Source organism: Silene latifolia, chromosome 10 (assembly GCF_048544455.1).
Source record: "Silene latifolia isolate original U9 population chromosome 10, ASM4854445v1, whole genome shotgun sequence".
NCBI classification, from domain to species: domain Eukaryota; kingdom Viridiplantae; phylum Streptophyta; class Magnoliopsida; order Caryophyllales; family Caryophyllaceae; genus Silene; species Silene latifolia.
In genome coordinates, this window is record NC_133535.1 from 54,531,004 (window position 1) to 54,603,092 (window position 72,089).

General features: G+C 37.5%; 2 protein-coding genes and 1 non-coding gene across 3 annotated transcripts; 2 read left to right on the forward strand and 1 right to left on the reverse strand.

Annotated features, from left to right (window-relative positions):
- The first annotated feature begins 7,332 nt into the window (after positions 1-7,332).
- On the forward strand, positions 7,333-8,823 carry LOC141607594 (uncharacterized). Its single transcript, XM_074426944.1, has one exon. It carries the CDS (start codon positions 7,333-7,335, stop codon positions 8,821-8,823), a length of 1,491 nt encoding a protein of 496 aa, XP_074283045.1.
- Positions 8,824-11,200: 2,377 nt separating this feature from the next.
- LOC141607595 (uncharacterized) lies at positions 11,201-39,480 on the forward strand. Its single transcript, XM_074426946.1, has 4 exons — positions 11,201-11,621; positions 38,408-38,796; positions 38,848-39,202; positions 39,305-39,480. The coding sequence occupies exons 1-4, from the start codon at positions 11,201-11,203 to the stop codon at positions 39,478-39,480; spliced, it is 1,341 nt and encodes a 446-aa protein (XP_074283047.1).
- On the reverse strand, positions 22,494-22,600 carry LOC141610281 (small nucleolar RNA R71). Its single transcript, XR_012528184.1, has one exon. It is a non-coding gene; the product is annotated as a small nucleolar RNA R71 (small nucleolar RNA).
- Positions 39,481-72,089: the final 32,609 nt, after the last annotated feature.

The following is a 72,089-nucleotide window of genomic DNA, read 5'->3' on the forward strand; positions in this document are numbered from 1 at the left end:
GGCCGAGTAACCATTCATACTCGGCCGAATTGTACTGTTATAGGAACTCCTTGTGATGTATGCCTATCAACTGTCAGATGTATGTGGTTGTTTACATGTTAAAGTGGATAGGTATTTCATAGTATCATTTTGCATAAACGGTCTATGTTGGTAGGTATGTACTTGGGGTAGTATATCGATTTATGAAGATTTATTTAGTGTGGGGAATACTAAAACATAGTACGAACGTGTCATAACTGCTTCAGTGCTATCTATCGTAACTTCCCTGTTCGGTATGAGTCTATACTTAATTGCCGTCACATTCTGTTCCTATAAGTCGTGTAAGGTCAAAGAGTAAGCTTGATAATATTAAGTAAAGTTATTTATAGTTATGAGTAATGTCGCGGTTGGGACGTATGTGTTGGTTCGCGGTACGGAAAGTGTTTAGCGGTGAACTTCGGGGACGAAGTTCTTTTTAAGGGGGGAAGAGTAATGTCGCGGAAATAAATGTTTAATTATGTCTATAATATTTGGAATCACGTGTATATTATGTATGTTAGTATTCGGAATTGCATTTATGTTTCCTTGAAGTCGTACTCGGAATTGCATTTATGTTTCCTTGAAGTCCTATTCATAGTGTACTCAAGTGATATGAATGTTATACTTTGTACCTATGTTATATTGTGTATGGGTGTATGGAATGTGGTGGTTGGGTTTTGTTTTGTAGTTGTGTATGGTTGCTAGTTGTTGTATTGCTTTTAACCAGAGAGTGCGGATGAATTCATTAATTTCCGTTAGTTATGTGTAATAGTTAGTGATTGCTAGTAGTTGTTGTATTGCTTGGAGAAATAGCTGTGGTAGATAATTGTTGCATGAGTAATGTGGTTTGGCGGTAGTGTCAGAACGGTTTGAGGCCGTACACCTTTAGGTAGGTGGAGGGTCTCACAGTGTGTGACCCCGAGGTGAGCGGAGTGTGGACTGAACTTCAGGAACGAAGTTCTTTTTAAGGAGGGCAGACTGTAATACCCAGGATATTTAAGAACTCTGTTGACCGACCTTGTTGACCAAACAGACCTTAGAGATGAATGGGTTAGGGATCAGGCTTGAGACATGAGCTTTATAGGATTGTTTACTCGACCTAGCTGAGGCTACTCGGCCGATTATCACCCATACTCGACCGAGTAGAGCCTACTCGGCCGAGTACTCATGTACTCAACCGAGTGTGGCTGCTGCCGACACGTTAATATAAAATCCAAGTTCGCGAGATTCATTTCATTTTATTTTTCCATTTCTTCGACAGTTTCTCTTTCTCTAACCCTAGCCTATCTCCCTCTCCTATTACCCCCATCTCTTCACACTCTAAGGTATATAGCCTAAACCCCCACCATGGGAAGGACGGTATTCGGATGACGTGTGTATCGGCCGTCTATGTCACCGTTGATGCATATTATTAGGTAAGTCTCTGCCTTGCGTTCTTTTGAGTGATTCTTTGAGTACAGTTGGGTAATAGGTGGTGGTTATCATTGTTAAGATGCTTATTGGAGTCGTGCTTGGCTGTGTATGGATGCCTTACATGCTTTGCGACAAGGTAGGGTTTCCTACTCAGTTTTACTGTTAATTGTTATGGCATGTTTGTTTTGTGATTATTGTTAACTGCTGGTCATTCGGAGTATGGGCATTGTGGTGACGGTGTTGGTGTGGAGAGGTTGTGACAGCTGTGATGCTGTGTGTTGTGATTGTGGTGGAGTCACTTGCGGGAGTGGCTTCACACCCTAGTTCGCCCTCCGTGGAACCCGCCACGGGAGGGGATGTGCACATTAAGGGACAAGGATTTGTTTAGTCGCTCGTTGATGAGCTGGACTTGGTGGGATCGGCTGCGGTCACCCATTGGCGGCGTGGATTACCTTTTGCGATGGGTAATCTGGCAGGGCTACAAACTTCGGTGTGTAGTCGGTTACTGTGTGAGATCGGGAGACCGGAGAGTGTGGATGATCAGCTGGTTACCATGTTGTTTGCCTTACATTGATTGAGTAATACTGACCCCGTGTTGTTGTTTGTAAACCTGCGGTGATCCATTCGGGGATGGTGAGCAGTTGGCTTAGCAGGTACTGTTGATTGTGGCTGCTAGGAATGGAGGGATCGAGTCTTCACACTACCAGTCTAGAAGAGCTGTGTCATGAGTTGTTGTAGTTTAATCTTTGGTCTTAAGAGGTTGTATAGAACTATATTGTATATGGTATATTGATCTTTTAAACTTGTTCTTTTATTGTCTAATTTGGTCTACTTCCTCGGGAAACCGAGATGGTGACACCGTCATACACTGGGATGGTCCTTGGTAAGGCGTCCTGGTATGCGGGGGTGTTACAATTTCTGAATTTGAAAGGTTACATATTTGAATTTGAAACAGTTACATATTTGAAATTCAAACCGTAAATTTTTTGAAATTGAAACTGTTACACATTTGAATTTCAAACGGTTACATATTTGAACTTAAGTTAATTTATACAATGCAATGATAATTTATAACCTAATTCAATTTATATTATATATCAGATACTTGGATAACGTCATCAAAGTTTAATTTCCTCGCAGCTTCAGCTTCTGCATCATCTCTTGTGCGACGCCCTCTTTGACGATGTACTCTAGGTGTCGTTCCCATAGAGATGTATGCCAGTTTCAAAGTTTGTCTTGTATAATTCTGGATAGCGTGTAACACTAAGGTCTCCGGCCTCTTCCCAAGACATATCAATTGAAGGCATCAGTACTTATCCCGATGGTCTTCTACAATGCAATCACATCCAATGGAATTTGTAATTTACAATCCACAAAACACCGTATGGCACCAAACTTTAAGTTGAGCTCCTTAGGGGTAAATATGTACTACATTGCCAAGTACGCTCTCCTCCAAATTGATTTTTGGCGATGACACAAATGGTCCAATTAAACATCGATGCAAACACAAACAAATCTTCCCCATGCATCCAATGTTGCTCCACAAAATCCGTTTTCCCGGAAAATTCGATGATTCTCAAGGTGTTTTTATATATGGTAAAACTATTATTTATCGGATATAAATGACCATAAAAAAATCTTATAGAGATCGTATCTCTTAATCTCCCTAGCACCACTCTCTCATGACTAAATAGTCACTTTCTCGATCCCGCGCTGTAACACCCCATTTATCAAAGAGCCTTTAGCGAGACATTCCTCAATAAATAAGAGAGTTACCATCTCGGTTTTCCAAGGTAGTGAATAACAAAGGTAAACAAAACACAGTACTTTATTAAAACTTAAATAATTAATGTCAAATACAACCTTACACGATTAACTGGATAAAATTTAATACATCTCGCAGCGGAATTGAATACAAGTAACCATTAAAACTGTGTGATCTAGACATCTAGGTAGTCTTGCTAAATCCTCATGCATTCCCATAAGCTCCCAAGTCAGCTAACACAAGTACCTGTCAATCAATCTGCTCCCCAAAATGGTTCATCACAGGTGTTCACAAATACACGATCTAAGACAATACTCACAACCTAATAAAATCCAGCAACAACCGCGCTAACCACCACCCTTCACCACCCACGATGGTCGACTCAACCCCAGGTACAACCCTTAATAAGCCTAGGTCAGCACGACTGAAATAAGGGTTTATAAATCATATAAAACGTGTTAAACAACCACCCACAACAACCCTTTTATAGTCGGTCAAACACCCATCCCTAGCGGTCAACGACGGTCAAAATGGAGATACAGTCAAACCCTGATGATCCACGATCATGGTGACGGTCTCAGTTCGTCTACGGTGGTCTAGTTTATGATTTATAACAATTACAAAATCAATACATTATAATATAAGATGGTCTTACATTTTATCGTAAATTGGTCCTTCCGTCTCTTAAATCTCCTTCCTCTACTTTTATAAATTATTTTTTAGATTTATTATGTATTTATAGTCTATGTTTAGGGAGCATATGAGGCCAATTAGGAAACTATTTCCTTATTCCGATTATTATTAGGAATTACCATATTATTATTACACTTATTATATTATTATTAAATCCTGCTTTAAAACCCGACCAATACTCATACTAGGCCTTAATATAATCAGCCCATTATCTACATCACACAGCCCAAAGCTTAACTGGCTTCAAGTCCAATTCCCGACTCGCTTACTTTATTATTTAATTAACGTCTTATTTGTAATTATTATTAGAAATGCCATTAATTAATTATTTAAATTATATAAATTATTCTCATAAATTATTAATTACGGGTATTACACGCGCAGCATGCGAGATTACTCGAAAACCCCAATGACTATCATCACCAACATCTACTCAACCATCAAAATAACTCCATAGAATGTCCCTTAGTGTAGCCAATTTCCAATGGTGCATCTACCGGTCCTTGATCAAAATCACCTATCATATGTTGAACATTTGTCGATCTACTTATGGCAGGTATCCCACACTTCCTCTTTGAGTGCTCAAAACCCGACTTATTCCGAGTAGTGGAATCTCTCGGTCGCCCTTGGGATTTTCTCTAACTGAGGGTGGATGAAAATCCGTGTTCCCCCAGATGAAGATCATCATGCATTTTCTCAACGAATACCCTCCTCTTTGTCGGGTCGCTAGCTCCCGCTTACTCTATAAGCTCTTCCAACGCATCACTATCGTTCTTGGGCATCACATCAATATTATCGTACTCCAAGATTCTCCAGAAAGCGTGAACGTCATCAAGATGAACCCTCTTACCTAGAGGTGGCAAATCGGGTTAATCGGGTCGGGTCATTTCGGTCTGTCACATATTTCGGATCGAGTCGGGTCATTTCGGATTTCGGGTCAATATCAAATGACCTATTATCGGCCCATTTCGGATCAGGTCACTTTTGGGTATGGGTCATTTTGGGTCGGTCGCTTTCGAGTTAATGTCTAAACCACTTTGGTTAGTACTATTTTAATTAAAAAATATTATTTTGCAAATTTAACTATTTATTAAGGACGGTTGTAACCAATGAAACTTTATTTGATATGTATAATATCAATATGACTTAGTACTTGTCGATTCGGGTCATATTGGGTCACTTCGAATCATTTTGGATCAGATCAATTATGGGTCAGGGTTTTTTGGGTCGGGTCATCTAGGTTCGGGTCAACATTGGGTCAATCCAAGTTTAGGTCGGGTCTGGGTCGGGTTGGATCGGGTCATTTCGGGTTTCGGGTCATACTCGGCTCAAACAAGTTCGGATCACTTTCGGGTCTTGGGTCAGCCTTTTCGGGTCGGGTCATTAGGCTTAGCTTTGACCCATTTTTCCAGGTCTACTCTTGCAGTTGAATCAATCCACAAGCACCAGTTAAGCCATGAATAACCCGTAAAGCACATCTATATCGGTCTTCCAACCCGATCCCCAGCTCAATCCCTCTCTTAATTTCGGCTTCCATAATCTCAATAGCCTTGATAGACACATTTCCTTACAACAAGAAAAATATACGATTTCTAATTTGCGGCCTAGTCCTCGATTGTTCTAGCTCACATATTATTTTGGAGTGTTAACTCAAGCATGGAATGAATACGGGACCACATAGTATTAAGGTTCAGGCTAACACTTTTCAACGAAGCCTTCATGAGCGGACTCTATACGAGAAGTGGTTGTGTTGCCGAGATAGAAGTATCGATTTGTATAGCATAAAACGAACTTGTTCGAGTGCTTACCCCATGCTTTCGCCGCAGAAGTCGCTAAATCAGTCCACCTGTTATTGAAAGCATCCCAACCGTTCCGAAACTCATCCACGGTAGTTGCATCGATCACTAGGCTCCAACCTCTTTCTCGATTGTTCATAATTAGATTTTTATACCACACCAAATGTCGACTTTCGAGTGATTTTTTATCCCTAGCACGGTTCACGTGCCAACAACACAACAGGTGAGCAGTGCAAGGATATACGGACTAAAGAGCGGCAATCAATATAACACCCGCGAAATTCTGATTCCGGAATTTTTAGATTAAATAGTTATTTTATTATTTTATAGCGCCTATTTTATATTAAAAAAAACCTCGTTTTAGTATAGTTGGCTGAAACCGCTGCCAACTTGTTCAAATAGAGCCTTCTACACCGAATCTGCGTGGAAACCGAGTCAAGTTGGCAGTTGGGCCAAGTTAAGCCTTTTGGGCCCCTTTTAGATTCTCTTTTATGTAGAGAAACCCTCCCACTTATTCTTCTACCTTCACAAAAATATGAAATTTCTCATCTCACATCTCCATTAAACACTATTTTCACTTGAGAGCTTAAAACTTGCCTAAATCTCTCTCCACCAAATCGTCCCATTTTCACACCAATCTTCTTCTCGTCTCTCTCTCTCTCTCTCTCTCTCTCTCTCTCTCTCTCGTCTCTCTCTCTCTCTCTCTCTCTCTCTCTCCATATTTCTAAGTAATAAAGTCTAGCCCTTTCTGATGTGAATACGAATCACCTCGACGAAATAATTCTCGAAACAAGCGACCAAGGCAACCCGGTTCACCAAGCATGGATCGGTTCGAATAATAGTCGAGAAAAATGCATGATCACCCGCCAATGGGAGCATTAGAGCCGTGTGGAGCAAGGACAATCTCGAAAATGGGCTAGTCCAAGGGCATTGAATAAAGTTCACCTAGTTTTTGTCATAGCCTAGTTTTCTACAAAGTCATAGCCTAGTTTTTGTCATAGCCTAGTTTTCTACAAAGTCTTGCCTAGTTTTTATCTTAGTCTTACCTAGTTCTCCTACATGGCCTAGAACTCACCACAAGGCATTAAAAGCTAGCCTTGGTGCCCAAGTAAATTCGGCCTATATAAAGGCTTGTAGCTCTCATTTGTTGATCATCCAATTTTGAAGAAAAAAACTTGAGAGTAATCTCTAAAACTTGTCTTATCTTCTTGTGTTGTTACACGAGTGGTTTGGCTTAAGAGGTCGAAACGCGATTTCGCACCTTGCTTGAACGAGGGACGTGATCCTAAGTTTAAGTCGAATTGTTTGACGAGTATCAAACAATTCACCCATTGGCGTAGCTATAGGTCTAGCTACGACAAATATCCCTTCCTTTTTTATTCAAAACTCACTACGAATATACGGATTGATCGGGTTGCACCTAGTGCATTCGGATCCTTCGTCTATTTGTTAGTACAAGTCAAGACTTCCGCTTGCGATTCACATCAATTGTGGTATCAGAGCTTCGGCTCTTGATTTCCACTAATCAAGACGATCCAAGGGTCTTGATTTCTTCGCAAAAAAAAAAAAAAAAAAAAAAAAAAAAAAAAAAAAAGTTACTGTTCACGTACTGTTCACGGTACTATTCATCAACAAAAAAAAAAAAAAATGGATCCCAACAATCCTAATATCCTTCAAAATCTTATAGAAGCACTACAAAACCTTTCGGAAATTGGCGTGAACGGAACACCACGTCGAGGAGAACAAAGTCGAGAAGAATTCAAGGTAAGTGAACTACCCGAGTTTGTGGGAGGCACGGATCCCGAGGATTACCTCGAATGGGAGAGGAAGATTGAACGGATGTTCGAGTTCAAAGACCTGGATGATGAAAAGTGTTGCAAGTACGCCATTCTACGACTAAGTCGTGGAGCCTCCTTGTGGTATGAAGGCTTCAAGGTAAAACGTGCCCGAGCAGGAAAGGAAAAGATATCCTCTTGGGAATCTCTCAAAAGAAAGCTACGCAAGAGATACGTCCCAGCCACGTATAGACTCACAACGTATCGCAAGATTGCCGAGTTGACTCAAGAGAGGAGTAGTGTTTCAGATTACATAAATGAGTTTGAAAACTTTACTTTAATGGGAGGAATAGAGGAAAGTGAAGACTTGAAGATGGCTCGATTCCTTCGTGGGCTAAATCGTAACATAGCCAATTCAGTTGAATTGCAATCTTACGCTGACTTCGATTCCTTGTGTAATCTATGTCTCAAGGTAGAAGCCCAAGGAAAGGCCAAGCTCACTCCAACTCATGGTGAGGGTGGACGAAGCTGGAGGAACGAAGGATACTCAAGGGGGAGTCCGAGTAGTCGTACAGTTGAGACTACACCTAAGAAGATTTCCACCCCTGAGTCCGCTCCCAAGATACCCGTTCCTAAAGAGACAAGTTTATCTAGAGTACGGTGTTTCAAATGCCAAGGATTTGGGCATTTTCAGAACGCGTGCCCAAACAAGAGAAACATTGCCCTAAGGGAAGCTATTGCCGTTCGAGACGAGTTGTATGAGGAAGAAGAACGATTGGGCGATGTGTTCAACTTCGAAGAAAGGGAAGAAGAGGAGAACGATAGAGATGTCGAAACTTATGACGCTCCTAACTATGATTGTGCTTTAGTTCTTCGTGCTTTGCAGACTCAATCCACACCAATTGAGGCGGAACAAAGGAACCAGATTTTTCACACCAAATGTCAGGTGAAAGACATGTGGTGTAGCCTAATCATTGATGGAGGGAGTTGTACCAACGTTGCTTCTACAAAGATGGTGGACAAGTTGGGATTGGATACCATACCTCATCCCAAACCATATGTGTTACATTGGCTTGATGACGGGAACAAGGTGAAGGTCACCAAACAAGTCAAAGTGGCGTTAACAATGGGCTCTTATGACGACAATATCTTGTGTGACGTAGTGCCAATGGATGCATGCCACGTACTCTTGGGGCGTCCATGGCAATTTGATCGCAATGTCATACACCGCGGCCGAAGCAACGAATATGAATTGGTCGACAAGGGTAAGAAGCTTGTCCTAAGACCGATGGCACCTAGTCTTTGTCCGTTCTTTGGGCACCCCACAGAGGAAGACCGCAAGCATGACCATGTTTGCAAGTGAGCAAGAAGTTGGTGAGGTCTTAAAGGAAGGTGGTTGTGTCTATCTTATGGTGGTCAACGAGGCACCAAAAGTTGAAATCAAGGATACCCAGCTAGCGGCACTCTTAAAGGAATTCGAGGACGTTTTCCCTGAAGACTTACCACCAGGATTGCCGCCTATCCGCGGGATCGAACATCAAATCGATCTCATTCCTGGAGCTGCGTTGCCTAACAAGGCAGCCTATCGATGCAACCCAACAGAGACCAAGGAGTTGCAGCGCCAAATCGAGGAGCTAATGGAACGAGGCTATGTTCGTGAAAGCATGAGTCCATGTGCCGTTCCTACTCTTCTTGTCCCAAAAAAGGATGGGAGTTGGCGGATGTGCATCGATAGTCGAGCCGTGAACAACATAACTATCAAGTACCGTTTCCCGATTCCAAGACTTGATGACATGCTGGATGAGTTGCATGGCTCCGAGATCTTTTCTAAGATCGACCTGAGGAGTGGCTATCATCAGATACGAATGCGGGAAGGTGACGAATGGAAAACCGCGTTCAAAACCAAACATGGGTTGTACGAATGGACTGTCATGCCGTTCGGGTTAACCAACGCCCCGAGTACTTTCATGCGGCTCATGAACGAGGTACTCAAACCATTCTTGGGAAAATTTGTGGTTGTTTATTTGGATGATATCTTGGTTTACAGTCAAAGCAAAGAAGATCACTTCAGACACCTTCGCGAAGTGTTCGAAACTCTCCGAGGACAAAAGCTATATGGAAAGAAGGAGAAATGTTCATTCTTGGTCGAGAGTGTCATATTCCTCGGCTATGTGGTTTCTAAAGATGGAGTTTCAGTGGACCAATCAAAGATCGAGGCCATTAAGTCATGGCCTACGCCTAAATCCGTCACGGAGGTTCGGTCTTTCCAAGGACTTGCTTCATTTTACCGAAGATTTATAAAGGATTTCAGCACCATCACAAGCCCCATCACCGAGTGTTTAAAGAAAGGGACGTTTGTATGGACCGAGGCTGCTCAAAGGGCTTTCGAGACTATTATCCAACGGCTCTGTGAAGCACCGATACTGGCACTTCCCGATTTTACTCAACCCTTCGAGGTAGAGTGTGATGCGAGCGGTGTTGGAATTGGAGCTGTGTTGGTCCAAGGAAAGCGACCCATTGCTTACTTTTCCGAGAAGCTAAGTGGAGCTCGGCTCAAATATTGCACATATGACAAGGAGTTCTACGCCATAGTGAGAGCACTCAACCATTGGAGCCACTATCTTCGCCCAAATCATTTCATCCTACATTCGGATCATGAATCCTTAAAATACATCAATGGGCCGCAGAAGCTGAGCTTAAGACATGCCAAATGGGTTGAATTCCTTCAATCCTTTCATTTCTCATCGAAATATAAGGATGGTAAAAGCAATGTGGTGGCCGACGCTCTTTCCCGACGCTACTCTTTACTGAACGTGCTTGATGTTCGCCTACTTGGATTCGAGACCTTGAAAGATTACTATGAAACTGATCCCGACTTTGGTGAAATGTTTAGGATAAGTCAAGCAGGGCCCCGAGGCGAGTTCATAATTCAAGATGGATTTCTTTTCAAAGGAAATCAGCTGTGTGTACCCAAGCATCAAGTCCGAGAGTTATTGATACGAGAAGCTCATGGGGGAGGACTTGGTGGGCATTTTGGTGTCACCAAGACTATAGAGGTCCTTAAAGAGCACGTCTATTGGCCTCGAATGTTGAAGGACGTGCAAGATGTGATTCGCAAGTGTGTCACTTGTCACGTTGCAAAAAGTACCTTCAAGCCAGGGGAGTACACTCCCTTACCGATTCCTAACAGACCATGGGAAGACGTGTCCATGGATTTTATTGTTGCTCTACCGCGAACCCAAAGGGGTAAGGACGCAATCATGGTCGTAGTGGATCGATTTTCCAAGATGGCCCATTTTATTGCATGTCACAAGACAGATGATGCTAACAACGTAGCCGACTTATACTTTCGAGAGATACTCCGCCTTCATGGAGTCCCAAGGACGATAGTCTCCGATCGTGACTCAAGGTTCTTAAGCTATTTTTGGAACACTCTGTGGAAGAAGGTGGGTACCAAACTGTTATTTAGTACCTCTCACCATCCTCAAACCGATGGTCAAACGGAAGTGACAAACCGCACTCTTGGGGTATTACTACGCGGCCTCGTGAACAAAACTCAGAAGGATTGGGATCTAAAACTCGCTCATGCCGAGTTTGCCTACAACAGGTCTCCATCATACGCGACGAAGCACTCTCCTTTTGAGATCGTGTATGGCGTAAATCCCTATCTACCACTCGATCTCATTCCCTTACCCGAGGGCGAGCTAGTACACAAAAGCGCGGAAGAAAAGGTAAAATCCATGATTAAACTACATGAGCAGGTTCGCTCCAATGAGTCCGTCAATGAGGTATACAAGCAAAAAGCCAACAAAACCCGCCCACCAAGGATTTTCAAGGAAGGAGATTTGGTTTGGGTGCATCTAAGGAAAGAACGATTCCCAAGCAAACGAAAGAACAAACTCATGCCGCGCGCAGAAGGTCCTTACAAGGTGATTTCAAAGTATGGAGACAATGCTTACAAGGTCGAACTCCCAGGGGACTACGGTGTCCACGCCACTTTCAATGTGGGTGATCTCTCTCCTTACATCGAGGATAATGGGATTGCAGAATTGAGGACAATTCCTTTCAAAGGAGGAGGGATTGATGTGAATACGAATCACCTCGACGAAATAATTCTCGAAACAAGCGACCAAGGCAACCCGGTTCACCAAGCATGGATCGGTTCGAATAATAGTCGAGAAAAATGCATGATCACCCGCCAATGGGAGCATTAGAGCCGTGTGGAGCAAGGACAATCTCGAAAATGGGCTAGTCCAAGGGCATTGAATAAAGTTCACCTAGTTTTTGTCATAGCCTAGTTTTCTACAAAGTCATAGCCTAGTTTTTGTCATAGCCTAGTTTTCTACAAAGTCTTGCCTAGTTTTTATCTTAGTCTTACCTAGTTCTCCTACATGGCCTAGAACTCACCACAAGGCATTAAAAGCTAGCCTTGGTGCCCAAGTAAATTCGGCCTATATAAAGGCTTGTAGCTCTCATTTGTTGATCATCCAATTTTGAAGAAAAAAACTTGAGAGTAATCTCTAAAACTTGTCTTATCTTCTTGTGTTGTTACACGAGTGGTTTGGCTTAAGAGGTCGAAACGCGATTTCGCACCTTGCTTGAACGAGGGACGTGATCCTAAGTTTAAGTCGAATTGTTTGACGAGTATCAAACAATTCACCCATTGGCGTAGCTATAGGTCTAGCTACGACAAATATCCCTTCCTTTTTTATTCAAAACTCACTACGAATATACGGATTGATCGGGTTGCACCTAGTGCATTCGGATCCTTCGTCTATTTGTTAGTACAAGTCAAGACTTCCGCTTGCGATTCACATCACTTTCTCAACTTATCTAAATTCCGTCTTTCTAGGGTTAAGGTAATTAACCTAATTTATTTGAAATTTTTATTTAGGAAGCAACCTTTAGGACTCGAACGCGTATTAGTACGAGATTGACGAGACTTTAGAATACTAGAAGTGCAAAAAGGTAACGGTGATAGGTTACTCGGTATTACATGGGTTTTATGTTAATTTGGTAGTTAGATTTGGTGATTATTCATTAAAAGAAGCAATATTTATATGCTAATAATAAAATTGGGTAAAGTTGTAGACTTTGAGACTATGTTGGGTTGGGAATCCACTTTTATATGTTAATTCATGATTGTCTTGTCTAACATGATGGTATGAACTATGTCCTTGTTGGTGTGGATGATGTCTTGAAGTATTGACACCAAATTATGTTATGGGGTGTTTCTTTGAGTGATAATATGAATAAGATGTCTCTCACATGATGCTTAATTCATATTTTACATGTCTCCTATAGGATAGAACATTGATTTCTCATGAGGTTTCATGTTAGTTTATTAATGTTGTGCCCAACTTTAAAGTTGGAGCGAATTTGAGTAAAGTTGCGGTTTTCCATTGTTGGCGATTCTTGTAATTGGTTGATGTTGGCTTAAGACCATTGCTTTTGATAGTCTTATAAATCATTGTTGGATATGTACATGTTGTATTTGAGACACTAGGGTAAGAATTCACATGTTTAAACAAGTCACATTAAAGTTAGAATGGAAATTGGTAAAACAATAATAAGTTTGAAAATCGCTCTCATGAAGGGTCAACTTTAAATACCCATATATTGAGTTATTGTCATGTTATTTATGTAATTCTAAGTTTAGGAGTTATATTTCCTTCTTATGGTTCTAACAGTATGTCACACGCCCTAAATGACCGAGAAATGAGGGATATATGACCATTTTACGAAAAGGGGTCGAAGGAGTCCCATAATCGTGCGTGTTGTAGACAACCGTGCGAGTTGAGTCCAGGGAGGCTATGACCGTGTGACTTTGACCGTGCATATTGACTTTGGCCGTGTGAGTTAGATCCAAGGAGCCTTTGGCCATGCGAGTTTGACCGTGTGCGTTCAAGTTGGCCGTGTAACTTCGCCAAGTTGCATTATTGACCTATAGACCCTCTTTTCTCGCCTTATCTTGTCGTTTTTGACCTACACCTTTGTTATGGGGACTATGGGGGGTATGTTAAACCGTTTGTAATGTTAGAACTCACTGACTAAGTATCATTTACATGTTAAATGATGGTTTTTTGATGTTCCACCCATGTTTACCTTGTTTGCTCTTATTGGTCATTTTAGTCATGTTTATAGGGTTTCATCTATTGTTGGGCATGTTGTCATCTTATGGTAGTGTCATTATGCATTATATACTATCTTGACCTTGTTTACGCCAATCTTGTGCCGTTTTTCTAGGTTTGGCGTGCTCATTCTCTTTCCGCTTCTTTCGTGTCGTTCTACCGAATTCGGGGTACTCGACTTCCGTTCTGTTGCATTGAGTCTTGGATATGAAATGTTTATCGCATGTCGAATTGAAAAATGTTCATCCCGAGAGTCTGGCTCGGTTTAGACTAAGATCGTATTATTATCGTCGTCCTACCGAGAGAAATTGAATATAGAGTGGTAAAGTCTTGCATAAGTTATGATTTTTGCATATGCCATTCACCATGGAGTCGTACTTGTGTTTGAATATAAGTGAATATAGTTAGGATGGTTCATATGTTTATATTCATGTTATATTCCATGCCTATGTGACTTAGTAAATCCGTAGTTCAATTTTTATCTCTGTCTCATGTCAAGTTCTGTATTTTGTTGGATTGACATATATTTGGTTAATATCGTTCTTAATTACGTTTGTTTTAATGTAATATGACCGAGAGAACCTTGAATTACTCCCCACTGACTGTGGCATTTATGTTTCATGAATGACTGCTACAAGTTGGTGCTAATTGGGGTGAAGATATGTATGAGCTAGCGAGTGTCAATAATAATTGACATTTACCTTACGTGTTGCTTAGACTCGGTTTTTGTGACTTGTATTTGTTGGATATGTTTTCCCCTTGATAGCTAGACACTTTATTTAGGTGTATTAATTTTACTTATGCTATCGTTTGACCTTGTTATGGTGAACGTACGTACTTCATCAAAGGTTTTTAAAAACTCACATTTTTCGCTCCATGTTTGCTCTTTTATTTACCGTTTCAACGTGGGGGGTTCACAATCAACCCCAACTCCCGATTAGTAGCAAAGGCTGGAACAGATGCACTAATACACTCGAGAAGCTCCTTTAATCACTTCAACATCTACGCGTAATCTTTTTCCGACTCGGAATAAAGCAGCACACAAGCAATTAAGAACGAAAAACCACATAGTGTGACACCAATAGCCTCAACGAGTGTATCCTTGTAAACGTTGGTCTTGTAGGTCGAATCAATGAGTACTACATGGGGATAAGCACGGAACAGCTTTACGACTTCCGAATGAGACATAAAAACATGAGTGAGATCCTTTGTCTCGAGATTTGTCTTGTGTCATTCCACATATTCCGCACCTACAGCTAGAGCCAACATTTGTTGAGCGACATTCCGTGCCCCTCTCATTTCTCGCCTAACCTTGGTTGCCTCGTTATAAATTTGGGTACTGGAAGGTTGGGGTTTATCGGGGGTTTTTGGATGAAGACCGGTTTTAATATCTCGCGGGGGAATTCCCGAACTTGTTGCCTCATTTACTCCTTCGCGTCTTCATCCAAACTCGCAAAATGTTTATCCCCATCTTTGTACTTTTCTAAATCGTGATTGAAATATCCACCCTTGTCGGCGGTCAATATGTTCCAAAGTACCAACTCTTTACGATCTATACCATAATGCCTATTTTGCACGGCTCGAACATGAAATTTACATTCACATTTAAGCGTCCCTTTCTTCCTAGGCTTGTTAGGCTTGTCGGGAGTGTCGGGCTTGTCAGGATCAAACTTTTTTTAGGGTCCCCTGTACCTTGAACAACGAAAGTATAAACCCCAAAACTCGGGTTGTGTATGATTTTTGTCCCCATTTGTTGCTTTCACCAAATCAAAGCTGTTCTTAAAAGCTATATTCCGAGCCCAGTCAAACACGTAATCCCGACTTATAAAGCTTATTTCTATCACAAATAAATGATTGTAATTATGTTGGAGCTAGTGTCCTCCACAGTTAGTGCGATAACATGTATAAATCTCTTATAGGTTCACAGGGTATACTTAGTATTTTATCAGTTCATTAACGTTCACTAATAACGATTGGCTTGCTAGAAATTTGACGTTATTATCATACTGATGGCGGTGATCAACTGGTCCCTAAAAGTCACACCTAAAGAATGTGTTTGAGAGATGTGATTATATGAAAATATAATCACATTGATGCCTTATATGACTAAAAGGTTAGTCCATGTATTTGACTAAAAGGTTAGTCAATGTGATGATGAGTCGATTATTTAATACAATTAAATAATATCAGCTGAGACGAATTAATTGTTAATTCGTAAATTGAATATAAACTGATATATTTAATTAATGTATATAATGTTAGCTTAAACGAATTAAGATGTTAATTCGTAATTAAACGTAAACGGTTATATTTAATTAGCAAATTATAAATATGCGATATTTATAGTTAATGTATATATATACGAAATTGTCATAATAAATGATCACAGACCGGTATTAATAAATCGACTACAAACTGTTGTGTGTGGACTTATTAAATACGTGACGACATAAATGACAATTGATAAATATACACATAATATACAATTTGACAATAACCAAAAATAAGAAGATTTTCTCCTTATTTTGGTTGTTGGTTACACGATTTTAGGAAAATAAAAGAAGAAAAATATCTTCCTCCTTTTACTCCCTTTGGACGGTTTTAAGAGGAGAGAGGAAGGATCATTTTACTTATTTGATTTTTCACCTAACACTCTCATCACAAAACCCTAAAAACTACTCTAAAATTATTAGAAATTAGAGTTTTCTTTCTAGCAAGAAAGAGGCATTTCTCGGAACATCTTGGGTGCAACGATTAGGAGAATATCGATCTCGATATTTGTTATTAGGCCACGAAATTATTTTATATGATTTTCATAAATGGAATAAAACAAAAATTTTGAAAAAAAAAAAAAAAGATTTCGGCTGCACCAAATTTTTTTTTGCCGAGATAATTTTTGTTTTTTTATGCCTTGTTTCCATTTTGATTTATTGATATTGTTGTTTTAACATGTAAATATATTAATATGACAAATTTGTAGATGTTTTGATTTAATAAGAATTAAATTGAAATATAAATGGAAATTATTTTGATAAATGATGTTCAGTTGTTTTTGCTATATAGTTTTGGCATACATGATGTTAAATTGTTGTTTAAGAATCATAATTCATTAATTTAATAATGTTCAAATCAATTGTGATTAATCAAATATTCAGAAAATCGATTTAATCATAATTTAGATATTCTTTTTAAGAGGTTAAATTGACTCATCTAGTTTGGATCTATGTTCAAATTAAATGTTGATGATTATGCCAATCTTGTACTAGTAGCAACTTTAAACAAATTTGTTCATATTAAAGGGGTTGTTTTCGAAAAGAAAAAAAACTGTTTTTTTCGTTTTTAGAGCAAATGCCGAGAGGTATGCCGAGGGCTATTAAAAAAAAAAAAAATTCGGTTTTTGTTGTTTGTGTTTTGGCCAATAATTATTATACATTATATCTATAATGTATGATTGTTTGTTGTGAAAAAGTTCACAAATTTTAGATACCCAATTATTGTAAAGTGGTTTAAAATGATGTTAGATTAATTCATATTACAAGTTAGTATGTATTAAGATTGGAATTATTGTGAGTAATTGAGGAATTGTCACATAATTTTAATCATTTTAAAATAGGTGGTTTGGATAAATTACTCTACATAATTAAGGAATTATGTCTTGAATGATTAATTTATAATTGATGCATTTTATTTAGTTGTATGAATTGTTGAATGGTTTATTTACGTATTTTTGCAATCGGTTGTAATTTTGTATTACCCAGTGTGGCCTTAGTTGATTATGTTTTCGTAATGATGGGAACATAATCTTGATGTAATTTTGAGATCTCGAATCTCTTTTGATTTTCTTTAGTATTATGTTTTTGAAATTAGAATGTAAATAGGTTTGTTTTGTAATTTATTTATTGTAATTTTGAGAAGAATAAAGATGGAGATTGGATTGCTCACTCCCGCTATATGGACCAAGATGGAACACCAAGACAAGCTTCTCGGGTCCTAGGAAGGATTCCAAAGTTGTATTTATGTTCATTTTGGTAGATAGGCCACACTAGGACTTTATTTTTGTTTTACGTTTTTCCATTCTTGTTGCTTTTCTTCGCATGATAGTTAGTGCATCATATTCCGCCTAAACCAAACCACCTACTTAAATGCATGAAAATTGACTCATATAGTTTGGATGTTAGTCACCATTGACATAAAGATGTCACACTATTTTAAGCCATCATCTTAGTTTATTCATTCTCGCATGCTAGATATTAGTTCACTTAAAATGAATTAAAATAAAGTTGATGGGATATTCCTCTAAAACTAAAATTGAGACTATTCTTTATAGGCCAAACAACTATGAATCCCTTCTTCGTAGGTAGGCATATAGGACCTTACTCTCCATATGACCCCTTCTACGTTGGGTAAGTAGTTTGTGTTGACTTATTTTACCTCAACATTATAATCCGAAGAGTTTCTCGAGATTATGATGGACTATAGATAGAATTTACAGAAATTTATCAACCAAGAATTCTAAAAGTAGAATTTGCCAAAAGGTTGGCTTATCAATTTGCAGATAATTGAGTCTTGGGATCATTTATATAATTCTTAGGGGAGGTCAATTGTATAAATGCTTGAGTCTTCGTATTATAACAGTTTTCCATTAGACTTAGATCATAACGATGAGTATGCTTATTATATTTTTCTTCTTCTTCTCACAGTGTAGAATTCGTTTTATATTGATAATACTGTTTACAACAAATGGCTGGAAATAATGATATCCTTATGCCAAGTGCCACACTTGCACGCGAGTCCTGGCTCAAAAATTTTATAGACCACATGAATCAGTCCACACGACTGAATAATGACGGGTCCAACTTTGCGGACTAGGAGGCATCATTACGGAATGCTGCCATTGCTGACGGTAAGCTCAAGTACTTGACTGAGCCAATACCGCCAAACCCAGGCCCAAATGCAAGAGCTAACGAGTCACTTGCTTATAGTGACTTCGTCATAGAAGCGGGTGCGATAAAGAACGTAATCATTTTTGCAATGGAAACCAATTTGCAAAGACGCTTCATTGCCCAAGGTGCAAACAAGATTTTCACCACGTTCACTAATGAGTTCTCAAAAGTACCGAGAATCGTTACTTATGAGCATACCTGTCGCTTCTTTGAGGCGAAACTCCAGAAGGGCCAACCGGTTAGCCCACACATTCTTAACATGATTGAGAATGTCGAAAAACTGGAGGCACTTGATAGCAAAATCAGTGAGAGCATAGTCATTGACCGTATGCTTCATTCACTTCATGATGGTTTTGCCCTTTTCAGGGCAAATTACTACATGAATGACATGAAGAAAAGTCCTCATGAGCTACACTCACTTCTCATACAGACCGAGAAGGATATGAAATTGAGTGGGAGCATGAAGCAAGATGTTCTCATGATTTCCAACAAGAATGAGGGTAAGGGCAAAGCTCACGGCGACCTAACTGTAGGAAAGCCAAAGTTTAAGAAGTCAGGAAATGGTAAGAGTGGGCCTGGTGAGACTAGTGGCTCACAAGGCAAGGCAAAGAGCAAGGGCAGTGATGTTGTGTGCCACCATTGTCACAAGACTGGGCATTGGAGGAGGAACTGTCCCGTGTACCGTGAGGACATAAAAGCAGGCCGCGTCACTCCTATTGGTATGTCATCTTATATTCATATGATTGAGATTAACCATGCAAGTTTCGGAACTTGGGTACTTGATACTGGTTGTGGTTCTCATCTGTGTAATCATTTGCAGGGCCTAAAAAACATCACACCCCTCGCAAAGGGTGATGTGGACCTACGAGTAGGGAATGGAGCAAGAGTTGCTGCAGGCTCAATGGGAACATACGTAATCCAGCTCCCTAGTGGTTTTGAGTTATATTTATATAACTGTTACTATGTACCCAGTTTATCTAAGAATATTATTTCTGTTTCCGTACTTGATAAAGACGGTTTTTCATTTTCAATAAAGGATAATAGCTGTATTTTCTCTTTTAATGAAATGGTTTATGGCAAAGCAGTTTCCATAAATGGAATTTATATCTTAGATCAAACCACAGATATATTACATGTGAATAATAAGAAATTAAAGGTTGGTGACAAAGATCAAACTTATCTATGGCATTGTCGGATGGGACACATAAATGAAAAACCTGTAAAGAAACTCATTGAGAGTGGGACTATCTCCACATTTGATTTCTCATCATTTGGCATGTGTGAATCATGTCTTATCGGCAAAATGACTCGAATTTACTTCAAAGGTGTTGGAAGGCGCGCTAATGACCTATTAGGACTCATACATACTGATGTGTGTGGACCTATGTCAATCACCGCAAGAGACAGCTATAGATATTTTATCACTTTCACGGATGATTTGAGTAGATAAGGATATTGATGTGACCATAATTAGAGCATATTTAGTCCCCGAATTAGCCTTGTTCCCATGCTTTTTAGTGCATATTTGGGTCATTTATTGTCTTTAGTCCTTTGTTTTGCATATTCTTTGAGGTTTTGTGTCCATGGTAGGAAAGGAGTGCAAACCTTGCATTTTCATAGCAAAATGAAGCTAAATTGATTGAATTCAATGACCAAGCATCAAAGAGAAGACAAGATCAGAAGGCCTTGGTACATACTATAGTAGATGGGAAATGATGAGAAAAGATCCTTGCATCCCCAAGGAAATCCTCAAGGATTTTATGAAGAAAAAGAAAGAAAAGAAGAAGGAAAGAAGCTGTAAGACAATCCGGGCGGATTCTCCTCAAGACGCCCGTCCAGCACCCACAATCCGAGCGTCTTCCTCCACAAGACGCCCATCCAAAACGCCCAGAATCCGCCCGTCTTCCCCTTCTAGACGCCCGTCCAGAATCAGCAAAATCCGCCCGTCCCGTGCCCTCGACGCCCGGATTCCCTAACAGCCTTTTCGTCTTCTACAAGCTTCAAGGAAGGATGCACATCTTTTTCTAAGACCGGCGAAAAGGAGACCGGAGTCTCCCTAGAGACCGGCGATTCCTCAAGGACTTAATCGTCATTTAAGCCCTTAGTAAACCCTAATTTATGTAACTAATCCCCAATATAAATACCCCATTAGTCTAATTAGAAGAGCATGTTCTTCTTAGCAATCTTTAGATAGAGTAGTTAATATCAATCAAATCTCTCTTTAATTTTGTAATCAACATTTAATCAAGTTTTAATACAAGTTTCATTTCCTTAATTTCTCTCTTGTTCATCCTTTGTTTTGGGTAATTGAAGATTATTTGGGTTATTATTAGGAGATTGACAACCTTCCAATCTATCATCAAGTACTTCTATTATTCTTTGCTTTATTATTGGAATCATTAGTAGATATAATTCTCTTAATCCCTTTTTAATAATTGTTAATTATATTCATTTATTCATCATGTTTCAGTTTGTTGGTATGATTGACAACCTTGCTAGCATGTTCAATATGATAATGAGTGAGTAGTTTCCTTAGCTAGGGTTAATGGGTAATTAGGGGAAACCAACATGGGGGATGATTCATGCCTAAATTAATATGTTTTCATAGTTTATTTGCTTGCTTATTGTGATCTCAACTTATGCACATGTTATGTTTGATGAAATGTGAGCCTATGAATCCTTGCATTTTTTACCCATCACCTATATTTTCAATGAGACTTGTAAGACATAAACCAACTCGAGTCTCATTAGACCATGCATATAGTTGAGTAGGAAAGATTAAGTCGACTTGTAGGTGTTGTACAATCTAATCGATTCGGCTCCGGGACCCAAACTTTCCTAGGATTGTAAGATATAAATCAACTCAATCCATCACAACAATAATTGCTTGCTTATAATTTGAGAATATGTTTGTATGATCAATTCCAATGAATCCCCTATGACCCCATGACACCCTAGTGCCTTTTATCAATTGTTTACATCCCTTTTTAATCATCTTGCTTGTTTACTTTCATTGCTATTTAGTTTAGTGATCTTCTACTTCAAACCCCAAATTGTGACACCCTTAGACACCACTAGTTGCAATAGAAAATCTCATCTCAATTCCCGTCCTTTGGGATCCGACCTTTACTTGCCTCTTTACTAATTGTAGAGTTGTTTGTGAAGTTATAAATTGTGTTTTGGTCTAGGTGCTCCTAACGACAAGTACTAAAAACTAAACCCCTCATAAGGGAACACGACCAAAAATGGCGCCGTTGCCGGGGACGGTGTTAACTTGATTTACATTTTCTTATATTTTTATTAGTTGTGTCTTTCTTAGCCTTGGGGAAGTAAACTCCTCAAGGTTTGTTCTAATTATTTTCGAGTTGTTTGATATTTTGCATGTCTAAAAGATCACAAGGTAACTTGTTACCCTTTGATCACGAAATTGAAAGGACTTTGACAAATAATAGAAGACTTGCTAGGAGAACTTTGAGAGGTATTGGTGAGGTTGTAGATATTCAACCAAACAATATTAGTTCATCAACCCTTTTGCAAGAGAAGGTGAGGAGAACCCAACACAAAATCCAACATAAAATCAACCCACAATGCCTAAGTTTTCATCACATTCCGTACCCACCGAGGAGAACCTACCCAATAGTACTCCCACACCACAACATCTAACCGGAAATTTTATTGCCAAATCCGCATTTATACAATTAGTCGAAAGAAGCCAATTTGGGGGGATGCCTAGTGAAGACCCTCATTCTCATATGGAAACTTTTTGCGACTATTGTGATGCAATTTCTCAAACCGGTGTAACTCAAGACCAAATCCGATGAGTCTTATTTCCTTTTTCTCTAATTGGCACCGCGAAACAATGGTTGAAAGGCCTTGATAAGGCTACTCTCGGAATTGATTCTTGGAAGAAGTTGGCTCTAGCTTTCTACAAAAAGTTCTATCTACCGGAAAAGACTAACATGCTAAGAGCTCAAATTACGGGCTTTAAGCAAAGAGATGAAGAATCCTTGTATGAAGCTTGTTAGCGATTTAAAGGAATTTGCCGATCATGTCCTCACCATGGACTTAGCGAGTGGTTCTTAGTACAACAATTTTGGAACGGTCTTTATGAAGACTTAAGAAACATTCTCAACATGGGATCAAATGGAATGTTCACCGAAGTTGATGACAATCAAACTTGGAACAAAATTGAGGAAATGGCGGTCCATAATTCACAATATAGTAGACCTCGCAAGGCTACTAGAGGAGGAAAGCATGAAGTGGACTCCATTACTCAATTGGGTGCTCAACTTAGTGCTCACATTGACACCATCAATTTGAAGTTTGAAAAAGCTATGGCTAGACTTGAAGAAGCCTTAAAATCACCAAAGCATCATGTTAATGCCATGACGGCATCTTCATCAATCCCAAGTGGGATATGTTAGAATTGTGGAACTTTGGGACATGACCAGAGTGAATGTAGGGGAACAAATGAACAAGTGAATGCTTTTCAAGCATACAAGAGTGGTACCCCTTATTCAAATTATTACAATGAAAACACCAAATTCCATCCAAATCTCTCATACAAAAGCCAAAATGTTCAAAACCCTCAACCAACATACACCCCACCTCCCATGAGAAACCAAAATCAAAGACCCTTTTACAACCAAAACCAAGGTTACCAAAATCAAAATCCATACAATCAACAAAATGACCAAGTTTTTTATGTTCAAAAAGCGGTCCTCCAAATGCAAAAGAATCAACAAGAGTTTTTCACTTAAATGCAAAAGGACAGTCAAACAAAGAAAATCACCATCAACAACATCCTAGCCCACACCAAAATGTTGGAAACCCAATTGACTCAACTAGCATCTTCAATCTCACAAAGACAAAAGGGGCAATTACCACCTCAAAGTAATCCCCCAAGACATGAAACGGTTAGTGCCATTCACTTGAGGAGTGGTACAAGGTATGAAGCACCGAAGAAGCAAGTTGAGGATGAAGTTGTGGAAGCTAGTGACAAAGAAGAAGTTGTGCAAAACTCCAAGGATGGAGAACCATCAAAAGAAGAAGTTTCAAAGAAAAATGAAGACAAGGTCAAGGAGAAGGAGCGCATTGTGATTAGACTTCCTTTTCCGAGTCGTCAAGCCAAGCCCAAATTTGATGACCAACTTGGAAATTTATGGAAATTGTGAAGAATTTGGAAGTCTCGATTCCTTTTACGGAATTAATTAATCACGTGCCGGCCTATGCAAAATACATGAAAGACATCCTCACAAAGAAGAAGTCAATCCAGAAGCTTGAGACTATCGCCTTCACTAAGGTGAGTAGTGCAATACTTCAAGGGAGTTCACCTCCAAAACTTAAAGATCCGGGAAGCTTCTCAATACCGTGTACCATTGGCGACACCACGATCAACAAGGCCTTATGTGATATAGGGGCTAGTGTGAGTGTTATGCCGAACTCGGTGAGTAAAAGGCTAGGGATAGGAGAGCTTAAATGCACCAATATCACACTCCAAATGGCCGATAGATCGACGAAGACACCATTAGGGATATGGGAAGATGTTCCCGTAAGAGTTGGGAAATTTTTCATCCCGGTGGACTTTGTCATTGTTGACATGGAAGAAGACTCCAACATTCAAATCATTCTAGGTAGACCTTTCTTGCACACCGCGGGTGCGGTGATAGATGTGAAGCATGGAGAGCTCACTCTAGAATGGGAGATGAGAGCATAACTTTCAATCTTGACAAGACCATGAGAGCTCCCCATTTGCATGAACCATGTTTTATGGTTGATCATTATAGCCGGAAGGATGATAGGAAGAAGTCGGAATTCCAATGGAAAAAGAAAGTTGATGATGCTCCATTCAAAGAGCAAGTGAATTGAAACAAAGAGAGCTTGAAAAGCTCACCAAAGCCAAGCAATGAGGAAGATGGCCTCATTGGCCAAGACAAGAAAGTGGGAAAGTTGTCTCTATCAACTCAAAAGATCTTTAGTGATCAAGTAGATGAAGTTTGTGGCCTTTGGGACGATGAGTTTGAAGGGATTTTCAATCCCTACATTGGTAATGATATCGATAAAGACCAACATGAAGGACAACAAGGGCAAATGTCTATTGAAGATCTTTATCATGATAATGAACAAGCTTTTGACTACTTTTTCAAGGTGTTGAGTAACATCAACAACACCTTGGACATGCCCCCATGACATCTCACTAAGGATGAGAGTTTGGTGGAGTCCTCCCTAAACCAACATTTGTAAATATTTATAACTCCCTAACTTGCATTTTAATTCTTACATTGCATTTTTGTCATTTTTGGATTTTTATGCTTTGATCAGGATAATTATCATTTTTGAGATAAGTGAGGGAGGACTAATGATTTAATTGATGTGTAGTGCTTTAGCTTAGTGTGGGGATAGCAATTGCCTAGGCTATTCATGCCTTAGTAGTGCCCCTACAATGAGGAACACGGGATTTGAAGAATGAAAAATGACAAGGGATATGCAAGTGCACGGATGGAACTGAATCCGGATAGACTAGGAGGAATCCGAGCGTCCTTGAGGGGAATCCGCTCGTCTTTAGTGAATCCGAGCGTCTTTGGCAGAATCCGCCCGTCCAATTGAGCTGCAAAATTGAAAATTTGGGACAATCGAAGAATCCGAGCGTCCTAGCAGAGAAGACGCTCGTTTCAATGAATCCGCTCGTCTTTGCAGAAACACGCCCGTCTTTTTGTCAGTGCAAAATAAGAAAACTTGCTGTAACAAAATCCGCCCGTCTCTGAAAGAATCCGCTCGTCCCGCAGTCGAAGAATCCGAGCATCCCAGCTGAAAGACGCCCGTCTTTAGGCGAGAATCCTGAACCCAGATTGAGCAGAATCCGAGCGTCCCGAAGGAAAAACGCCCGTCGTCCTCTGCAGTTTCGAAATGTTCGGGTGCTTTTAAATACCCCTCCCACATTCATTCCTTCATTCATTCATTCAAAACACTACCATAAACCCCAAAACTCAAAACCCTCATCCTCTCCATCACCAAAACAAGATTTCCTCAACCAAATTCAACAAAATAAAACCCAAACTTCCTTTCAACAACAATTAATCACTACTTTTCCAACAATAATCAAATCCAACCACCAAAATCTTCAACCTTTGAGTCGATTTTTGAAATACAAAGGCAAATCCTTTCATCTTAAAATCGATTAGGGTACAATTGAAAACTGAAGATTTTCAATCTTTTCTTGGTATAATCATCAATGGCAAGAACAAAAGGATCAACAAAGGCACTTAAGGCAAAGGCACTCTCAAAAAGGCAACAATGCCTTCAAGCAAAGAAAGCTTCAATGGCTATGGTGGTTGCTAGTGAAAACTTGGAAGTTCAACAACAACAAAATCCTCCCTTGGAAGCAACAACATCAACAACTCCGGAAATCGCTCAATTATCAAACTATCCGGAGGTAATTTTCATTTCTAACTCCCATAAGGATACATTTTCCAAGTATGCTAAGAAATCCATTCTACCCACCAAATTCATATGTGAAGATGCCTTGAACAAATTAAGTGTCCTTGAACAAACAAAAGCCTTCTTTGAAGCCATGGGGTTGGGAAAATTGTTTACTACAAGAGAATTTACATACCCCTCCCTTACCTTGGAATTCTTGAGTTCTTTGAAAGTGACTAAGGTAGAGACTAGAGAATACATCGAGTTCCGCCTTGCCAACGTGAATAGGCGCATCACCTTTGATGTTTTGAGTAAAGCATTAGGTCTTAGGGATACACCTCGTTATTATAAGAAGCCCGGAAAATATGACCCCGCTCCTCTTTGGGAGGCGATTTCCGGGAAGAAATTTGAGAACTTTCATGCTTGTCGCGCTCTATTAGTACACCATCCGGGCATTAGAGTGTGGCACAAGGTCATTGGGAATACTATCATTGCAAGAAAAGACACTAACCACTTTACCAAGCTCGATTGTATTCTACTTGAGTCGGCCTTAAATATTGGAAGGGAATTCACCAAGCCTTACAATGCTCTAAGGCTTTTGGTGGAAAGATGGCTCAATGTTGATTGTGGAAAGCAAGGCACCGCTTTTATCATAAATGGAGGTCTAGTTACTCTTTTGGCCAAGTACTTTGATCCGAATTTCAACAAAGATAGCGAGTATGTGACGAAAAAGGGGGTCATCTCATTGACATGGATGCGATGATTAACAAGTACAAATGGGTCACGCATAATCCTCTTGACACCAAATTTGGGTGGCTCACCAATGACATTAGATCTTTTACTTTGCCTTCCAAGATATGCCGTTTGAGTGTTCATAGAACAAACTACTTTCTTCCCCTCTCAAAGGAAGCCGAATACATCATCCGTCAACAAAGGGGTGAAATTGAAATGCCCTCCTCCTCCATTGTCACACCACCCTATCCATTCAAATATCAAGAGTTCAAACCCAAAGGTGTTGAAGCGGGCAATGACTACATGACTCTAATTATGCAAGAGATGCACAAACAAGCTTATAAGGATCAGGAAGATGCATACTTGGCCCAATATCCACCCCTCCTTCATTTAGCTAGGCAAGGACTACTTGATCCTTCATGTCCTTTGCCTAGTTGGGCGGATAGGGAAGTTTTCTTTCCAAGTGCATCTAGGGGCGAAACGGGTGACAATGAGGTTGTCGGTGATGAGGTTGTTGATGATGAGGGCATTGATGAAGAGGTAAATGAAGAAGAAGAGGCTAATGAATATGATGAAGAAAGTTATGAAGGGAGTGAGCAAGGAAGTGAAGAGGGGAGTGGTGATGAGTCCACTTCTATTGAGGAAGATGATGACAATGATGATATGGTGGAAGACTAGCAAGCTTTGGAGGCTCCTACCCTCTTGAGGTTTGTCTACTTCTTTCTTTGTTTTATTTATTTTATCTTGATCATAGTTGGAGAGTCCTAGCAACATAGAGGACTAACACCTCGGCCTCATTTTGATGTGTTCTTATTTCATTGTTCCCACTTTTGAAAATCCAAAATGACAATTAGTTTCATGCATTACATCTTGTGTGCATGAACTACCCCCAACTTTAGGACATTAGAAATAATGTATATCACGGTTTGGGGAAGTACATGCATACGCAACGGGAGGTAATCTAAATTACGCTCTCCGTCATAAACAAAAACCCATGCATCATGTAGTGTAGATTAGTATAGCTTGCATTTAGTGTAGAATTCATGCATCATGTTTGCATAATTTCCCATCATTTTGGCCATTGAGGACAATGCCCATATTAGTGTGGGGATGGGGAATTCTAACTTAACTTTTATTCAAAAATCCAAAAAAATAAAAAAATTTCGAAAAATCAAAAAAATTGAAAAATTTAAAAATCCAAAAACAAGTTCATTTCCTTTGTAGTGTAGTCTTGTATATATTGTATTTGTTCTATCCTTGTTCACATTGATCGACTACGCCACATTCGAGATAGGAGGATATTGAAGACCGCATGGTATGATCTTTCCAATCTCCTTTTTCCTCTCTATGTTAATGACTATGTGACTTTATTTTAATTGATGCGGTATAACAATGTGAACTTAGGACACGCATTTAGTATATATGTCATATTAGTTGGTAGAATCATTTGCATTAGGATGTTTATATGTTAGTTGCATCATGGCATGTAGTTTGCATGTTAGAAAATTTTGCGAAACCGTCTACTTGGGAAGCTTGACAAGTGTATATAGGCCCTAGTAGATGCTTTTTCTTCTTAAGACTTTGCTTGTTAGAATACTTGTAAAACACCCTAGGATGTGTCATACTAGTATCTTTTGACCCATGGATTAAGGCCTAGTCAAGAGTACCTTATGGTGTGATAACTCCTTGGCTACCGTTTATTCTAAGGTGACCCTTGAAACCATGCATCCATCATCCATGTTCTACCACATTTTTGTCATCAAAGGGAATGAGCAAAAAAATTGTTCAAATTTGAGTTCAAAGAAATGAAAAGTGAAAGAAAGTTTGCAAAATGCATCAAATGAAAAGAGAAGCAAAAATTGAACTCCTATGCTTCAAATATAAGGCACCCTCACTACATATGGGGTGACTTTGAAAATGTTCAAAAGAAATGCAAAGAAAAGTTGAAAGTTGTCAAGTGTTGAAAAGCCAAAAATCATAAGAAATGGCAAAAGAAAGTGTTCTCAAATGTTATATGCCACAAGAAATTGGGGGGAAAAACAACAACAAAACAAACTCCCAAAGTGAAACTAAAATATCTATCGATCCCTTTATCCATCGTATCCATTTTTGTGCATGGGAGAGAGGGGACGACCCTTCTTCTTGTCTAGGCAAGAGGGGGAATTCCGCGATCCTCCAGTGTTTCTAACACCATAGGGAGTCTATTCTTGACAAAAGCATTTAACGATTGAGGACAAAGGTACCCTAGCTTGACACAACTTGGAGGTGATTTATTGGTATCCTTCTAGGCTTAGTAGTTTGAAGAAATTGCATCTATGAAGGAGTATGTACCCTTGAATTGCTTCCCTTGTAGATAATTTCCGCCACTTAGATGAGGAAAGTGGCTATTCTTTTATAGATGCATCCATTACTTGATTTTGTGTGCTTTAATGTTTGGATGTGTCGCCATTTTGGCAAGACCCACTTTACCTTGCAAGAAGGCATCCTACCTCATGATTGTCTTGTTGTGAGTTGAAGGGGTGGAGTGAGACCCGCTAATTGTCTCATATCGGCTATGTTATTAGGTTAGTTTAAATAATGGTCCTAGTCTTTGTCACCTCTTTACTCGGGACGAGCAAAGGTTCGGTTTGGGGATATTTGATGTGACCATAATTAGAGCATATTTAGTCCCCGAATTAGCCTTGCTCCCATGCTTTTTAGTGCATATTTGGGTCATTTATTGTCTTTAGTCCTTTGTTTTGCATATTCTTTGAGGTTTTGTGTCCTTGGTAGGAAAGGAGTGCAAACCTTGGATTTTCATGGCAAAATGAAGCTAAATTGATTGAATTCAATGACCAAGCATCAAAGAGAAGACAAGATTAGAAGGCCTTTGTACATACTATAGTAGATGGGCAATGATGAGAAAAGATCCTTGCATCCCCGAGGAAATCCTCAAGGATTTTATGAAGAAAAAGGAAGAAAAGAAGAAGGAAAGAAGCTGTAAGACAATCCGGGCGGATTGTCCTCAAGACGCCCGTCCAGCACCCACAATCCGAGCGTCTTCCTCCACAAGACGCCCGTCCAAAATGCCCAGAATCCGCCCGTCTTCCCCTTCTGGACGCCCGTCCAGAATCAGCAAAATCCGCCCGTCCCGTGCCCTGGACGCCCGGATTCCCTAACAGCCTTTTCGTCTTCTACAAGCTTCAAGGAAGGATGCGCATCTTTTTCTAAGACCGGCGTCTCCCTAGAGACCGGCGATTCCTCAAGGACTTAATCGTCATTTACGCCCTTAGTAAACCCTAATTTATGTAACTAATCCCCACTATAAATACCCCATTAGTCTAATTAGAAGAGCATGTTCTTCTTAGCAATCTTTAGAGTAGTTTATCAATCAAATCTCTCTTTAATTTTATAATCAACATTTAATCAAGTTTTAATACAAGTTTCATTTCCTTAATATCTCTCTTGTTCATCCTTTGTTTTGGGTAATTGAAGATTATTTGGGTTATTATTGGGAGATTGACAACCTTCCAATCTATCATCAAGTACTTCTATTATTCTTTGCTTTATTATTGGAATCATTAGTAGGTATAATTCTCTTAATCCCTTTTTAATTATTGTTAATTATCTTCATTTATTCATCATGTTTCACTTTGTTGGTATGATTGACAACCTTGGTAGCATGTTCAACATGATAATGAGTGAGTAGTTTCCTTAGCTAGGGTTAATGAGTAATTAGGGGAAACCAACATGGGGGATGATTCATGCTTAAATTAATATGTTTTCATAGTTTATTTGCTTGCTTATTGTGATCTCAACTTATGCACATGTTATGTTTGATGAAATGTGAGCTAATGAATCCTTGCATTTTTTACCCATCACCTATCTTTTCAATGAGACTTGTAAGACATAAACCAACTCGAGTCTCATTAGACCATACATATAGTTGAGTAGGGAAGATTAAATCGACTTGTAGGTGTTGTACAATCTAATCGATTCGGCTCCGGGACCCAAACTTTCATAGGATTGTAAGATATAAACCAACTCAATCCATCACAACAATAATTGCTTGCTTATAATTTGAGAATATGTTTGTATGATCAATTCCCATGAATCCCCTAAGACCCCATGACACCCTAGTGCCTTTTATCAATTGTTTACATCCCTTTTTAATCATCTTGCTTGTTTAATTTCATTGCTATTTAGTTTAGTGATCTTCTACTACAAACCCCAAATTGTGACACCCTTAGACACCACTAGTTGCAATAGAAAATCTCATCTCAATTCCCGTCCTTTGGGATCCGACCTTTACTTGCCTCTTTACTAATTGTAGAGTTGTTTGTGAAGTTATAAATTGTGTTTTGGTCTAGGTGCTCCTAACGACAAGTACTGAAAACTAAACCCCTCATAAGGGAACACGACCAGATATGTCTATTTAATGAAGCTTAAAAGTGAGTCTTTTGAAAAATTCAAGGAATACCAGAATAAGGTTGAGAACCAACTGGGTAGAAAGGTTAAAGCACTCCGTTCAGATCGTTGTGGCGAATATCTTTCAAATGAGTTTGATCAACACCTTAAAGACTGTGGAATAGTTTTACAGTTAACTCCACCTGGAACACCTCAATTAAATGATGTGTCTGAACGGAGAAATCGAACACTACTTGATATGGTTCGATCCATGATGAGTCACACGGTAGTACCTGATTCATTATGGGGTTTTGCTCTTTTGTCAGCTGCTCTTAGACTTAACCGAAGTCCGTCTAAAGCTATCGACAAGACTCCTTATGAGATATGGAAGGGAACAGTCCCTAACTTGTCCTTTATTCGGGTTTGGGGCTACGAGGCTTATGTCAAGTTGAGACACGAGGATAAGCTCGGCCCGCGATCGGTCAAGACATAGTTTATTGGTTATCCAAAAGGAATGTTTGGTCATTACTTCTATTCGCCTACCGAACATCGAGTTTTTGTTGCGGCTAGTGCAAAGTTCTTAGAGAAAGAATTTCTCCAGAACAAGTCAAGTAATAGAACCTTCGAGTTGTCGGAGATTCAAGAACCAACAACCGAGGAACAGATGAAAGAAGATGTTCCTTCAACTCATGATACGGTTAATATTCCTCGGGAACCTAGGAGGTCGGGTAGAGTCTCTAATCCTCCAGACAGATACATTAGTATGGTCGAGGAAAATGACGTTTTGCTCCTGGAGAGTAATGAACCCGCTACCTATAAAGGTGCCATGACCTATTCCGACTCTAAGCTATGGCTTGAAGCCATGCGATCCGAGATGGACTCCATGTATGAGAATGACGTATGTGATCTTGTTGATTTACCTAACAAGGTACGACCTCTTAAATGCAAATGGCTTTATAAAATAAAGCATTCTGTAGAAGGGCAACCAGATACCTATAAGGCACGACTAGTGGAAAAAGGTTTCACTCAAGTGCACGGATTGCATTATGATGAAATTTTTGCACCCGTAGTTATGCTGCGTTCCATTCGGATAATCTTAGCGATTGCCGCTTTTCATGACTATGAAATTTGGCAGATGGATGTGAAAACCGCCTTCTTAAACGGTTATTTGGAGGAGGAATTGTACATGGTACAACCCGAAGGTTTCATAGATCCTGAAAATCCTAAGAAAGTGTGCAAGCTTAAACGTTCCATTTATTGACTTAAGCAAGCTTCTCGGAGTTGGAATCATCATTTCGACCAGGTGATAAAAGAGTATGGTTTCACTCGATCGGTCGAGGAACCATGCATATATGTCAAGTTGAGTGGGAGCAAGATTGTTTTCTTGATATTGTATGTCGATGATATACTCTTGATTGGGAATGACATTCCTCTCTTATCTTCGGTAAAAGGATGGTTGAAGAACCATTTCCAGATGAAAGATCTGGGTGAGGCACAACGCATATTGGGAATCCGTATCTATCGAGATATATCACGACGGATGTTATCACTGAGTCAGGAGTCTTATTTAGATAATATTCTTGAAAGGTTCAGCATGACCAACTCCAAGAAGGGGAACCTTCCAATGACTTCTGGGATGCATTTGAGCAAGTCTCAGTCACCCAAGACATCTGAAGGGGTTAAACGCATGAGTCGCGTTCCTTATGCATCAGCCATAGGATCAATCATGTATGCCATGATATGCACACGTCCAGACGTGGCATATGCATTGAGTATGACGAGTCGGTACCAAGGCAATCCAGGTGAAATACACTGGATGGCTGTTAAAAACATCCTTAAGTACCTACGGAGAACTAAGGATTGGGCATTGACTTATGGAGGGGATACTAAGCTATGTGCAATCGGTTATACAGATGCTAGCTTCCAAACGGATCGAGATGATTCGAAATCTCAGTCTGGATTCGTCTTTACTCTTAATGATGCTGCGGTCAGCTGGAAGAGTTCCAAACAAGAAGTTGTAGCAGATTCTACTACTGAATCTGAGTACTATGCCGCTTTAGAAGCAGCAAAGGAAGCTATATGGATGCGGTAATTCTTACAAGGACTAACCATAGTTCCTAGTTCGAATGATCCAATCACCATCTATTATGACAATAGAGGTGCCATCTTCCAGGCCAAGGATCCTAAGTCTAGCAACAAGTCTAAACATGTACATCGGAAGGCTCACCTGATCCGTGATTACGTGGAGCAAGAGGAGATACTGATTGACAAGATTGCTTTGGATGACAACATCGCGGATCCTCTCACTAAACCATTGAAATATGATAAGCATGAAGGGCACGTCATTTCCATGGGAATTAAGCGTGTTCCTGAGTTGTACTAGTTGCTTATGGATTCGATACATTTTCTTTTTCATATGCTATTTATAACTTCATCGCATTATTTCATATTTTGTATTTCATGTGGATTGTACGACAACATTGAATGCCACAAAGTGAACTGAATTACATTATATTTGTTTTGGTCCGTAATCTCCTACATGAGCTGATAACTCTGGCTATTATATTGTGAAGTTGATTGATGGTGGGTTCAACGAGCCATAAGTCAAACGGTTGGCTGATCGATCACAGATGCGAGTTATAACGATACCTTGTAGGACATTGTGACAACGTAATGGAGTCCTAAATGTTTCAAACATTCGGTGCCAGGTCGTGGATTGGACGTCCATTGTGTTCCTAGAGTCGATTCTTTTGACTATCGACTGTCTCTTGAGATTAAGGTAGTTTTTGGGTGACTTTGGTTTCTTTCTCATGATCGACCGTAACAGGAGGCTAAGCAGATTTTTACTGGGTCATTTCATCTTGTGCTTATATCTCAGGGATTCGAGTTGAAGAAAATATCCAACCTTTATCGGTTTAGTTATTTCTCGGGGCCACTCGAGGAGTTGTAATCAAAATGCATGGCCATGCTCGAATGATGATTCATTTATCAGTTAAGTTACTCTCTAGTCGGGAAAACCACTCTTGATATTGATCACTTGTAAAATACGACCTTTGTGAATACGGATTTTGCAAATTGTTTTACATTGAGTGGGAGAAATTAAGGATATGAGAATCGGTTATCGCACATACACTTGTGAGGACAAGTGGGAGATTGTTGGAGCTAGTGTCCTCCACAGTTAGTGTAATAACGTGTATAAATCTCTTATAGGTTCACAGGGTATACTTAGTATTTTATCAGTTGATTAACGTTCACTAATAACGGTTGGCTTGCTAGAAATTTGACGTTATTATCATACTGATGGCGGTGATCAACTGGTCCCTAAAAGTCACACCTAAAGGATGTGTTTGAGAGATGTGATTATATGAAAATATAATCACATTGATGCCTTATATGATTAAAAGGTAGTCTATATATTTGACTAAAAGGTTAGTCAATGTGATGATGAGTCGATTATTTAATACAATTAAATAATATCAGCTGAGACGAAATAATTGCTAATTCGTAAATTGAATATAAACTGTTATATTTAATTAATGTATATAATGTTAGCTTAAACGAATTAAGATGTTAATTCGTAATTAAACGTAAACGGTTATATTTAATTAACAAATTATAAATATGCGATATTTATAGTTAATGTATATATTATACGAAATTGTCATAATAAATGATCACAGACCGGTATTAATAAATCGACTACAAACTGTTGTGTGTGGACTTATTAAATACGTGACGATATAAATGACAATTGATAAATATACACATAATATACAATTTGACAATAACCTAAAATAAGAAGATTTTCTCCTTATTTTGGTTGTTGGTTACACGATTTTAGGAAAATAAAAGAAGAAAAATATCTTCCTCCTTTTACTCCCTTTGGACAGTTTTAAGAGGAGAGAGGAAGGATCATTTCACTTACTTGATTTTTCACCTAACACTCTCATCACAAAACCCTAAAAACTACTCTAAAATTATTAGAAATTAGGGTTTTCTTTCTAGCAAGAAAGAGGCATTTGCAAAGATTAGGAGAATATCGATCTCGATATTTTTTCTTAGGCCAAATTGCTAGGACCGGAGGTTAATTCTAATCTCTATTCTTTTGTTTATGCAATTTCATTTATGACTCGTAATTTCATATTTCATAATTTCGTTATAATCCGAATTTTCTTGATGAAATATACCGATATTCCTACAAATTAACCCCGTCACCACCAAATTCCTCAAATGATCCTATTAACACACAAATTTAATAATGATTAGATGCTAAAATACGTAACACGTCCTAAATACATGAAAAGAAGTAAAAAACTAAGGTGAAAATTAATTTCAAAATCCGATCCATAGATAGACGTTAGGTATCAACGTCCAGCACCAGCCCGCACGTTGATACCCAACGTCCCTACCAAGTAAAGATGTAACATCCCCTTCTTACCCAGCTAAGGTAATCGGGAGATGTCACCATCTCGGTTGCCGAGGCAGTGAATCAGAACTTCAATTAAGTAACATTTTATATAAATAACATGCTTAGTGATTACAAACAAGAATAAATGAATAATACAAGTCGGGACTACTATAACCTCTAATGAAATCTACAACTACTATCTCATGGTCACTCGACTCGACTCCAAAGTTCGTGCCTCGATCCGTGATCCCGCTCACTACCAAATCAAAACTTTTACTCAAACTACTCCTCATAGGACCGGAAATATCATATGGTTCATCACAAACCATCTCAATTAAAGCAGGCGACAGTTACACACAACTAACACACGTCAATTATAATAGTACAAATACTCACGACATAACATATAGACAGGAGTATGCAATGCCCAATTTCTAGGGTTACTACTAAGACTTAAATGGAGGAAAAAGAATAAATAACAACTTACAAATGTAAATAAATGAGAAAGGGTGGATCTTGAGCATAAATCTTCAAGATAAGGTGAAATCTCAATTGGATAAGGTTTGGAGGATATTTTAGAGAGCATTCTGGGTGGTGGAGAGAGTGTTTTTAGGGTTTCAATATGATGAAGAAAGCTGAAAGGAAGGTATTTATATTAAGGCCCAACACACGGAGACCAACACGTGAAAACACGGCCTGGGATTGTACACTCGATCGAGTGCTCGGTGGCAGTCGGTCGAGTACTCTGTCGTATTCAGCCAAGTGCACAGCTACAAAATCTGGGGTATTACAGACCTCCCGCCTTAATACGAAATTCATCCCCGAAGTTCCCACCCGACCTTCACAAGACACCTCTAACACTCCTCTCTACGGCCCAACAATTACCCAATGGAAAGGTCTCTACAACACATTGCACCAACTCAATGAACACGGTTAACCTCGCACGCGACTCACACTATCGCAACACTCTACCTATCAAGTTTCAAAACACCTACTACTAATCCATTAATCCAACACCGACTCCTAAGCATTATAACAATCATCACGTTCAACCAATCATCGTCATTATGTATCGCACAATACTAACACCCCAATACTAATGTCATTCAACAAGCAAGTACAACTACCAAATGAAATGTTACATTCTTCCCTCCTTAAAATGAACTTCATCCCCGAAGTTCGCTCGCACTCAACACCATCAAAGTCACCTCTCACTTACCACCCTAAATACAATCACAATTATACACAACTACAACCTTACTTTATGATTTCATTCCTTTCAGATAAGCAATACCACAAGTACTCCAAATAAGTAATACCGCAAGCGCCACCAATACTTTTAATCATATCAACACTTAAGCATATTCTCGATCCTACCACTGAGTTCCATCATGTTTCGTGCCTAGTAATACCTCAATAGCACAATTAACAAACGATGGTACACTACAAAACATCCACTCCGTACTATATCCACATCAACTTCCGTTCATTAATATCGTCCTGTTCCACCGATAACAGGTTATTTCCTTAATATAAACATCTATAGCTACTCCCACATGAAATATTCTCTATAAAAATTTTCATACCTCCAAACATACCTCTCACAGCTCACGGTTTACGACAAAATTCTCAGAATAATCCACTCGGTTAACCTTTCACATTAACACTCAAGCACATCCTCCGTGACACACGCACCTACCCCAACTACATAACACACATCCTAAGATTCTTGCACAAAAATGAGATCCTCCGGAGTTCTTTTTATTATTACTAACCTTGCCCATCCATTAACATGACACTCATTCCCAACACTCCACTCTTACTATCCAAACAAAATACTATGGACCCCATGTAGCTTCTACCTCAAAACAATACATATTCCGCTACCTACTTGTCACTACATGTCTATGAAGGATTCATCCAAGTCGAGCTCGTAAGCGCTACAACAACTATGCCTTATTAACAAACATCTATGAAATATATTAACACAACCACCATAATTAAAAATTCCACTTCATCATATATATATATATATATATATATATATATATATATATATATATATATATATATATATATATACACACTCTACTCTTTCATCCATAAACAGGAAATTACAGATGCACATAACAGTACGGAAAACATAATACAATATGACAATAATATAATAAACATAATGTTTTAAAATTCGTTTCACAACCATCCTATCTCCTCCTCCACAACCGGTGACGGCATCACAATACCGCCACCAACAACCGCATCTTAGTGCGAAACACAATAGTCACATTGATATCCATTGCACTTTATACAATCTCATGGATGTTTCACAGCATAATTAGAAGACAACTTTACAAACAACATCTATACTACCACTCATACGGTCGGAGTCTCACACGACCACTTTCACACTTCGTAATTATATACTTAAATTAAGCGGTTATACTATATAACATCAAGTGATCAAAATACCTCAATAACATAATTGGACAAATATGCACTACATATCACATTCTCAATGTCGTACCCGCGAGGACCAATATTGGTAGTACTTAATCCACAACTATATATCGTAATTATTAAAATTAAAATTCATCAAATTTAAATTGCAGCCGACAACACTATATCCTTACCAGATTAATGCTACTTTGATTACACTCATTCAAAAAATAGATAGACCAGAGAACGTGAAGCATTTCAGGCCCATAGCCTGTTGCAATGTCATTTATAAGACCATCTTCAAGTTACTTTGCAACATGCTAGATGCTATTCTTCCTGACTTTATTAGTAGGAACCAAGGGGCTTTTATTCAAGGCAGGAGTATACTTGAGAATATATTGATTTGTCAAGACCTGGTGAGACTATATAATTGAGGGAACTGTTCACCTAGGTGTATGTTTAAGCTTGATCTTCAGAAAGCTTATGACTTTATAGAATGGAGTTTCATTGATCAAATGTTGGTGGCTTTACAGTTCCCTAAGAAGTTTAGGATGTTGGTTATGGTTTGTGTTACTACTCCAACCTTTTCTTTGAATCTCAATGGAGCAACCTTTGGCTTCTTTCATGGAAGGAGGGGTTTGAGGCAGGGGGATTTCATTTCCCCCTTACTTTTTACTATTTGCATGGAGTATTTATCAAGAGTTCTGGAGTTTGCCACACAAAAATGGGAGTTCAGATATCATCCACTCTGCAAGGGGCTTAAACTGAACCATTTGCTCTTTGCAGATGACCTACTGCTATTTTGTAGGGGAGATACTACTTCTATTATGCTGATGTTGAGAGCTTTCTCCACCTTTTCTGCTACATCTGATTTGAAAATCAATGTTGCTAAGTCTTAGGTTATTTTTGTTGGTGTATCTGATACTGTGAAACAGGATATACTTCAGATTTCAAGGTTTACAGTGAGAGTGTTACCTTTCAGGTACCTTAGGATCCGAATTCAGGCTGGGAGACTGACAAGGCAGGATAGTAACATCCTTGTGGAGAAAGTAATTGCCAGAGTGAGGGGAATTGGAGCTCAGAAGTTGAGCTATGCTGGTAGACTGACACTGAATAATTCTGTGTTAAACACTTTGCACAACTACTGGTCATCAATTTTCCTTATTCCTAAAATGGTTATTTATAAAATTGTTGCAGTATGTAGGAACTATTTGTGGGATGGGGGTACTGAATATCAAAGAGCCCCACTGGTGGCATGGGATCAAGTCTGCTGCAGCAAGAAGTTAGGAGGTTTGGGTGTAAAAAATGCTGAGTTATGGAATATAGCAACCGTAGGGTAGTTGGTGCACTGATTTTATATTAAAGCTGATAGACTGTGGGTTCAATGGATAGATCATATCTATTTAAAAGGAGCTGAATGGGCTACTTATGTTCCTCCTGCTGATTCCAATTGGAATTGGAGAAACATATGCAAGGTAAGGGATAGGAAGGATGCTGGGTATGTGAATAATTCTTGGATGCCTGATCCTAAAAGTTATTCTGTTGGTTCTGGTTACTGCCGGCTGTAGGGAATGCACCCCCCTGTACCATGGTATTCTGAGATTTGGGATAACTGGTGTGTCCCTAAACACTCGTTTATTGGATGGCTGATCAAACAAGAGGCACTCAATACTAAGGAAAAGCTTTACAAACTCCACTTAGCTGCCAATGATTGTTGTGTCTCGTGTGAAGCAGGGACTGAAACTCATTTGCATATTTTTGCTGACTGTCCTTATAGTAAATAAATTATAGAAAGGATTGAGGACTAGTTGCAACTTAAACTGGACCAAGGCATTAATCAAGGGACTGTATTGCAGAAACATTCTTGTAGAATGGCTAAACTGGCCTGTTGGTACTATATTTGGCTTGAGAGAAACAAGTGTAGGATTGACATGAAGCTCACTAAACCTAATCATATTGTGAAGGAGATTCAGAAGCTGGTTCATGCTAGACTGAAGCATTTCATTGTATTTCCAATACTGAATATTGATAAAAACTGGGTTCAACACTTAGATATCCTTTGCTGATTGGCAGGATGATATGTGTGGACTTAAAACTATGTAATCATTGATTTATCTTGATCTTTTGTAATGAAAGCTTATATTTAACCAAAAAAAAAATTCTTTTAGAATTCCAAATCCTTAATTACATAATCAGCTTTCGATGGACCAATCTCATTTCTTCATCTTACAAAATAACGCTCCCCAAAAACCGACATCGGTGCAATAACATGACCACCGTTCATCACATCACGTGTATACAAGAACTCTTTAGTGGTTTCACCACCAAACTTTAATAGAACTTTCCTAGATACCTTCCACCGCCTATTACTTAAAATCGTCCCTACTCCATGTAATTGCTCACCTCAAAACTTCATCATTCCATTCCCAAAAATTCCTTATAACGTATCGTGTCACAAAACTTGACGAACCTCTAACTCACATCTCGTTCTAATACCTTCTTATATTCTTGTTTCATAAATCCTTATTATCATCTATTCAGTTCGTATCAATCCTTAAATCCAATTTACACTTTCTAACAACTATTAACAACTCATGTTATTACCCCCACTCAACTCTTTGATACCTCAAAAACTTCCTTATCATTCCAAAATCCAAATCGTAACAATTTACCAACAAAAATTCCCAAATCATACTCAATAATAGTCACCCTCATATGTCCTTCAAACTTCATTCACTAACTATAAGTCCAAACAACCACCAAGTATCTAACCTTGATTACACACCACTCATCATTCATAAGTTGCCTCGTACCATCAACTCACTTAGGTCAAGACTTGGTATAAACTAAATCTCTCCATAGTATTTCCATTTCCCAAACATAGGCTATATATTAATCCACACTCCAACCCTTCATTTTAATTCTTCAATGCACCAACACTTCTAGACGACGAAGTAATACTTCCTTGAATACAAAATATCAATACTAGTATAAAAGACTTCTTCCTCAAAAGTTCATTAGTTCATTATTACCTTTTCATATCTCTCAATTTTCATGCTCTACCTTGTCAACATACACTCATATAAAACTCATTTATATACACCATTCCATTCTCCACAACACTTACACCACCAATTAATCAAGCCCAAACAAAGCGATATTCAACATTGTAGTCGTTATCAAGGTTCTTAACACAATTAAACTAAGAAAAAACCATTAAATCAAAACTTTGGTATGAATGTTGGGCATTTTCGAAACTTGGAGAAATTTTAAGACAAAATTTCAAATTTAAGAGAATACAATGCATTATTAACAAAGATTGTAACACTATGGAACAATGAAACCATGTTTTAAGTACAAAAATTAAAATTTGGTCATGTATACTATGATGTTTCAAAAATTTGCGCAAAATTTTAATACAAAATTCTCGATTTAAGACAATACATAGCATTAATAACCAAAGATGGTAGTCTTATGGAACAATTAAACCAAGTTTTAAACATGAAAAATCAAAATTTGGACATACATGCTACGATTTTCGAAATTTTGACAAAAAAATTTTAGACAAGATTTTAAACGTAAGGCAAGACCTAACATTACTAACAAAAAATATTAGAGCCTTTTGGACAATTAAACTAATTATTAAACACAAAAATCCAATTTTTGTCTCAAGAACCTTAATTTTCGAAATATACCAATTTGGGCAAAATTCGACATGAAAGTTTTCATGTTTGACATTAATATTGTTATACAAAGTCAATTAGTACTATAAATTAAACAAGAACATGCAAATAAGTGGTAAAATTTGAAGAAACTAACCAAGATACAAGAAAAATCAAATTGGAAAAACAAGAAGAAAGAGAAAGTTACTTACTTTGAATGAATAATTAGTAAAGATTAAGAAAAAGAAATGTAGTGGAAAGCTTGAATCCAAGTGATAGAAATGTTCTTTGAGAGGTTTTGGTGTTGGTGTTATGAAAAATGGAAAAGAAATGATGAAGATAGAAATAGATAAGAACAAGATTTTTGTGAAATTGCCGCCCAAAAAAATGCACTCGTTCGAGTGTCGAGTCCTCTCGGTCGAGTGCCCGTGTCCACTCGATTGAGTACCCCATTTTCAGAAACTTTTCAGATTTCTGAAAAATGGTCCACTCGGTCGAGTGTCAGGGTTTACTCGGTCGAGTGTCTGCTACTCAGTTTAGTACTTGCTCGCACTTGGTAGAGTGCCTCCCTATGGCTTGAAATTCCCGACTAGGAAGAAAACGAATGATATTCCTGCAATAAGAGAGTATGGTTCGGAGGTCCACCGGTCATTGGTTGAAGAGTCTATCCCAGTCGAAAAACTCGAGGGGGGGAGGGGGCTGAATTGAGTATTTAAACACTTACGCCCACTTTTTATTTTCTATCTAAATAATTAATTACTTAAAGTTTATTGATTAAACTTTAACTAATTAACTAAACGATTTATAAACGTAATGAAATGAACGATAAAGAAAATTGCAAGGACACACGATATTTGTGTGGGATTTATCTGTATGCATCCCTTTAAATTTAAGGACTATAACGAATTTATCATGATGAAAGCATGTCATAAATTAAATTGCATAAACAAAAGGGGGTAAAGAGATGACGAAATAACCTTCGGTCCTAGCTTATATGGCCTATGAACAATATCGCAATGATATTCTCCTATCAGTTGCACCCAAGATGATATTAGATATGAACTGGTTCTTTTGCTAGAATCGATCCCCAAATCAATAGATTAATTTTAGGTTTTTTTGTGTTTTTCCGATGAGAGGAGGCAAGAATTGGGAAAAAGAATATTAGGTCAGAAAAATTCTCCCTTCTCCTCTTCTTATAACCGAAAAATAGAAGTCCATAGGGAGATTTCTCATCTCCTAATTTCGGCCCATATACCGAGATAATAAGGAGTTTTAATTCCTTATTTTCGGTTTCCAAAAATGTATAAAATGTGCTAAATATAAATTGTCATCTAGTGAGGATCGATCCCACAACCTCTTGGTTTGAGTACCTTCACTATTACCACTATGACACATTCATCTTGTTGATTAAATATAACTGATTACATTTAAGTACGAATTAACATATTAATTCGTCCAAGCTAACATTACATACATTTAATTAAATATAACTTATTATATTCAATTTACGAATTGACAGTTAATTCGTCTCAACTAATATTATTTAATCTTCATTAAATAATTGTCTCATCAACACATTGACTAACTGTTTAGTCATATAAGGCATCAATGTGATTACATTTCCATAACCACATCTCTCAAACACATCCTATAGTTGTGACCTTTAGGGACCAGTTGATCACCGCCATCTGTATGATAATAACGTCAAACTTTCTAGCAAGCCAACCGTTATTAGGTAATCGTTAATCAACTAATAAAATACGAAGTATACCCTTGTGAACCTGTAAGAGATTTACAAATGTTATCACACTAATTTGTGGAGGACACAAGCTCCAACAAACTCCCACTTGTCCTCACAAGTGTATGTGCGATAACCGATTAACATATCCTAAAATTTCTCCCACTCAATGTAAAACAATTTGCAAATCCATATTCACAAAGGTCGTATTTTACAAGCGATCATTATCAAGAGTGGTTTCCCCGACTAGAGAGTAACTTAACTGATAAACGAATCAACATTCGAGCATGGCCATGCATTTCAGTTACTACTCCTCCAAAGGGTACCCGAGAAATAACTATACCTGATAAAGGTTGGATATTTTCCTCAACTCGAATCCTGCAGATGTAAGCACGATGAAATGACCCGAAAAAAATCTACTTAGCCTCCGATTCACGGCACGTGAGAAAGAAACCAAAGTCACCCAAAAACTGCCTTAATCTCAAGAGACAGTCGATAGTCAAAAGAATCGACTCTAGGAACACAATGGATGTCCTATCCACGACCTGGCACCGAATTTTTTTAAACATTTAGGACTCCGTTACATTGTCATAAAAATTTGTTCTACGAGGTATCGTTATAATCTCGCATTTGTGATCGATCAGTCAACAGTTTGACTTATGGCTCGTTGAACCCACCATCAATCGACTGCACAATATAATAGCCAGAGTTATCAGCTCTTGTAGCCGATTACGGACCAAAACAAAATATAATGTAATTCAGTTCACTTTGTGGCGTTCAAAGTTGTCAGTACAATCCACATGAAAAACAAAATATTATATTAATACGATGAAGTTATAAATAGTATATGAAAAAGATAATGTATCAATTCATAATCAACTAATACAACTCAGGAACACTTTTAATTCTCATGGAAATAACGTGCCCTCCATGCTTATCATACTTCAATGGCTCAGTAGTAGAATCTGCTACAACTTCCTGTTTTGAACTATTCCAGCTGACCGCAGCACCATTAAGAGTAAGAACGAATCTAGACTGAGATTTCTAATCATCTCGATCCGTTTGGAAGCTAGCATCTGCGTAACCGGTTGCGCATAGCTTAGTATCTCCTCCACAAGTCAATACCCAATCCTTAGTCCTCCGTAGGTACATGGATTCTTTTGGTACCGACTCGTCATACTCAATGCATATGCCACGTCTGGACGTGTGCATATCATGGCATACATGATTGATCCTATAGCTGATGCATAAGAAACACGACTCATGCGCTCAAGCCCTTCAGGCGTCGTGGGTGACTGAGACTTGCTCAACTGCATCCCAGACGTCATTGGAAGGTTCCCCTTCTTAGAGTTGGTCATGCTGAACTTCTCAAGAATCTTATCCAAATAAGACTTCTGACTAAGTGATAACGTCCGTCGTGATCTATCTCGGTAGATACGGATTCCCATATGCGTTGTGCCTCACCCATATCTTTCATCTGGAAATGGTTCTTCAACTGTTCTTTAACAGAAGATAGGAGAGGAATGTCATTACCAATCAAGAGTTTGTCATCGACATACAATATCAAGAATACAATCTTGCTCCCACTCGACTTGATATATAAGCATGGTTCCTCGACCGATCGAGTGAAACCATACTCTTTTATCACCTGGTCGAAACGATGATTCCAACTCCGAGAAGCTTGCTTAAGTCCATAAATGGAACGCTTAAGCTTGCATACTTTCTTAGGATGTTCAGGATCTATGAAACCTTCGGGTTGCACCATGTACAACTCTTCATCCAAATAACCGTTTAAGAAGGCGGTTTTCACATCCATTTGCCAAATTTCATAATCATGAAATGCGGCAATCGCTAAGATTATCTGAATGGAACGTAACATGACTACAGGTGCAACAATTTCATCATAATGCAATCCGTGCACTTGGGTGAAACCTTTTGCCACAAGTCGTGCCTTATAGGTATCTGGTTGCGTGTCTACAGAACGCTTTATTTTGTAAAGCCATTTGCACTGTAGAGGTTTTACCTTATTAGGTAAATCAACTAGATCACATACGTCATTCTCATTCATGGAGTCCATCTCGGATTGCATGGCTTCGAGCCATAGCTTTGAGTTGGAACAGGCCATAACACCTTTATAGGTAGCGAGTTCATTACTCTCTAGGAGTAAAACGTCATTCTCCTCGACCATACCAATGTATCTGTCCGGAGGATGAGAGACTCTACCCGACCTCCTAGGTTCCTCGGGAATATTAACCGTGTCATCAGTTGGAGGAACAACTTCCTCCATCCGTTCCTCGGTTGTTGGTTCTGGAATCTCCGACAGCTCGAAGGTTCTATTACTCGTCTTGTTCTCGGGAAATTCTTTCTCTAAGAACGTCGCACTAGCCGCAACAAAAACTCGATGTTCGGTAGGCGAATAGAAGTAATGACCAAATGTTCCTTTTGGATAACCTATAAAGTATGTTTTGACCGATCGTGGGCCGAGCTTATCCTCGTGTCTCCACTTGACATAAGCCTCGCAGCCCCAAACCCGAATAAAGGACAAGTTAGTGAGCGTTCCCTTCTACATTTCATATGGTGTCTTGTAGACAGCTTTAGTCGGACTTCGGTTAAGTATAAGAGCAGCTGACAAAAGAGCAAAACCCCATAATGAATCGGGCACTAGCGTGTGACTCATCATGGATCGAACCATATCAAGTAAGGTTCGATTTCTCCGTTCGGACACACCATTTAATTGAGGTGTTCCAGGTGGAGTTAACTGTAGAACGATTGCACAGTCTTTAAGGTGTTGATCAAACTCATTTGAAAGATATTCGCCACCCCGATCAGAACAGAGTGCTTTAGACTTTCTACACAGTTGGTTCTCAACGTTGTTCTGGTATTCCTTGAATTTCTCAAAGGACTCACTTTTATGCTTCATTAAGTAGACATACCCGTATCTACTTAAATCGTCCGTGAAAGTGATAAAATATCGATAACCATCTCTAGCGGTAATTGACATAGGTCCACAAACATCAGTATGTATGAGTCCTAATAGGTCACTAGCGCGCATTCCAACACCTTTGAAGGAAATTCGAGTCATTTTGCCAATGAGACATGATTCACACGTGCCATATGTAGAAAAATCGAATGCGGGAATAGTCTCATTATCTACGAGTTTCTTTACGCGTTTCTCATTTATGTGTCCCATTCGACAATGCCATAGATAGGTTTGATCTTTGTTACCAACCTTTAATTTCTTATTATTCATGTGTAATACTTCCGTGGTTTGATCTAAGATGTAAATTCCATTCATGTGAACTGCTTTGCCATAAATCATTTCATTGAAAGAGAAAATACAGCTATTATCCTTTATTGAAAATGCAAAACCGTCTTTAGCAAGTACGGAAACAGAAATAATGTTCTTAGATAAACTGGGTACATAGTAACAGTTATTTAAAAATAACTCAAAACCACTAGGGAATTGGATTACATATGTTCCCTTCGAGACAGCAGCAACTCGTGCTCCATTCCCGACTCGCAGGTCCACATCACCTTTTTTGAGAGGTATGATGTTCTTTAGGCCCTGCAAATGATTACACAGATGAGAACCACAACCAGTATCAAGTACCCAAGTTCCGAAACTTGCATGGTTAATCTCAATCATATGAATATAAGATGACATACCAACAGGAACGACGCGGCCTGCTTTGATGTCCTCACGGTAGACGGGGCAGTTCCTCCTCCAATGTCCAGACTTCTGACAATGGTGGCACTCAATGTCACCGCCCTTGCTCTTTGCCTTGCCCTGTGAGCCATTAGTCTCACCGGGCCCACTCTTACCGTTTCCTGGCTTTTTAAACTTTGGCTTACCTACAGCTAGGTCGCCATGAGCCTTGCCCTTACCTTTACCCTTGTTGGAAATCGTGAGAACATCCTGCTTCATGCTCCCACTCAATTTCATATCCTTCTCGGTCTGTACGAGAAGGGAGTGTAGCTCATGAGGACTCTTTTTCAAGTCATTCATGTAGTAGTTCGCCCTGAAAAGGGCAAAACCATCATGAAGAGAATGAAGCATTCGGTCAATGACAATGCTCTCACTGATTTTGCAATCAAGTGCCTCCAACTTCTCGACATTCTCAATCATGTTAAGAATGTGTGGGCTAACTGGTTGGCCCTTTTGGAGTTTCGCATCAAAGAAGCGACAGGTATGCTCATAAGTAACGATCCTCGGTGCTTTTGAGAACTCGTTAGTGAGCGTGGTGAAAATCTTGTTCGCACCTTGGGCAATGAAGCGTCTCTACAAATTGGTTTCCATTGCAAAGATGAGTACGTTCTTTATCGCACCCGCTTCCATAACGAAATCACTATAAGCAAGTGACTCGTTAACTCCCGAATTGAGGCCTGGGTTTACCGGTATTGGCTCAGTTAAGTACTTGAGCTTACCGTTAGCAATGGCAGCATTCCGGAGTGCTGCCTCCCAGTCCGCAAAGTTGGACCCATCATTCTTCAGTGGCGTGTACTGATTCATGTTGTCCATAAAAACTTTCAGCCAGGACTCGCGTCCAAGTGTGGCACTTGGCATTGGGATTTCGTTATTTCCAGCCATTTGTTGTAACAGTAAAATAAATGTGTTCTACAATGCGAAAAGAAGAATAAATAATGAGCATGTGCATCGATTTTAATTTAAGTCTAATGAACTAGTGTCATAGCGCGAAGACTCAAAACATTTATACAATTGACCTTCCTCAAGAATTATATAAATGATCCCAAGACTCAATTATCTATAAATTGATAAGCCAGAGCCTATTGGCTAATTCTACTGTTAGAATTCTTAGTCGATAAATTTCTGTAAATTCTATCTTTAGTCCATCATAATCACGAGAAACTCTTCGGACTATAATGTTGAGATAAACTAAGTCAACACAAACTACTTACCCAACGTAGAAGGGGTCATATTATGCCTACCGACGAAGAAGGGATTCATAGTTGTTTGCCCTTATAAAGACTAATCTCAATTTCCGTTTTAGAGGAAGATCCCATCAACTTTATTTTAATTCATTTTAAGTGAACTAATATCTAGCATGCGTGAATGAATAAACTAAGACGATGGCTTAATAAACATGTGACATCTTTATGTCTATGAAAACTAACATACAACCTATATGTGTCAATTTTCATGCATTTTAGTAGTAGGTGGTTTGGTTTTAGGCGGAAAATGATGCATAAACTATCATGTGAATGAAAAGCAATAGGAAAGAAAAACGTAAAAGCAATAATAAAGTCCTAGTGTGGCCTATCCTATCAAAATGAACATTAAATACAAGTTTGGAATCCATCCTTGGACCCGAGAAGCTTGTCTCGATGTTCCATCTTGATCCATGTAGCGGGAGTGAGCTCCAATCTCCATCTTTAGTCTTCTTCGAAAATTACAATAAATAAATTTACATAATAAACCTATTTATTACATTCTAATTTCAAAACCCAAAAACTAAAGAAAAATAAAGGAGATTCGAGATCTCATAATTACATAAAAATTATGTTTCCTTCATTACGAAAACATAATTTGACTAAGGCCACACTAAGTATTACAAATTACAACCGATTGCAAAAAAAAAAATACGTAAATAAATTCATTCACCGATTCATTCAACAAAAATAAAATGCATCAACTAAAAATAAATTAAACATACATGACACAATTCCTTAATTATGTTGATTAATTTATCCAAACCACCTATTTAAATTATCAAATTAAGTGACAATTCCTCAATTAATCACATTAATTTCAAACTTAATTCATATTAAACTTGTAATATGAATTTAATCCATCAATATTTTAAACTGCTTTAAAATAATTAGGTATCTATTAATTATGAACCACTTCACAATAATTAATTTGCCAAAACAAAACAATTTTTTTTTTCTGCCCAACGTGAACTGTAACAGTAACAGAAAAAAAAAAAATTCTCGGCAAAACAGCAAAGCAAAAAAAAACAGCCCGTTACTTTCGTTTAAACTCGGTTTTTACCTTTAAAAACCGAAACACATCAAATTTTTTTTTTATGAACTGCTCACAGTGAACAGTAACCGAACAGAAAAAAAAATTTCAATGGCTAAAAATTAAAACAGCCGTCCCAATATTTTTAAAATCGGCATTATTCCCAAAATATCAAAAACATAAAGATGAAGGAAAATCGTTTATAGTTGCTATTAGAATACGATTAGCAAATGAATTAATGAAACGTGATTAACCGTATATGCTAAAAACTATATAGCAAAAACGAATTTTATATCATCAACATGACGATTCCATTTACAATTTAATTTAATCCGAATTAAATCAAAACATCTACAAATTCATTTTATTATCATCTTAACTGATTAAAACAACAATATGTATGAATCAAATGGAAATCAAAACAACAAAAACAAAAAAAAACAAAAAAAATAAACGGCAAAAAAATTTTTCACTCAGCAATTTTTTTTTTTTCAGCCGCACCTTTTTTTTTCTTATTTTCGAAACCCTAATGTTGTTAACATCCAATTTTTATGAAAATAATCAAAATAAATTCGTGGCCTTGGCTCTGATACCACTTGTGGGATTTATCTTTACGCATCCCTTTAAATTTAAGGACTATAACGAATTTATCATGATGAAAGCATGTCATAAATTACATTGCATAAACAAAAGGGGGTAAAGAGATGACGAAATAACCTTCGGTCCTAGCTTATATAGCCTATGAACAATATTGCAATGATATTCTCCTATCAGTTGCACCCAAAATGATATGAGATATGCACTTGTTCTTTTGCTAGAATCGATCCCCAAATCAATAGATTAATTTTAGTTTTTTTGTGTTTTTCTGATGAGAGGGGGCAAGAATTGGGAAAAAGAATATTAGGTCAGAAAAATTCTCCCTTCTCCTCTTCTTATAACCGAAAAAAAAGAAGTCCATAGGGAGATTTCTCATCTCCTAATTTCGGCCCATATACCGAGATAATAAGGAGTTTTAATTCCTTATTTTCGGTTTCCAAAAATGTATAAAATGAGTTAAATATAAATTGTCATCAAGTGAGGATCGATCCCACAACCTCTTGGTTTGAGTACCCTCACTATTACCACTATGACACATTCATCTTGTTGATTAAATATAACTGATTATATTTAAGTACGAATTAACATATTAATTCGTCCAAGCTAACATTACATACATTTAATTAAATATAACTTATTATATTCAATTTACGAATTGACAGTTAATTCGTCTCAACTAATATTATTTAATCTTCATTAAATAATTGTCTCATCAACACATTGACTAACTGTTTAGTCATATAAGGCATCAATGTGATTACATTTCCATAACCACATCTCTCAAACACATCCTATAGTTGTGACCTTTAGGGACCAGTTGATCACCGCCATCTGTATGATAATAACGTCAAACTTTCTAGCAAGCCAACCGTTATTAGGTAATCGTTAATCAACTGATAAAATACGAAGTATACCCTTGTGAACCTGTAAGAGATTTACAAATGTTATCACACTAATTTGTGGAGGACACAAGCTCCAACAATTTGAAGTGGTCCTGCTTCACACGTTGAAGCCTACATCCACTATTCTCGATTAATAATTTTAGTACCTTTCTCTGGATTACAAAATTATCAACCCACTCGTATAACTAACTCTAGCTATAACGCAATTTGAATACCACTAGATATTCGGTTTTGACTATCTTAAGTTACTAAGAAAGCACCTGATTGTTCTTCTAGGTGTTCACACAATTGAACGAATAGAAACAATATGAAGTACTATTATCTTATAACGATACTTAGAAATAATTGCAATAATATAAGATATCACACGACTTTTCAAAAACAATTTTAACTTGCAAAAAGAATAATAAACTTAAATACGTTTGCAAAGGATGTTTTGTTTGAATATTTAAAAGTGGTTTAAATGAATTATCATGTGTCGTATTTATAGTAGAGAGGAGATCTAGGTTTTCATCTAAGAAACCCTAGATGTCGTGTGGATTGATGCACAAGGAGGTAATTAGGTTAAATATTATTTAATCATTTACAACTCATAAAATATTGAAAGATAAGAAAGAATAAAATAAAAATAATATAAGGAGATAAGAAATCTCTAAAAAATATTATTTTGATTTACCATTATTCTTATCCAACCAAGAAAAAGATCTTAATCCATTTATTTATTCTAATAATATCGTAGTAAAAGATATGGAATAAATATAAAGAGATAAAATATCTTTATTAAATATTTTATCTAATATCTTTACCTAAACTCTAGATATAGAGAGGATCTCGTGTAGGTTAAGGAAGGAATAAGCTCTATCTTTTTCCTATTTTAATTCAACAATATTTTAGGTAAAAGATATAAAATAAATATAAGGAGATAAAATATCTCTAACAAATATTTATTTAAGATTTTGACCATTAACCCTAAATACTATATAGATCACGTGTGAAGTATATAGTAAGTAGAAGATCCAATCTTATTATTTAACCTAGTAATATCTTAGTAGAAGATATGGAATAAATCTAAATAACTATAAAGATATAAAATATATTTAATAATAATCTTATTTAGATTTACCCTAATATTTACTTGCACAAGGAGTTTTACACGAGTAGGAGACGACCCATAAACCTATTACATCCAACGTGAAACCCTAGTGAGATATTAGGTTAAATAAATTAGGGTTTAGATATGAATAAGTAGAAAACCCTATTTAGCCACCAAGTAACAACCCATAAGTTGTCACAAAAAGTCGGCCTAACTAAAGGGTAATTATCTATTCATAACCCAATTTAAGTGCAAATTTCAATCTACTATAAAAAAAGGTTTTTCATTTAAAGAATATAAAGATACGATTTGAAAAACTATTTTCAAAAGAATTTGAAACTCAAGTCGTGCATTTTTAATACTGGAGCTCAATGTTATAGCTAAATCATCTATTACATTGAGTCTGGTAGGCAATGTTATAACCAAAACAGCTATAACTTTACTTACCAAAATCATTTCTTTAAATACCGTTATAAGACGATGTCCTATACTAGCTAATCTTCCTGGAAATCTTCAGCAGTAGGATCGTCTATTTATCTTGATCATAAGCTCTTCATCTGGAGCTTGTTATAGACTTGAACGAGCCTTTTGCTTGAGTGATCATCATACTTGAAACTTGTTATAGTTACTATGACGCTTTAAGAATCGTCAATGTTATAGCTCAAGCTGCTATAACATTACTTGAACGATGCTTCACAAATCTTCAATGTTATAGCCAATAGTCCTATCACATTACTAGCTTAAATTGTAAACTTTAATCAATCTATTAAAGACTAAACAAACGATTACGAGCAAGAGTATATATAATATAAAGCACACATTTGTCATTATCAAAGCTAATCATATATCTATATGGTCCAACAAATTCCTCCTTTTGATGATGACAAGTCTCTTATGATTTGTGACTAAGTGTAAGTTTCCCCTCAACATAATACTATAAAAGTCATAGTCAGTTGAACGCAAGAACAATCCACTTATATACAAAGTATATCATCTAAGGACCTTAAGAGATTAAAGGTTCTGACAAGGAGTAAGCTTAGGCAAATACATAAGTCACGGTCATTTCTTCCCCCTCTTGACATCATCGAAAAGACGAGAACAGACATAAAACAACTAGAATGATATAAACCGAGGCAAGAAATATATATTAATCAAAGCATATATTATAGCATAAGAACGACTTCAACATAAGCAAGCCCTAAATATAGAGTGTGTGATACAAACCAAGTTGAGTATATATTTTTGTAAGAGAGAATGAAAACCTCACCTAACAACGACCTACAAAACCATGCATGCAATCTAACATGATAAATATCTCTAGTGACCGTACATACACACTCCAACCAAGCGAGGTCCAAAACACATGCCGAGGATTTACAAAGTAATGTGAGTTGAGGTAATTGGCTAAGAAGGGGCGAAATAATTTGGATATGTGGAGGTAAAAGCCAAGCTAGAACCGATCACAATAAAAAGTAGCCATATTCCACTTTCTAACCCAACATGAAAGATGAAGCACCATGCCAAGTATGGCACAAACTCACTCACATCAATAAGTACTTCTCCTCAAGTAATATGGAAATGATAAGAATAGGAGTAAGAAAAGGTTCTTGCTTTTCCATCTTTTGTATCATTTTTCTCCTATTTTTTTCAATTTTTTTAGTCCATCTTTTTCTTCTTCCTTCCAATATCCATCACAAAAGCAACAAAATTGATCACAACAAGACTTCCAAACTTACCAACAAGACTAGCTTGACAAAGGTAGGCCATATGGAATGTGGTTGAATAAATGGGTCAAAACGAGGTATATTTGGCTATTGTGAGGTTAGTAGGTAAAACATAAAGGAAGGGTTGCCTCTCTACATGTGTCACCACCACAAACCCGTGTGTATACAAGTAATAAGAGAAAAATTTCCTGCTTATGCAATTTGATGTTACATGCCATGTAAGGAGTACTATTCACATCCTAAATAAAACCAATCATGAATGTCATTGGTTTATGAAGCTCTAAACCTTAGAATGTATATGTGAATAACGAGAAATATGGTTTGTATACAACACAAAATATAACAGACTAGCAAACGGAATATTCTTAAAAAATAATAAAATACTATATAAGAATGTACTTGTAACGAAAAATACGAACATAGACATACAATCGCGTCTTAACTAGTCAGTCATACGGGAAATAAAATATTTGTGACAAGTTTAGCTGCCACCAATTAAACCAATTTCCAACCGTAAAATCTCAAAACGTTCTCTAGCCAATGCTTTGGTAAAAATGTCAGCCCATTGTTTTTCTGTACTATAAAATTACAGTCTTATGTTGTGGCCACGTAGAAAATGGTGTCTAATGTCTATATGCTTAGTACACGAGTGATGTGCAGGGTTCTTAGATATTATTATAGCACTCGTGTTATCGCATAAAATAGGAATACACCCAACATTAACACCCTAATCACATGATTGTTGCTTAAGCCATAAAAGTTGAGAACATACCAACCCATCGGCAATATACTCGGCTTCAGCTGTAGATAACTCAACGGAATTTTGCTTCTTTGATCCCCATGTAATGATGCATGGTCCAACAAACGTAGCTATGTCGGAAGTACTTTTTTTATCAAGTGAACAACCTGCATACTCTACATCTGAATACCCTATGAGATCAAAATTACACTCGAGAGGATACCACAGATATAATTTTGATGTACCAATTAAATACTTCAATATTCTCTTAACTACAATCATATGCGATTCTTTAGGGCACGATTGAAATCGAGCACATACGCATACACTAAATATTATATCAGGACGACTTGCAGGTAGATAAAGAAGTGAGCCAATCATACCTCGATAAGTTGTCTCACCGACAGACTTACCGTCTTCATCCTTAGTCAACTTCTTATCTGTAACCATAGGAGTTGGCTTAGAATTAGAATTTTCCATACCAAATTTCTTGATCAGCTCTTTGATGTATTTCTGTTGGTGTATCATAATTCCTTCAGTAGTTTGTTCAATTTGAAGCCCAAGGAAGAACTTGAGTTCTCCCATCATGCTCATCTCGAATTCAGAGGTCATCAATTCTGAAAAATACTTACACAAACGATTATTAGTTGAACCAAAAATAATATCATCAACATAAATTTGTACAATTAATAAGTCGGAATTTTCTGATTTCAGGAATAGGGTTTTGTCGACAGATCCTCTTTTAAAACCACTTTCAAGAAGATATTTTTATAATCTGTCATACCAAGACCTTAGAGCTTGTTTCAAACCATACAAGGCTTTATCTAATTTGAAAACATGGTTTTGAAACTTGCTATCGAGGAATCCTAGAGGTTGCTCAACAAAAACCTCCTCATTCAAATAACCGTTAAAAAATGCTGTTTTAATGTCCGTTTGATACATTTTAATTCCTTTGTGAGCTGCAAAAGCTATTAATAGCCTAATAGCCTCAATTCTGGCTACAGGAGCGAAGGTCTCATCATAGTCAATTCCTTCTTGTTGATTATACCCTTGTACGACGAATCTGGCTTTATTTCGTACAATAACTTCCGTATCGTCCAACTTGTTTCTGAAAACCCATCTTGTACCAATAACAGTTCGATCTTTAGGTCTCGGAACCAAATGCCAAACTTTGTTCCGTTCGAACTGTTGTAGTTCTAATTGCATAGCAACGATCCAATCTGGTTCTGCAAGTGCTTCTTTGATATTTGTTGGTTCAATGGTTGAGAGGAAGGAGTAAAATGAGCAAAAGTTGTTTATCTTTCTGCAAGTTCGAACCCCTCCATTTAAACTGCCTAGAATGGGTCCCATTGAATGAGAATCCTTATATCTCCATTTCTTAGAAACCGGAAGTGCATCGTCATTTGAACTTGGCTCGCCTTCTTTGAATGATTGAGGTTCAAGCCTCGTTCCCCCTTAATACAATCCTCGGGTTATAATATGTTATCATGTATAACTCTGGATCCTGTTCTTTGATTTGGATGTGATGTTATAGCATCATCAGCTATAACTTCAGTTTCAATTGTTAAGATTGAGAAGAGGTTATAGTATCATTAACTATATTCTCAGTTCTCTTTCCTTTATCATTCGAAGGGCTTCCTTGTTCATTATTTATGCCCTCAATTTCTTTATCTTCCTCATCCAATCTTGGAAGATCATCCTGTTAGAGTAGTGTCCTCCACAATAAGTGTTGTTTACATAATAAATCTCGTAAAAGGAATATCAGGGATTTATTTATTTATTTGTCAGCTGGTCATCGTTAATCGGTAATGATTGGCTGACTAGAGTTTGACATTACTGTCGTGTGACGGCGGTGATCAGCTGATCCCGTCACACCTATAGGATGATGCCCAAATTGGATAAATTAATTATTTGTATGAGATACGATATAATTAATTCCTTGTATTAATTGACTTTTAATAAGTCGTGTGAATGTATTATTTGATGACGGGTTACGAACTCGGGTCAAGAGGATTTATTATTTAATTATGTGATAATTAATTAATAAATATAAATTAGAATTTATTAATTAATTGTTAATTAATTAAATTTATACGATATATGTATATGTTTTGAGGTAAAGATAATTAGTTATTTTAATTTACAAGAGGTTGTAAAATTAGCTACATGGAGTAGTATTGACATAATATATGTTGATAAAATGGTCTCATGATTACTTAATAGTTAAGTAATCATTAGTGGTTAATTTTTATTATTTAACTGTTAAATAATTAAATTAATATTTAATTATGTAAGATAATTAAATATAAGACTTATAAGCATTTGTGGGACAAATGTCGGAAATCAAAATGGACCAAAATATTACATGTGGGTTGACACTTGTATAAGATAAGTGTTATTACATGTGGCATAACCCACTAAGAAATGTTTAACTCATTTCTTTACATTTTGTTCTCTATAAATACCCCACTATTTACACTCATTAGATGATCATTTTGGAGACCAAAAAAAACCTCAAAATAGACCCTTGGTCGTGCCATATTGAAGAGAAAAAGAGAAAGGAAATAAAAAACCTTATTTTCTTCATATTTTCTAATCAAAAACTTGATCAAATTGTTGATCATCATAAAAAATAATTCACAAAACTATAATATACATAAACTAATATTATTAGTGTAATAATATTACATATTATACAAGGTTTTTCTACTAATTATCTAGTTAATAATTATTAGGATTTTTGGGTTTAATCTTGGATGCATCCAAAGGAGATTATCTATTTTGGTAATTGTGGTGTATTTGGAGGATCATCCATATTCCTATAGCTCAAGAACTACAAAGGTAGGAGACCTTTGTAGTGCCCTTACTTGCCTTAAACCATTGTAAGGATTTTTGTCTTAAGATGGTTTTATACCATTTTTTTTTATATTTTTATTTGCATGCATATAGATTGAGACCATATTAAATTAATTTGTAATTTTAATATGGTCTGATGAGTATTAACATGGTCTAAATAACTAACAATTGGTATCAGAGCATTGTTAAATACATGCATGTTGTCGTAAGATGATTTTAGTAATTTATGAGATAAATTAATAAAATTAATATTATGTTATTAAAATTAGTTTTATCACATAATATGGTCTTGCATGTAAATAATCAGGTCTTAGGATGATATGGAACGAAAATTTGATTTTTGTTAAATTTTTCCACTTTTTATAACTTAAAATGGCATAAAATTGGTAAAAATGCATTAAAATTAATTAAGAGATAATTAAAATTGATTGCATGTTAATTTTATGCATATTTACTTAGAAATAACCACATGATTATTCTATTTATGAGAAAAATAGAAACTTTAAATTAATGTGATTAATTTAGGTAGTTTATTGATTTTTATTTGATAAAAATTGGTAAATAATGGTTATTTTGCAAATAAATATTGATTTAATTTTAGGGCTCGAAATTTTTGAATTTTTAGCTCCTGGAAATCGTTCCAAAATGTACAAAATTTTATTTTAAGTCATTTCAATTTTTACGGTTTGATTTAGAATTAAATCGTAAAAATTGTCGCTTTACCGATTAAATTGTGAAATTGTTTTAAATAAATTTTAAAAACAAAAATTTTCACTTGCATGGCATTTTTGGTGTAAGACCAGAATGTTCATGGCTCTGAAATTTATTTTTCCAAAAGTTTTTAAATTAAATGGAATTTTTGTATGATAATTGTGAATTATTATATCATTATTCTCATAATCTTGTTTTAATTCCCATATAAATTCAAGATAATTGTTGAGAATAATTATTTTGATATATGACCAGATTAGTATGATGAGTATGCCTTAAAATTATTTTAAGAATTGATTATGAATTTTTATTGGTAAAAATTCCGTCAAAGCAAGCTCAAATGATCGTTGTTGGTAACTTAGACGATTTGGCATGTCATTTTCCATAATGCATTTTATTATTCATTTGGATGAATTTTTTTTTACATTATAATAATGTAATTTTTCCTAATATGGCCATAGGCAGAAGTTGGTATTTCCCGTAATGTAAGGGAATATCGACTTGTTTTGTAATTAATTGCGATTTCGTATCGCCTAATTTGTAATTAATTAATAGTTTTTATTTTAATTTTATTACAAATTGTATAATAGGGTATTGTTATGTAATTTAATTATTAGTAATCAGATGAAGCATCTAAAGACGGAGTTTTCATGAAGACGATGTTTTCGGAAAGGTGTTCCGAAATCCTAAAGAAGGAGGTCAATTTATGAAGACTCAAGGGACCAAGGAGTTGGTTACCGAAGTGTAATAATTTTAGTTAATTAGATTAACTAGGTGGCCATATTAGGACTTGTTTGTTTTAATTCATTTATACATTCATGCCAAATCGTCACTACATGTTTTATTTTTGTTGTTATCGATTTAATTGTCTAGCATTCACCAATTTAGTTCATTTAAAAGTGATAGACAATTAAATTGATAAGATCTCTCACATTTGTTTAAAATTGAGATTAAGCCTTACCAAATAATAGCACCTATGAATCCCTTCTTCATTAGAGGTAGGTTCGGATCACCGAGGTACACTCTTTTTACGTTGGGTAAGTAGGGTAATAAAAGTTATTAGCGTGAAAATTGGTTGGACTCAACGGGATAAATATGGTTTGAATCGGTCCACCGTGCCCATATTTATTCTGGGGCTAAAAGATAGATTTTAAGAAAATCCGTCAACCAAGAGTTCTAGTAGTAGAATCAGTCAAAGTTGTTGACTCACCAAATTTATATAAATGTGGGTTGAATCGGTCCACCGTGCCCGTGTTTATATAAAATTGGATCTTGGAATCATTTATATCATTCAGTGGGAGATCATTATATAAATGGGAACTTGTTAAATAGTTTCACAAGTTAAATATTTCTAGACGATAAATGTTAATCTTTCCTTTATTTCCTTTGTAGTAATCACGATGACTTCTACTAGTGAAACCGTCACCATAGCTAGAGATTCATGGCTACGTTCTTTTATGAACAAATATGTTTTAAAAGCCGACGGTTGTAATTTTAAAGATTGGGAGGAACAACTTCGATAAGCTGCCGCAGGTGATGGCAAATTACGGTACCTTGTCGATCCCTCTCCTCCTTCGCCTAGTACTAGGGCCACTGCCGATGTAAGGGAGGCCTTTTCAAATTATCAAAAGGAATGTTGATTTTTTCAATGGATCCTGCTTTACAAAGGCAATGTGTCAAGTTTCGCGATGCACATGAAGTATTCTCGAGGCTTTCTACTATGCTTTCTCAAGCCCCGAGAATAATTCAATATGACACCGCAGTTCGTTTCTTTGAGGCTAACCTCAAAGATGGTCAACCTGTAAGTTCACGCGTACTTAAAATGATTGAGTACGTGAAAACATTAGAGGGGTTGGGATGCAAGATCCCCGACGAACTTGTGGTGGACCGAGTGCTCCACTCTCTCTCGCACATCAAGGGATTTACCCAATTTAGGGTAAATTACAATATGACGAACATGAAAAAGAGTTTACATGAGCTCCATTCTCTGCTTGTGCAAGCAGAGAAGGACATGGGATTGAGTGGGAGTACGAGGAAAGATGTGCTTGCGATTAACGTGAAGGGGAAGAAGCAGTTTAAGAGGAACGCAGGTAAGAAGCCCGTTCAGGTGGAGGGCAAAGGTAAAGCAATTGCGAATTGCTCTACCAAGCCAAAACCTATAAAGGGTAATCCTCTTAAAGATACTTGTAATTATTGTAATAACAAGGGACATTGGAGACGTAATTGTACAAAGTACCTGGATGACATAAAAGCTGGCATTGTGAAGCCGACATGTAATTTCTCAACTGAATCTTTTATGATAGACATAAATTATGCTTCAAATACAACTTGGGTATTAGATACTGGTTGTCGTTCTCACTTGTGTAATCATTTGCAGGGCCTAAAAAGCATAAGAAAGCTAAACAAGGGTGATGTCGATCTCCAAATGGGAAACGGGTCTAAAGTAGCTGTCGTCTCAGTAGGAACTTATGTACTTAGTTTAGCTTCGGGGTTGGAGTTACATCTTAATAATTGTTATTTTGTACCAACGCTATCTAGAAATATAATATCCGTATCTCGTGTTAGACACGAAAGGGTTTTCCTTTGTAATTAAAGACAAGTGTTGTACTTTTTCCCTTAATGGGATTGTATATAGTCAAGCTATTTCAATCAATGGTATTTATATTCTAGATACTTGCAACGATGTTTATCATTTAGATAATAAAAGACTCAAAACAGGTGATCCTGATCAATCTTATTTATGGAATTGTCGATTAGGACACATCAACGAGAAGCGCATTAAAAGACTAGTGTCGACTGGCGTAATTAAACCTTTGATTTCGAATCATTTGGTACATGCGAATCTTGTCTTCTTGGCAAGATGACTCGTTCACCTTTTCTAGGAAAAGGATCTCGAGCTAGTGAGTTATTGGGTTTAATACATACTGATGTATGTAGCCCAATGACAGTCACTGCTAGAGGTAATTATGACTATTTCATTACTTTTACCGATGACATGAGTAGATATGGGTATATCTACTTAATGAGGTATAAAAGTGAAGCTTTTGATAAGTTCAAAGAATTTCAGAATGAAGTAGAAAACCAATTAAATAAGAAGATTAAAGCATTACGATCAGATCGTGATGGGGAATATTTAAGCAATGACTTTAAAGATCACCTTAAAAACTGCGGTATTGTATCTCAGTTAACTCCTCCTGGCACACCAAAATTAAATGGTGTGGCTGAAAGGAGGAATCAAACTTTATTATATATGGTTCGATCGATGATGAGTCAAACAGAGTTACCTAAGTCATTCTGGGGTTTTGCCATTTTATCTATTGTACAATCACTTAATAAAAGTCCCACTAAAGCAACTGACAAAACTCCATATGAGATATGGAAAGGGAAAGTCCCGAATCTGCGATACATGAAAGTATGGGGTTGTGATGCTTATGTCACGAGCAAGTCTGAAGATAAACTTGCACGTCGTTCTGAAAAGTGTATTTTGTAGGCTACCCTAAGGAAACTTGTGGATATTACTTCTACAATAGTAACGAGAACAAAGTGTTTGTGGCTCGTGAAGCTGTCTTTCTAGAAAAAGAGTTTATTTCTAGAAGACAGAGTGGTAGAAAATTTGAACTTGACGAAGTTCAAGAGCCACAAACTAATTTGATAATACAGGAAGATGTTCCTTCTACGTCTAAATCAGTTATTGTTCCCTCTGAACCTAGGAGGTCAGAAAGGGTTAGTCGCCAGCCTGATAGATACCTTGGTATTATCGAGGAAGATGGTGACTATGAGGTTTTACTTTTAGAAAGTGATGAACCCAAGACCTATAAAGCAGCTATTATGAGTTCTGACTCTAAGCTATGGCTCGAGGCCATGCAATCCGAAATGGATTCCATGTATGATAATCAGGTATGGGACCTGGTTGACTTACCTAAAGATGTTCGACCTCTTCAGTGTAAGTGGATATTCAAGATTAAAATCGGCATGGATGGACATAAAGATGTCTACAAAGCTAGATTGGTTGCAAAAGGTTTCACCCAGTTTTATGGTTTACACTATGATGAAACTTTTGCACCAGTTGCTATGCTTAGATCTGTTCGGATAATGTTAGCGATTGCTGCATTTCATGACTATGAGATATGGCAAATGGATGTCAAAACCGCTTTCCTGAACGGGTTTCTGGAAGAGGAAGTGTTCATGACACAACCTGAGGGTTTTGTGGATCCTAAAAATCCTAACAAAGTATGCAAACTTAAGAGATCCATTTATGGTCTTAAGTAAGCGTCAAGGAGTTGGAATCGTGTTTTGATCATGTTATTAAACAGAATGGTTTTTCTCGAAGTGTTGAGGAACCATGTTTATACATGAAGTTTAGTGGGAGTAAAGTTGTTTTCTTACTTCTTTATGTGGACGACATATTACTCATTGGGAATGATGTTGATATGCTTGCTTCTGTTAAGAAGTGGTAGGGAAATCACTTCCAAATGAAAGATTTGGGAGAAGCTCGGCGCATCTTGGGTATCCGGATCTATAGGGATAGATCCAAAAGGATATTAGCATTGAGTCAAGAAGCCTATATCGATAAGATTCTTGACCGATTCAATATGAAAAACTCCAAGAGAGGTTTTCTACCTATGGGAAGTGGGATCACTTTGAGTAAGTCACGAGTGTCCTCTCGAGCCTAAGGATATTGAACGCATGAAATCGATTCCCTATGCTTCCGTTGTTGGATCGATCATGTATGCTATGATGTGTTCTCGTCCTGACGTCTCGTATGCTTTGAGTATAACGAGTCGTTTTCAGAAAACTCCAGGTGAGAGTCACTGGATAGCCGTCAAGAATATTCTAAAGTACTTGAGAAGGACTAAAGATTCATTCTTAGTGTTTGGAGGAGAATCTGAATTACGTATAAGAGGTTATACGGATGTCAGTTTCCAAACCGATAGGGATGATTTGAAATCCAAGGCTGGTTTTGTCTTTTTGTTGAACGAAGGGGCGGTTTGCTGGAGAAGTTTCAAAGAGTCTGTGACTGCTGATTCTACAACGGAAGCTGAGTACATTGCAGCCTCTGAAGCTACAAAGGAAGCTGTTTGGATTAGGCAATTTTTAGAGGGACTGAAAGTAGTTTCGACCGCCGAGGATCCTATCACTTTGTATTGTGATAACAGTGGGGTTATTTTTCAAGCAAAAGAGCCCAAGTCTAGTAACAAGTCTAGACATGTACTTAGGAAATTTCATGTAATTAAAGATTTAATAGAAAGGAAAGAAATTACAGTTTGTAAGGTTGGGACAGCTGACAACATCGCTGATCCTTTAACCAAGCCATTGTCTCAATCTAAACATGATAGTCATGTAGTTTCGATGGGATTGAGACGAAAGCCAGAACTGTTGTAAATTATATGATATGTAATAATCAAAATATTGTATTTATTATTTCATATATGATAATTGCATTTATCGTCATATTCAGTTTTATGTCTGAATTTTATATACTTTGTTTTATTCAAATAGATTGTAGTGACAATGTCGAACCCTATTAAGTGAACTGGATTAACATTGTATTTTGTCCCTAGTTACTTAATGAGGTGACGTCTCGGAGTGACTAGGTTGTAAGGCGATAGATGACAGGTTCGACAGTCATATGGTCATAGTGATGACTGGTCGATTACATAGGCATATTGTGAGACAATTTGTCGGACAGTGACCGTTTATAGAGTCCTTTTGTTGCTAGGTCGTGGCGAGGATTTCTATTTATTCCTTCGAGTCAATTCTTTAGACTGGTGACTATTTGTCTGAGTTGGTACTGTTTTCCGGTGGCTTTGGTTTTTGTTCTAGGTCGCACCGTAAAAGGAGGCCGATGAGCATTTACTGGGTCATTGTGATCTGTATCGAATGAAGAAAATAGGTCAACAGGATTGTCCTTTTAAGTCATATTTTATCTCAAGGCCACTCGAGGAGAAATGACTGTGAATGTGTGGCCACGCTCGGATGCGATCTATAGTAGATTATCCGGTCAGACAGTCATTCTCCTGATCGAGGAAATCACTTTATGATATGATCACGTGCGAGAACGACCTAAAAGACATCTTGCATTGCGTGGGAGATATTATTGGACAAGAGAATTGGTAACGCACACTTGTGTCGGACAAGTGGGAGATTGTTGGAGTAGTGTCCTCCACAATAAGTGCGTTTACATAATAAATCTCGTAAAAGGAATATCAGGGATTTATTTATTTATTTGTCAGCTGGTCATCGTTAATCGGTAATGATTGGCTGACTAGAGTTTGACATTACTGTCGTGTGACGGCGGTGATCAGCTGATCCCTTTAGGTGACACCTATAGGATGATGCCCAAATTGGATAAATTAATTATTTGTATGAGATACGATATAATTAATTCCTTGTATTAATTGAGTTTTAATAAGTCGTGTGAATGTATTATTTGATGACGGGTTACGAACTCGGGCCAAGAGGATTTATTATTTAATTATGTGATAATTAATTTATAAATATAAATTAGAATTTATTAATTAATTGTTAATTAATTAAATTTATACGATATATGTATATGTTTTGAGGTAAAGATAATTAGTTATTTTAATTTACAAGAGGTTGTAAAATTAGCTAAATGGGGTAGTATTGACATAATATATGTTGATAAAATGGTCTCATGATTACTTAATAGTTAAGTAATCATTAGTGGTTAATTTGTATTATTTAACTGTTAAATAATTAAATTAATATTTAATTATGTAAGATAATTAAATATAAGACTTCTAAGCATTTGTGGGACAAATGTCGGAAATCGAAATGGACCAAAATATTACATGTGGGTTGAGACTTGTATAAGATAAGTGTTATTACATGTGGCATAACCCACTAAGAAATGTTTAACTCATTTCTTTACATTTTGTTCTCTATAAATACCTCACTATTTACACTCATTAGATGATGCTTTTGGAGACCAAAAAAACCTCAAAATAGACCCTTGGTCGTGCCATATTGAAGAGAAAAAGAGAAAGAAAAAAAAAACCTTATTTTCTTCATATTTTCTCATCAAAAACTTGATCAAATTGTTGATCATCATCAAAAATAATTCACAAAACTATAATATACATAAACTAATATTATTAGTGTAATAATATTACATAGTATACAAGGTTATCCTACTAATTATCTAGTTAGTAATTATTAGGATTTTTTGGTTTAATCTTGGGTGCATCCAAAGGAGATTATCTATTTTGGTAATTGTGGTGTATTTCGAGGATCATCCATATTCCTATAGCTCAAGAACTACAAAGGTAGGAGACCTTTGTAGTGCCCTTACTTGCCTTAAACCATTGTAAGGATTTTTGTCTTAAGATGGTTTTATACCATTTTTTTTATATTTTTATTTGCATGCATGTAGATTTAGACCATATTAAATTAATTTGTAATTTTAATATCATAAGATGAGTATTAACATGGTCTAAATAACTAACACATCCCTAGATAGTCAAAAATCAGGTTCGTTCAAATCTTCTTCCTCATCCTGCTCAGCTTTATCAAACATATTATTCTCATCAAAAATAACATGAACACTTTCTTCGATGCATAAGGTTGTCTTATTACAAACCTTATATTCTTTATTGTGATTAGAATAGCCGACAAATACAGCTTCATCACTTCTGGGATCGAATTTGCTTAATCTATTTTTACCATTATTATGGACAAGACATTTGCTCCCAAAGCAACGTAGATATGATATGTTGGGTTTATGTCCTCTAAGAAGCTCGTAAGGAGTCTTCTTGAGGATTGGTCTAATCAAAGCACAATTGTGTACATAGCATGCAATACTAATAGCTTCGGCCCAAGAATTACGAGGTAGACCGCTACATAACAACATAGTGCGTGCCATGTTCTCCAATGTTCTACATGACACCGTTTTGTTGTGGGGTTCATGGTGCTGAGAAGTTATGCCCAACACCATTCTCCCTACAATATTCTATAAAGGCATGGTTATCGAATTTGGTGCCATGATTCGTGCGAATAGAAATCAATTTTGATTTATACTTATTTTGGGCAAGCTTCATTAGAACTACATACTCTTCGAAAGTTTCATCTTTTGAATTGAGAAATATTGGCCAAACATATCTAGAGTAATCATCAACTAGAACGAAGACATACTTGGATCTGCCTCTACTTTTTACCGTTATTGGGCCACATAGATCCATATGCACGAGTTCTAGTGGTTCATTGGTGCTTACCATTCTCTTAGGTTGAACGATGATCTCACGTGTTTGCAACGAGCACACGAGTCACATAAAGTTTCTTGATCAAATTTGATTGAGGGAAGTCCTTCAACCAAATCATATCTCTTTAATTTATTCAAGGTAGTAGAACTAATGTGATCAAATCTTTTGTGCCAAAGACAAGGATCATCTGTTGTAACTTTCATGCATGCATGTGAACGAGTTAGTAGGAATATTATTTAAATCAATCATATAAACATTCCTTTTACGCTGTCCTTCAAGCACAACACTACTTGTTCCTTCAATTATTATTCGACAGGAATCTGAATGAAAGACAACTTTATTTCCTTTGTCACATAATTGAGAGATACTCAGTAAATTGTGCTTGAGACTACTAACAAGATAAACATCACTAATAGCATGAGAAGAGGATATACTAACTTTACCAATACCAATAACCTTACCCTTCTTATTGTCACCAAATGTAACTTTACCTCCGTCGAAGGGTTCAAGTGAAAGAAATAAATTTACATCTCCAGTCATGTGCCTTGAACATCCACTATCAAGGTACCATAGATTATTTTCTTTCACCACAACCTGCAAAATAATTAGATACAGTTTTTAGGTACCCAAGCTAAGTTGGGTCCTTTGACGTTAATCACTCTAAAAACTAAATCTTTTCTAACCCAAACTTGTCTAATAGTCTTTCATTTTGGAAACGAATAGGCTTGTCTGGGGACCGACTTTGATTGTGTTTTAGGTTCTCCATGACGTGGTCTTTCAGGTTGTTTTGGGGGAGCTTTAGTTTTGAAAGACTCTTTAGACTTAGGTGACTGTTTCAATTCGGTAGCCTTCTTAAAGTCAAAGCTCATATCATAGAACCAACGATGATCATTGTTATGTTCTTCACTCGTACTAGGTTCAGATTAGGGGAAGTCATTATCCTCTAAAAGTGTCAGTTGCTTTAACATAGTTGATTCCTTTTCTTAAATCCTGAACGTATTTGACATAGTTTTCTTGGATATGACCCGCATGACAACAGTAATTGCAAATCAAATATTCTGGTAGATTGACATATTTTCTCTTCCTGAAATCTCGTTCGGAAGGAGATGATTTGAATTTAGAGTGGTCTCTATGACCATATCACTCATGTCCTAATCCCATTTTCATATTATTGTCTAATTGCTCAGTTCGGATGTTTAGGACACGTGTGCTACCTTCCCACTTTTCGTGGACCTTTCTAGCATGTAAGAGTAAGTCTTTTAAAGACTGAATCTCTTTATCGCATTTGGAATGGTCTAACTGAACAACCTTGGGAGGATGAGTCTCTTCATAATTGTCACGAAAGTTTTGAAATCTCTCGTTGAGAACTCGTACCATCTCAGTATGCGTTCTTTTTGTATTTAAAAGAACAGTTTTAGATTCCTTTAATTGCTGAGTTAGAGAGTCAATTTCCTTCTTTTGATCTGAGATCACAGCTTCTCTAACTGTAGCCTTTGACTCAAGAAGTTCTTTGACTTTCCTCAATTCTAAGGTTATAGCTTCATTAGTTGTAACCTTGGCTTGAACATGCTTAATGATGAGTTTCATATTTGAGGTTATAGCTTCATTAGCTATAAATTTAGACTCAAAAGCCTTTTTCTCAGCATTTTTCACATCTGAAGTTGTAGCCAAATTCGCTGTAACTTTAGATTTGAGCTTCTTGGCCTTGCTTTAAGGAGATGATTCTCTTCAGCAATATCAAGAATTTGCTCTTTTAAATCTTTCAACTCCAAATCTTGTTCATGACATTTATCAAGAGATTTCTCAAAGTGTTCAATTAAAGCATTTTTAGACAAATTCTTAACGCTTTTCTTGAGTTCAAGATAGCTTACCTCTTCTTCTTCTTCTTCTTCTTCTTCTTCTTCTTCTTCTTCTTCTTCTTCTTCTTCTTCTTCTTCTTCTTCTTCTTCTTCTTCTTCTTCTTCTTCTTCTTCTTCTTCTTCTTCTTCTTCTTCTTCTTCTTCTTCTTCTTCTTCTTCTTCTTCTTCTTCTTCTTCTTCTTCTTCTTCTTCTTCTTCTTCTTCTTCTTCTTCTGAATCTCCTAGGAAGAAGCAATAGGAGTCCATGTTATCTTTGTCATCGTCTGAAAATAGATCAAGACTTACGTTTCTTAGGCATAGGTTAGCAACTTCTTCTTCTTCAAATCCTTCGTCGTCCTCCGTGTCAAGATCTCCCCAGCACGATGCCATCATTACTTGCTTGAACTCTTTCTTAGTCTTCTCACGCTTTGCTTTGTCTTTAATTTTCTCCCATGTGGGATAATTCTTAATCACATGACTGGATTCTCCGCACTTGAAGCATCCTCTATTAGCAAACGTATTCTTAGACTCAGAAGTTTTCTTATTATAGAACTTGTTGTTGTTATTAAACGATTTTGCTTGCTTATTTCTAAAAATTCTTTTATTGAATCGTTTAGAAAACAAAACCGTTTCGTCCTCTATTTCAGCATCGACATCTTCTTTATTAGAAGCTTGTAGAGCCATTCTCTTACTGTTACTGGACACGGCCTCATCGTCATCCAGGACAAGTTCATGAGCCATAAGATGTAACATCCCAATACTCCAAGTGCCTTACCAGGACCACCCAGGTATAAAGATGTTACCATCTCGGTTCCCCGAGGCAATGATAATCATAAGACAATAACGAAACAACATTTAAATAGTATAAATTTAGTGAAAAGGATACAATCCAAAACCAAATACCAAAATACGATTACATGTTCTCAAAACCAACTGTCTACTCAACTAAATGAAATGTCTAACAAACTACTCAGGCTACAGCGGAAGACTCTATCATCTGAAAGTGGCACATCCCAGCTATCCCATGTAACTCGACTCATACCTGCTCAACAACTGCTCACCATCCCCGAATGGATCACAACAATTTTTAAAACAATAAACGGGGTCAGTACTAATCACACAATTTATATAATCCAACAGCACAACAATCAACACAGCTCAAAAATTACAGATATACTCCGAACTCCATCACCAACTCCACAATACTGACTACACACTAAAGTGTGTAGCCCTGCCAGAGTGCCCATCGCAAAAGGTCACTCCACGCCGCTAGTGGGGGACCGCAGCCGTTCCCACCTAATCCCCGCTCATCTCCATCGAGCGATAAACCCAAATCCATTAATATGCACATCCCTTCTGTGGCGGGTTCCATAGAAGGCGAATAATGGGCGTGAAGCCACTCCCGCAAATGACTCCACTCAGCTTGGGACGCGCCCCAAAGAACACAGACAGATACAAACAATCACAACTATTAAACAGCAATCAAAACCAACAACCGTCACAATACTCGTATGATAACAATCAACAATCACAAATCACCACCAACACATTATGGGACTAATACTGAGTAGGGAAACCCTACCTGGAAAGCAACACAATCAGACGATCTCAACAGCTGTTATCAAAAGGCCTCTTCTACGAATCCTCCTCCTAACATACAATCATACAATTACTACCAATAAAGAAACACAACAAAACCCCCAAATCCTCAAATTAGGGTTTAACTAACTTTAACGAAATACCATAAAAACAGTATGTAGATCTTACCCTCAACGCAACGATCACAAAGGTGTAAAGAAAGGTGAATTCCGACCTTCCAAGCTCCGGGATTTGCCAATAATGCGATTGATGCGAAGAACGTAGATTGTTTTCTCTTTTGAAAGTAATTAGGTTTGTAAAAGTGTATTAAGAAAGTGACGGAAGTGTTTATATATTAAAACGTATTATTAACAAAACCCGACAAATCATCCCCTCGTAAACCGTCTACTCGATCGAGTAACTGACATACTGGATCGAGTGCCGCCTACTCGATCGAGTATCAAGGCTACTCGATCGAGTACCAACAGGTCAGAAACTGTTTTAAATCGTAAAACACCCTTACTCGACAGAGTAAGGCCCACTCGATAGAGTACCCAGAGGCTCATAAAACCGTAGTATTACAGTCTTCCCTCCTTAAAAAGAACTTCGTCCCCGAAGTTCAAATCACAACAAAACAAAGACACACACTACTACACTCCCGACTCAACAACCAAAACAAAACTCAACATAAAACATGTTACTAACCCAAACTCAACCCGACTCAACCACAACAAACATAAAAAGAAGATGTAAAAACTCTTAAAAACTCTTTGCGATCATCTCATACCCCCCTAAAAGAAACAAGGTTACGTCCGCGTAACCATACATACCTGATAAAAAAGGAATGGGTAACACTCTCTCATGGCCTCCTCTGCCTCCCATGTAGCTTCCTCAGACTCGTGATTAGACCAAAGGATCTTAAGCAAAACTGTCTCACCACTCCTAGTCTTCCTAACCTTTCGGTCAAGAATCTGCTTAGGCACCTCAAGATATGACAAGGACTCATCTAGCTCTAGGCTATCTGCCTCTAACACATGTGACGGATCACTCACATACTTCCGCAGCTGAGATACATGAAACACATTATGCACCCTCTCTATCGCAGCTGGCAAAGCCAAACGATAAGCAACCTCTCCAACCCGCTCTAAGATCTCATAAGGCCCTATGAACTTCTGACTCAGCTTGCCTTTCTTCCCAAATCTCATAACCCCACGCATAGGAGACACTTTCAGAAGGACCTTATCCCCAACCTGAAACTCTATATCCCGGCGATGTAGATCTGCATAACTCTTTTGCCTATCCTGAGCTGCTCTCATCCTTTCCCTGATCATCTTAATTTGCTCAACCATCTCATATACCATTTCTGGTCCTAGAACCACTGCCTCAGCACTGTCGTCCCAACAAATCGGACTCCTACATCTCCTCCCATATAAGGCCTCAAACGGTGCCATACCAATACTAGTGTGATAGCTGTTATTGTAAGAAAACTCTATCAAATCCAACCTCTGTTCCCAGCTACCACCAAAGTCCATCACACAAGCTCGCAACATATCCTCAAGAGTCTTGATCGTTCTCTCAGTCTGACCGTCTGTCGCAGGATGAAATGTTGTACTCACCTTCAAAGTTGTTCCCAAAGATTCCTGCAACTCTTTCCAAAACATTGAGATGAATCTCGCATCTCTGTCAGATACTATGTCCTTAGGGACTCCATGTAACTTTAACACATTCTTCCGATAAGCCATAGCTAATTGTGCCTTAGTCCATGTATCTTTCATTGGCACAAAGTGAGCTGACTTGGTCAGTCGATCCACTATTACCCATATCATATTGTTACCCTGTTGACTCTTTGGCAAACCCACGATAAAATCCATAGAAATGGATTCCCACTTCCACTCAGGTGCCTCTAAAGACTGAATCTTACCTTGTGGTCATCGCTGTTCCCCTTTAACTCTATGGCATGTCAAACAACGAGCCACAAACTCAGCTGTTTCTTTCTTCATCCCAGGCCACCAGAACGTGTTCTTTAAATCCTTGTACAGCTTGTCACCACCTGGATGTACTGAATACGGTGTACAATGTGCCTCTATCATGATTGTCTTTTTCAGCTCCTCATCATTAGGGACACACCACCTACCATCAAACCTCAAACTACCATCTGTATGAATAGAGAACCGAGACACTGTCCCTTTCTCTACTCCAGCTCTCCACTCAACTAACTTAGGATCCAACGCCTGTTTACCTCGAATATCATCATAAAGATCAGGCTGCACTGTCAAATCTCCCATGGCATCCCCTCTCTACATCATATGTATCCCAAACCACCTCACCTCATCTCTCAATCTCATCAAAGATAAAGTTGTACACAAAGAATGTACACTCTTCCTACTCAAAGCATCTGCAACAGCATTGACTTTCCCTTCATGGTAGATAATATCCATGTCATAATCGCCAATCAGCTCCATCCACCTCCTCTGTCTCATGTTCAACTCCTTTTGAGTGAAGATGTACTTGAGACTCTTGTGATCAGAAAATACCTT

Bases quoted from the DNA above. Each gene is read 5' to 3' on its own strand.
- LOC141607594 (XM_074426944.1), top strand. From the start codon at position 7,333: ATGGATCCCAACAATCCTAATATCCTTCAAAATCTTATAGAAGCACTA.
- LOC141607595 (XM_074426946.1), top strand. From the start codon at position 11,201: ATGATTAAACTACATGAGCAGGTTCGCTCCAATGAGTCCGTCAATGAG. The intron at 11,622-38,407 runs GTTCGAATAATA...ATGACTTTATAG, and splicing joins GGTTCACCAAGCATGGATCG to AATGGAGTTTCATTGATCAA. The intron at 38,797-38,847 runs GTTGCTAAGTCT...ACTGTGAAACAG, and splicing joins CATCTGATTTGAAAATCAAT to GATATACTTCAGATTTCAAG.